Source organism: Rhinatrema bivittatum, chromosome 2 (genome assembly GCF_901001135.1).
Source record: "Rhinatrema bivittatum chromosome 2, aRhiBiv1.1, whole genome shotgun sequence".
Classification (NCBI taxonomy): Eukaryota; Metazoa; Chordata; class Amphibia; order Gymnophiona; family Rhinatrematidae; genus Rhinatrema; species Rhinatrema bivittatum.
In genome coordinates, this window is record NC_042616.1 from 7065101 (window position 1) to 7135878 (window position 70778).

At 46.4% G+C, this 70778-nt stretch overlaps 1 protein-coding gene across 3 annotated transcripts; it reads left to right on the forward strand.

Annotated features, from left to right (window-relative positions):
• Window positions 1–8191: 8191 nt before the first annotated feature.
• LOC115083464 (zinc finger protein 260-like) lies at window positions 8192–58637 on the forward strand. Of its 3 annotated transcripts, none has more exons than XM_029587310.1 (4): window positions 8192–8398; window positions 24566–25051; window positions 47698–47821; window positions 53079–58637. In XM_029587310.1, the coding sequence occupies exons 2-4, from the start codon at window positions 24644–24646 to the stop codon at window positions 54608–54610; spliced, it is 2064 nt and encodes a 687-aa protein (XP_029443170.1). In that variant the 5' UTR covers window positions 8192–8398; window positions 24566–24643; the 3' UTR covers window positions 54611–58637. The 3 variants fall into 3 exon arrangements, with proteins under 3 accessions (XP_029443170.1, XP_029443169.1, XP_029443171.1); XM_029587309.1 differs by having other exon boundaries at window positions 8192–8336; XM_029587311.1 differs by having other exon boundaries at window positions 8192–8336; window positions 53082–58637.
• The last annotated feature ends 12141 nt before the right edge of the window (window positions 58638–70778 follow it).

Sequence of the window (70778 nt, forward strand, 5' to 3'; positions counted from 1 at the left end):
TCCCTCTCTCCCCTGCAGCTCATACATACGCACATACTAGAGCAATTCCACCTCCCTCAGAAAACACCCTCTCCATCTCCCTCTCTCCCCTGCAGCTCATACATACGCACATACTAGAGCAATTCCACCTCCCCTCAGAAAACACCCTATCCCTCTCCCTCCCCATCTCCCTCTCTCCCCTGCAACTCATATATACGCACATACTAGAGCAACTCCACCTCCCCTCAGAAAACACCCTATCTCTCTCCCTCCCCATCTCCCTCTCTCCCCTGCAACTCATACATACGCACATACTAGAGAAACTCCACCTCCCCTCAGAAAACATCCTATCCCTCTCCCCCCCCCCCCCCCCCCCCCCCCCCCCCCCCCCAATTCTCTCTCCCCCCTGCACCTCATACATACGCCAGTGGCGTAGCCAGAATTGATTTTTTGGGTGGGCACAAGGTTAACATGGGTGGGCTGTAGGCATGCAGGTCTACTAGTTGTTTTTTTACTGATAAATAATGCCAAATTATGCAGCATAGCATTCACATCTACGCCTAAGTATGAGGTTTACTTAATGATACAAACATAATTCACGGTGATTTGTGGTACTTTAGCCTTCTTATTATTACGATTTTATACACGGCTCCTACCTGTCCATAAATTTTGAGAGAGCGGTTGTGTTGCTTATATTTAAATTGCTAACATCTCAAAATATAGATATATATTTTTACCTTTGTTGTCTGATCTTTGTATTTTTCTAATCAGTTGGTCCTGGTCTCTTTTTCCCATTTTTTCCCTTATAGCTCATTTCCTAATTCCTTTTCAGTGTCTTTCTTCTATTACTGTCTTCTTCCCTTCCACACACACACACACACACATACACGCTTTCTCTCACAGACTCCCTCTCACACACTCAAGCTGTCACTCTCATATGCTCTCCCCCCCCCCCCCCCCACAAGCTCACATTCAAGTTCTCACTTTCTCACCCCTCCCCAGGCTTATATTCTTATGCACACACAGACGCACATCCAGGCACCCATTCTCACCCACACACATAAACCCAGACTCCCATTCTCACCCACAAACCCATGCTCCCAGTCTCACCCACACATATTCAAGCTCCCATTCTCATCCATACATATACACATTGTATATAGGCCTTAAGCCTGAGCTGTGTATTTCCTGACTTTGCTGGCAACATATTTCACAACCATGTGCTTTGGCAAGCTCAGTACCGGAAGAAGCCAACACCCCAGAGACGATACCTGATTGGACTATAAAGTAACGTTCATAATTGGATATTAGAAGAAGATAATACACCCAGGATGCGCATCAATGTATTTCTATTGGACAATGCAAAAAGTTTAAAAACTCCAGCCCGAGGGCTCTGCGCTTTGAGAAGCAAGCTGAATGCCAATTGCCACTGACCTGCATCTCCAGAGAAACAACAACTTCCTCTTTTTCCTTGTTCCTCTTAACTGTATTGTCTTTGTATTGCTATCAATAAATTTGCCTTTTAGATCATAAAGCTGTCTGAAGGTGCTTTCCGAATACCCGCCAAAAACAACATTTAAGGTACTATTCTCACCCACACATACACACATTCAAGCACCCATTCTTATCCACATATTCAAGCTTCCATTCTCACCCACCCACACAAACCCAGGCTCTCATTCTCACCCATATATACACACATTCAAGCTCCCATTCTCACCCACCCACAAACCCAGGCTCCCTTTCTCAACACACATACACACATTCGAGCTCCCATTCACCCACATATTCAAGCTTCCATTCTCACCCACATACACACCCAGGCTCCAGTTTTCACCCACACACACTCCCATTCTCATCCACACATACACATTCAAGCACGTGCACAGCTTCCGCTTTCTCCCCCAGAGCAGGAAGATCAGCTGCCTCTCCTGCTGCCACCGGCCTCCTGCTATCTTCGGGCGTCGGGCCATACTGCCCGCCGAACATCCTGTCGGGGGGGGGGGGGGGGGGAGCGGAAGCGCAGCGCACAACGTCCGCTTCCTCCCTCCCCCCCCCCCAAGCAGGAAGTTCGGCGGGCAGTACGGCCCGACGCCCGAAGATAGCAGGAGGCCGGTGGCAGCAGGAGAGGCAGCTGATCTTCCTGCTTTGGGGGAGAAAGCGGAAGCTGTGGGCGGCGCTTCCGCTCCCCCAAACAGGAAGTTCGGCGGGCCGTTTGGTCCGAAGATAGCAGGAGAACGGGTGGCAGCAGGAGAGGCAGCTGATCTTCCTGCATTGGGGGGAGGAAGCGGAAGCTGCGCTTCCGCTCCCCCCTGAACAGGAAGACCGGTTGGCCATACGGCCGCAGCAGCGCTTCCCCACGTGTGCCGTGATGGCGCGCAAGGCGTGGGTTCTCTTGTTCGCTGTCGCGGGGATGGGATCCCGCGACAGCCTTGCAGTTCCGGTGCCAGTTGGGTGGGCCTGGGTCTAAGTTGGGTGGGCACCTGCCCACCCAGGCCCACCCGTGGCTACGCCACTGACATACGCACATACTAGAGCAATTCCTCCCCCCCTCAGAAAACACCCTCTCCCTCCCCATCTCCCCTCAGAAAACACCCTATCCCTCTCCCTCCCCATCTCCCTCTCTCCCCTGCAACTCATACATACGCACATACTAGAGCAATTCCACCTCCCCTCAGAAAACACCCTATCCCTCTCCCTCTCCATCTCCCTCTTTCCCCTGCAACTCACACATACGCACATACTAGAGCAATTCCTCCCCCCCTCAGAAAACACCCTCTCCCTCCCCATCTCCCCTCAGAAAACACCCTATCCCTCTCCCTCCCCATCTCCCTCTCTCCCCTGCAACTCATACATACGCACATACTAGAGCAATTCCACCCCCCCTCAGAAAACACCCTCTCCCTCCCCATCTCCCCTCAGAAAACACCCTATCCCTCTCCCTCCCCATCTCCCTCTCTCCCCTGCAACTCATACATACGCACATACTAGAGCAATTCCACCCCCCCTCAGAAAACACCCTCTCCCCCCCATCTCCCCTCAGAAAACACCCTATCCCTCTCCCTCCCCATCTCCCTCTCTCCCCTGCAACTCATACATACGCACATACTAGAGCAATTCCACCCCCCCTCAGAAAACACCCTCTCCCTCCCCATCTCCCCTCAGAAAACACCCTATCCCTCTCCCTCCCCATCTCCCTCTCTCCCCTGCAACTCATACATACGCACATACTAGAGAAATTCCACCTCCCCTCAGAAAACACCCTATCCCTCTCCCTCCCCATCTCCCTCTCTCCCCTGCAACTCACACGTACGCACATACTAGAGCAATTCCACCTCCCCTCAGAAAACACCCTCGCCCTCTCCATCTCCCTCTTTCCCCTGCAACTCATAGATACGCACATACTAGAGCAATTCCACCTCCCCTCAGAAAACACCCTCTCCCTCCCCATCTCCCTCTCTCCCCTGCAACTCATACATACGCACATACTAGAGCAATTCCACCTCCCCTCAGAAAACACCCTATCCCTCTCCCTCCCCATCTCCCTCTCTCCCCTGCACCTCATACATACGCACATACTAGAGCAATTCCACCTCCCCTCAGAAAATACCCTATCCCTCTCCCTCCCCATCTCCCTCTCTCCCCTGCAGCTCATAGATACGCACATACTAGAGCAATTCTACCTCCCCTCAGATAACACCCTCTCCCTCCCCACTCCCTCTCTCCCTGCAACTCATACATACGCACATACTAGAGCAATTCCACCTCCCCTCAGAAAACACCCTATCCCTCTCCCTCCCCATCTCCCTCTCTCCCCTGCAACTCATACATACACACATACTAGAGCAATTCCACCTCCCTCAGAAAACACCCTCTCCCTCTCCCTCCCCATCTCCCTCTCTCCCTGCAACTCATAGAAATGCACATACTAGAGCAATTCCACCTCCCCTCAGAAAACACCCTATCCCTCTCCCTCCCCATCTCCCTCTCTCCCCTGCAACTCATACATACGCATCTACTAGAGCAATTCCACCTCCCCTCAGAAAACACCCTCTCCCTCTCCCTCCCCATCTCCCTCTCTCCCCTGCAGCTCATAGATACGCACATACTAGAGCAATTCCACCTCCCTCAGAAAACACCCTCTCCCTCCCCCTCCCCATCTCCCTCTCTCCCCTGCAGCTCATACATACACAAATACTAGAGCAATTCCACCTCCCCTCAGAAAACACATATCCCTCCCCTCCCCATCTCCCTCTCTCCCCTGCAGCTCATACATACACACATACTAGAGCAATTCCACCTCCCCTCAGAAAACACCCTATCCCTCCCCCTCCCCATCTCCCTCTCTCCCCTGCACCTCATACATACACACATACTAGAGCAATTCCACCTCCCCTCAGAAAACACCCTATCCCTCCCCATCTCCCTCTCTCCCCTGCAACTCATACATACGCACATACTAGAGCAATTCCACCTCCCTCAGAAAACACCCTATCCCTCCCCCTCCCCATCTCCCTCTCTCCCCTGCACCTCATACATACACACATACTAGAGCAATTCCACCTCCCTCAGAAAACACCCTCTCCCTCCCCCTCCCCATCTCCCTCTCTCCCCTGCAGCTCATAGATACGCACATACTAGAGCAATTCTACCTTCCCTCAGAAAACACCCTATCCCTCCCCCTCCCCATCTCTCCCCTGCAGCTCATACATACACACATACTAGAGCAATTCCACCTCCCCTCAGAAAACACCCTATCCCTCCCCCTCCCCATCTCCCTCTCTCCCCCTGCACCTCATACATACACACATACTAGAGCAATTCCACCTCCCTCAGAAAACACCCTCTCCCTCCCCCTCCCCATCTCCCTCTCTCCCCTGCAGCTCATAGATACGCACATACTAGAGCAATTCTACCTTCCCTCAGAAAACACCCTATCGCTCTCCCTCCCCATCTCCCTCTCTCCCCTGCAGCTCATACATACGCACATACTAGAGCAATTCCACCTCCCCTCAGAAAACACCCTATCCCTCTCCCTCCCCATCTCCCTCTCTCCCCTGCAGCTCATACATATGCACATACTACAGCAATTCCACCTCCCCTCAGAAAACACCCTATCCCTCTCCCTCCCCATCTCCCCTCAGAAAACACCCTATCCCTCTCCCTCCCCATCTCCCCTCAGAAAACACCCTATCCCTCTCCCTCTCTCCCCTGCAGCTCATACATATGCACATACTACAGCAGTTCCACCTCCCCTCAGAAAACACCCTCTCCCTCCCCATCTCCCTCTCTCCCCTGCAACTCATACATACGCACATACTAGAGCAATTCCACCTCCCCTCAGAAAACACCCTATCCCTCTCCCTCCCCATCTCCCTCTCTCCCCTGCAGCTCATACATATGCACATACTACAGCAATTCCACCTCCCCTCAGAAAACACCCTATCCCTCTCCCTCCCCATCTCACCTCAGAAAACACCCTATCCCTCTCCCTCCCCCCTCAGAAAACACCCTCTCCCTCTCCCCTCAGAACACCCTATCCCTCTCCCTCCCCATCTCCCCTCAGAAAACACCCTCTCCCTCCCCATCTCCCCTCAGAAAACAACCTATCCCTCTCCCTCCCCATCTCCCCTCAGAAAACACCCTCTCCCTCCCCATCTCCCCTCAGAAAATACCCTATCCCTCTCCCTCCCCATCTCCCTCTCTCCCCTGCACCTCATACATACGCACATACTAGAGCAATTCCACCTCCCCTCAGAAAACACCCTATCCCTCTCCCTCCCCATCTCCCCTCAGAAAACACCCTATCCCTCTCCCTCCCCATCTCCCCTCAGAAAACACCCTATCCCTCTCCCTCTCTCCCCTGCAGCTCATACATATGCACATACTACAGCAGTTCCACCTCCCCTCAGAAAACACCCTCTCCCTCCCCATCTCCCTCTCTCCCCTGCAACTCATACATACGCACATACTAGAGCAATTCCACCTCCCCTCAGAAAACACCCTATCCCTCTCCCTCCCCATCTCACTCTCTCCCCTGCAGCTCATACATATGCACATACTACAGCAATTCCACCTCCCCTCAGAAAACACCCTATCCCTCTCCCTCCCCATCTCACCTCAGAAAACACCCTATCCCTCCCCCCTCAGAAAACACCCTCTCCCTCTCCCCTCAGAAAACACCCTCTCCCTCTCCCCTCAGAACACCCTATCCCTCTCCCTCCCCATCTCCCCTCAGAAAACACCCTCTCCCTCCCCATCTCCCCTCAGAAAACAACCTATCCCTCTCCCTCCCCATCTCCCCTCAGAAAACACCCTCTCCCTCCCCATCTCCCCTCAGAAAATACCCTATCCCTCTCCCTCCCCATCTCCCTCTCTCCCCTGCAGCTCATACATATGCACATACTACAGCAATTCCACCTCCCCTCAGAAAACACCCTATCCCTCTCCCTCCCCATCTCCCCTCAGAAAACACCCTATCCCCTCTCCCCTGCATCCGTTCCTATGCTCTGAAACTCCCAACCCCCCGCCCCTCTTTATCCTTGCGACCGTGCCAGCCGCCTGCTCCTATCATGTGCTGCGCTGTCTGGGGAGGGGCGGTGCACACGAAGGCTCCACCCTTTCCCCGCCTTAGCCGGCGCTGCTCAGGACTCGCAGGCTCCCACGCCTCCCCCACCCCTGCTCCTCTTTACTTCCTTTCTCCGCCCGCCCTTTGAAACCGGGGGGGGGGGGGGAGGATCAAAGCTCGCCTTGTCAATCATGCACTGGCAGCAGCTCTCTAATTGGTTGGGTAGGCGGGGCCATGGACCCAGTGGACCACCCCCCCCCCCCTTTCCGATCCTCCATGCCCTATAGGCTGTGAGCCGGAGCACGTGCAGAAGCCTTTGACGTTGCCTTCCCGTGGTCCCGCCAGCCAATTGGTGCAGCAGCAGCCACCGCCAAAAGGAAACTGTAATCTGATTGGTCCCTGCCTGCTCGGTCCTCCTAGCAGCTGCACCAATGGGCTGTCGGGAGGGAGCCGGGCCACCGTTTCCTAAGGCGGCTGCTGCGCGCCTGCCTGGAGGGGACTTCGCGTTATAAATGTGCGCGTTTACCTGAGGGAGGAGAGAGCCCCCGCACCCCCTGACTGAACCCTGCGGATTTCAGTCTTAATTATTCGGTGCTAATTGAAGTATATCAGTGATGTTTTTATAATTACTGGATATTCCATTAGTCAGCTGCGTTGAAGAATTAATTTTATTTATTAATGTGGTCTTGCTCTATCAATATTTTATATTTCTTGATTTATGTAAATTTATGGAAATGAAGGCAGGGGCACACACTCTGCCCCCAGTTCTGGACTGTGGAAAGAGACCGAGCGGAGGGAGTGGGACCCCCTTATGCTTACTTGGAAAGATTATGCCCCCCCACCCCCTCAGTACTGCACACATTGGGCAGCTTGGGCTATTGCTTTTCGGGCTCTGCAGGTAAAAACATTTGGGCGGGTGAGTTTTGTTTGGGGCTGGGTGGCTGGCACCTTTTATTTTTTTTTGTAGTAGGCTGTCCTGCCAGCAGTCGCACAGTGATGACTCATGGGCAGCTGCAGCCCCTGCCAGCAGTCGCAGGGTGATGACTCATGGGCAGCTGCAGCCCGTGCCAGCGGTCGCAGAATGATGACTCATAGGCAGCTGCAGCCCCTGCCAGCAGTCCCACAGTGATGACTCATGGGGAGCTGCAGCACCCGCCTGCAGTCGCAGAGTGATGACTCATGGGCAGCTGCAGCCCGTGCCAGCAGTTGCAGAATGATGACTTATGGGCAGCTGCAGCCCCTGCCAGCAGTCCCACAGTGATGACTCATGGGGAGCTGCAGCACCCGCCAGCAGTCGAACAGTGATGACGCATGGGCAGCTGCAGCCCCCGCCAGCAGTCGCACAGTGATGACTCATGGGCAGCTGCAGCCCCCCCCCGCCAGCAGTCTCAGAGTGATGACTCATGGGTAGCTGCAGCCCCCCCCCCCCGCCAGCAGTCGCAGAGTGATGACTCATGGGTAGCTGCAGCCCCCCGCCAGCAGTCGCAGAGTGATGACTCATGGGTAGCTGCAGCCCCCGCCAGCAGTCGCAGAGTGATGACTCAAGGGCAGCTGCAGCCCCCGCCAGCAGTCGCACAGTGATGACTCATCAGAGGCAGCAGCCAATTAGAGGCGGCAGGAGCTCAGATCGGTAGAAAGGGGGGCGGTGTGGGCGACCTGAAGAAGGCGGAAGGGGAAGACGCGCGAGGTCAGGCAGAGGGACCGCTCTCCTCTCCCGCCCCCTCACCTCCTCCTGACCCTGCACTTTCCTTTTCTTAATTGAGGTTGCGATAAAGCTCGGCCCCGGAGGGTAAGCGCTCTCTCTTTCCGGCGCCCCTGTGACGTTTTCTAGCACAAGCAGCAGCAGCGAGGGTGAGGAGCTCTGCACAGGGAGGAGAGAGTGGGGGAGAGGGAGTCAGGGCTTTGAATCGGAATCGCTGCAGCCTGTTTGCTTCCAAGTCATCCATCTTTATGAGCTTCTCTGATTTGCTGCTTTTCCTTTCCCATAAGTTTGGCTTTTAATACATTGAGGATTAAAATGTTAGGATTTGGGGGGTCAAATCTTTGCAAGGAAAATCCCCCACGAGGCCTGGTGGCTTGAGTGGGAGCGTCATCCCGGGCAAGGGAGTAGAGTGGGGTTTAGTCCATGAGAGTCTCAGCTCAAAGCTCACAGTTTTACTTGCAAACAAACACCTGAGACTTTTCCTTTGTGCTCTCTGTGAGCTGTAATTGTACTTTACAGTTATTATTTTGTCATTTCTATTACTCTTTTCCATTTGATATTCCTTATTGGGTGAGGGTCTCTCTCAGAAACCTGAGCCCTGTCCTTTGTGCTCTCTGTGAGCTGTAATTGTACTTTACAGTTATTATTTTGTCATTTCTATTCCTCTTTTCCATTTGATATTCCTTATTGGGTGAGGGTCTCTCTCTCTCTCTGAAACCTGAGCCCTGTCCTTTGTGCTCTCTGTGAGCTGTAATTGTACTTTACAGTTATTATTTTGTCATTTCTATTCCTCTTTTCCATTTGATATTCCTTATTGGGTGAGGGTCTCTCTCTCTCTCTGAAACCTGAGCCCTGTCCTTTGTGCTCTCTGGGAGCTGTAATTGTACTTTACAGTTATTATTTTATCATTTCTATTCCTCTTTTCCATTTGATATTCCTTATTGGGTGAGGGTCTCTCTCTCTCTCTCAGAAACCTGAGCCCTGTCCTTTGTGCTCTCTGTGAGCTGTAATTGTACTTTACAGTTATTATTTTGTCATTTCTATTACTCTTTTCCATTTGATATTCCTTATTGGGTGAGGGTCTCTCTCTCTCTCTCTGAAACCTGAGCCCTGTCCTTTGTGCTCTCTGGGAGCTGTAATTGTACTTTACAGTTATTATTTTATCATTTCTATTCCTCTTTTCCATTTGATATTCCTTATTGGGTGAGGGTCTCTCTCTCTCTCTCAGAAACCTGAGCCCTGTCCTTTGTGCTCTCTGTGAGCTGTAATTGTACTTTACAGTTATTATTTTGTCATTTCTATTACTCTTTTCCATTTGATATTCCTTATTGGGTGAGGGTCTCTCTCTCTCTCTCTCAGAAACCTGAGCCCTGTCCTTTGTGCTCTCTGTGAGCTGTAATTGTACTTTACAGTTATTATTTTGTCATTTCTATTACTCTTTTCCATTTGATATTCCTTATTGGGTGAGGGTCTCTCTCTCTCTCTCTGAAACCTGAGCCCTGTCCTTTGTGCTCTCTGGGAGCTGTAATTGTACTTTACAGTTATTATTTTATCATTTCTATTCCTCTTTTCCATTTGATATTCCTTATTGGGTGAGGGTCTCTCTCTCTCTCTCAGAAACCTGAGCCCTGTCCTTTGTGCTCTCTGTGAGCTGTAATTGTACTTTACAGTTATTATTTTGTCATTTCTATTACTCTTTTCCATTTGATATTCCTTATTGGGTGAGGGTCTCTCTCTCTCTCTCTCAGAAACCTGAGCCCTGTCCTTTGTGCTCTCTGTGAGCTGTAATTGTACTTTACAGTTATTATTTTGTCATTTCTATTCCTCTTTTCCATTTGATATTCCTTATTGGGTGAGGGTCTCTCTCTCTCTCTCAGAAACCTGAGCCCTGTCCTTTGTGCTCTCTGTGAGCTGTAATTGTACTTTACAGTTATTATTTTGTCATTTCTATTACTCTTTTCCATTTGATATTCCTTATTGGGTGAGGGTCTCTCTCTCTCTCTCAGAAACCTGAGCCCTGTCCTTTGTGCTCTCTGTGAGCTGTAATTGTACTTTACAGTTATTATTTTGTCATTTCTATTCCTCTTTTCCATTTGATATTCCTTATTGGGTGAGGGTCTCTCTCTCTCTCTCAGAAACCTGAGCCCTGTCCTTTGTGCTCTCTGTGAGCTGTAATTGTACTTTACAGTTATTATTTTGTCATTTCTATTACTCTTTTCCATTTGATATTCCTTATTGGGTGAGGGTCTCTCTCTCTCTCTCAGAAACCTGAGCCCTGTCCTTTGTGCTCTCTGGGAGCTGTAATTGTACTTTACAGTTATTATTTTGTCATTTCTATTCCTCTTTTCCATTTGATATTCCTTATTGGGTGAGGGTCTCTCTCTCTCTCTGAAACCTGAGCCCTGTCCTTTGTGCTCTCTGTGAGCTGTAATTGTACTTTACAGTTATTATTTTATCATTCTATTCCTCTTTTCCATTTGATATTCCTTATTGGGTGAGGGTCTCTCTCTCTCTCTCAGAAACCTGAGCCCTGTCCTTTGTGCTCTCTGTGAGCTGTAATTGTACTTTACAGTTATTATTTTGTCATTTCTATTCCTCTTTTCCATTTGATATTCCTTATTGGGTGAGGGTCTCTCTCTCTCTCTCTCAGAAACCTGAGCCCTGTCCTTTGTGCTCTCTGTGAGCTGTAATTGTACTTTACAGTTATTATTTTGTCATTTCTATTCCTCTTTTCCATTTGATATTCCTTATTGGGTGAGGGTCTCTCTCTCTCTCTCAGAAACCTGAGCCCTGTCCTTTGTGCTCTCTGTGAGCTGTAATTGTACTTTACAGTTATTATTTTGTCATTTCTATTCCTCTTTTCCATTTGATATTCCTTATTGGGTGAGGGTCTCTCTCTCTCTCTCAGAAACCTGAGCCCTGTCCTTTGTGCTCTCTGTGAGCTGTAATTGTACTTTACAGTTATTATTTTGTCATTTCTATTCCTCTTTTCCATTTGATATTCCTTATTGGGTGAGGGTCTCTCTCTCTCTCTCAGAAACCTGAGCCCTGTCCTTTGTGCTCTCTGTGAGCTGTAATTGTACTTTACAGTTATTATTTTGTCATTTCTATTACTCTTTTCCATTTGATATTCCTTATTGGGTGAGGGTCTCTCTCTCTCTCTCAGAAACCTGAGCCCTGTCCTTTGTGCTCTCTGTGAGCTGTAATTGTACTTTACAGTTATTATTTTGTCATTTCTATTCCTCTTTTCCATTTGATATTCCTTATTGGGTGAGGGTCTCTCTCTCTCTCTCAGAAACCTGAGCCCTCTCCTTTGTGCTCTCTGTGAGCTGTAATTGTACTTTACAGTTATTATTTTGTCATTTCTATTCCTCTTTTCCATTTGATATTCCTTATTGGGTGAGGGTCTCTCTCTCTCTCTCAGAAACCTGAGCCCTGTCCTTTGTGCTCTCTGTGAGCTGTAATTGTACTTTACAGTTATTATTTTGTCATTTCTATTACTCTTTTCCATTTGATATTCCTTATTGGGTGAGGGTCTCTCTCTCTCTCTCAGAAACCTGAGCCCTGTCCTTTGTGCTCTCTGTGAGCTGTAATTGTACTTTACAGTTATTATTTTGTCATTTCTATTCCTCTTTTCCATTTGATATTCCTTATTGGGTGAGGGTCTCTCTCTCTCTCTCAGAAACCTGAGCCCTGTCCTTTGTGCTCTCTGTGAGCTGTAATTGTACTTTACAGTTATTATTTTGTCATTTCTATTACTCTTTTCCATTTGATATTCCTTATTGGGTGAGGGTCTCTCTCTCTCTCTCAGAAACCTGAGCCCTGTCCTTTGTGCTCTCTGTGAGCTGTAATTGTACTTTACAGTTATTATTTTGTCATTTCTATTCCTCTTTTCCATTTGATATTCCTTATTGGGTGAGGGTCTCTCTCTCTCTCTCAGAAACCTGAGCCCTGTCCTTTGTGCTCTCTGTGAGCTGTAATTGTACTTTACAGTTATTATTTTGTCATTTCTATTACTCTTTTCCATTTGATATTCCTTATTGGGTGAGGGTCTCTCTCTCTCTCTCAGAAACCTGAGCCCTGTCCTTTGTGCTCTCTGTGAGCTGTAATTGTACTTTACAGTTATTATTTTGTCATTTCTATTACTCTTTTCCATTTGATATTCCTTATTGGGTGAGGGTCTCTCTCTCTCTCTGTCCCATGTGTGACTGAGGTGAGGGATTCAGCTCCTGTGTATCCTTTGTGTCAGGATCTGCAGCAGTTCAGCTTGTTCTGTTTTCCAATAGATTTTTTTATTTATTTAAAAACATTTCGGGGGGTGGGGGGGCACTCTTGAGCAGTGACCAAGATGGCTGCTTGATCGAGCTGCTCCTCTCTGTTTCTTCGCTCTGTCTTTTCTCACCCGCGTCCCTGAATTTATATACTAATCTGTGTCCGGATATGTCAGGGACTAAGTCCAGGAAGATCGAGGCTGCATTTGCAGTGGTGGCCGGCAATGAATGTTCTAAACAGGACCCCCCCTCCCCCCCCCCCCCAAACACCGAATAAATCTATGACAGCGAAAAACATAGCGGCGGCAGACTTAGTCCTTGCCAAGCTTCAGCAGCTGAAAGATATGCTGGAAAGCAATATGGAGTCTGTAGCTGAAATCCCTACAGATTTATCCACGATGACCCAACAGTTGGCTTCCTGTACAGCGTGATTAGAGGACTTTGAGTCCCAAACCGCATCTCCCCTACTGGCGACTTCTCCTCTCCTGCAACTTACCTTGAAGATGGAGCGCCTCCAGAGAGACCTTGAGGACCTAGCGAATTGCAATCGCAGGAACAACGTTAGAATCCTCAGCGTTCCCGAAGGCCTGGAAGGGACGGACATCAGGCGTTTCCTCTCAGCCATGGTCCCGGCTTGCCTGCAATTGCAGTTTGACCTACCTCTTGAAATAGACCGTGCGCACAGGATTCCAGCCCGGCCTCTTCCCAATTCCAGATATCCGAGGCCTATTGTCTTCAAACTGTTGCGTTATCCTCAGGTACTGGCCAAATCGCCCGTTATCTATCAAGAGCAGAATTTACTTTTTGTGCCTGATCTGGCGAAAAGAACAGTGGCCAAGTATAAAGCTTTTGGGGCGTTTTGTCTCCGCCTGCCGGCCTCAGGCGCTCGCCTCAGCCTCGGGTATCCTGCTCGAATGCGCGTGACATGCCATAACCAAACTAAAACCTTGAGGTGCCTGAAGATTTGAACGCTTTTCTTATATCTTTGGAGACGATGCAGGAGATGGGGACCTGATGTTTATCTTGGTGGCACTTCCTTGCCCTTATCTTGTTTGGCTGCGGCATTCCTTCTTGTGGGATCCTTAAGAAGTTTCTCCATTTAGCCCCCTCACTTTGTAATTTTTTGTCTTTGGGGGAAGTTCTGTTTCTCTGGGACGCAGAGTGTTTCATTTCTCATGTTCCCTTAAGTTTTTTGGTTTTTTTTTCCCCTTTCATCATGTGTTGCATGTCTTCTGGCACAGTTGGATCTTGTTAAGCTCCTGGTTCTTCTTAGAGGCTCATTTCATTTTTCTGCCAAAGTATTGGCTCTGGTTCTCTACCTTTGTCCTCATTGTACTATCTGTTGTTTTTGTCTTTTTACTGGGCTGCCTTTTTAGTTTTTTGGATGCTGACTCTTCCATTTTTCTGTTGTATTGAATGATTATTCCTGCCATGGCTTCTGCCTCTACTTTACAAGTGCATTCACTTAATGTTTATGGTCTTTCCCACCCCATCAAGCGTAAGAAAATTTTGTCTTATTTACATTCTCTTCATGCAGATGTGGCCAATGCTTCAGGAAACCCCTCTGCTTTCTGGAATCCCTTAAATTAAAACAGGCTTGGGTAGGGGCAGTTTTTTTTAGTCCCGCATAGCACAAGAAAAGGGGGGTTGCTATATTATTTCATAAGAAGCTGGATATTCAGGTCACCGAACAGGCTTCAGACCTTGAGGGTCACTGGGTTTCCATTACAGCCACTCTTGGTTCTGACAAATTGCTTTTTTTTTTCAATTTGTGCACCCCTAATGCTGATGAGCCCATTTTTTTTCATAATATTTTTTCTCATTTTGGGGGAGGAGTCTTCTCGTATTGTTGTCTGAGGTGATTTTAATCAACCCCTTGATTCCATCTTGGATAAGCAATCCTCCTCCAAGATCTTCTACAGTAAGATCCATAAGGCGCTTCATAGTCTCATGGATACTAATGATTTGGCTGATCCATGGCGCCTCTTGCACCCTATGGCCAAAGAATTCACATTTTCTTTCTCCTCCTCACTCTACATATTTCTGAATTGATTACTTTTTTATTTTGAGCTCCTTGATTCCTGTTGTACATTTTGCTGTTATTTACCCTTATATTGGTGTCCAACCACGCTGCTTTTTCCATCACCTTAACCCTGTCTTCTCCCTCAATCGAAGATCGCCTATGGCAGTTTAATCCCACTCTTTTGGAAGACGATGCCTTCCTGAAGTTTCTTCAGGGGAAAATTATCGATTACTTTAAGCATAATGATACTCCTGATGTCGCCTCTCTGATTATTTGGGCAGGTTTTAAGGCTACTATTCATGGGGAGATTATTAGTTACAGTGTTACCCTTAAAAAAGCTCAAAGAGCCAAGATTTCTGACTTGCACGACACAGTGGCTCAATTGGAAAGGGACCATATATCTCATCCTTCTACTACTCTTCTTCAATTAGAGAAAGCATGTTACGACGATAACAAACTTCTCAGTTTACATGCTGGGAAGTCCCTTTTCTGTCAGAAAGCCCAATATTATGCTGAGAATAATAAATGGGGTCATTTATTGGCTAATTATTTGAAAAAGAAATGAGAAAAGAGGAGAATTCATGCAATTTGGTCCCAAAATATTGATATGCTATTGTCTGACACTGATATACTACAATCTTTTTGTGATATTTATGCTTATTTATATGTCTGAATCCACCCCCACTGTATCTGCCATTAATGCCTTTTTTCCAGTTATCTTTCCCTACTCTCACATTGAACAGAGAGCTGGTTTGGATCGACCCATCACCGCAGCTGACATAGAACCATAGAAATGACAGCAGAAGAAGACCAAACGGTCCATCCAGTCTGCCCAGCAAGCTCTCTCACTTATTTTTTCATACTTATCTGTTACTCTTGGCCCTTATAAGTAACGTTTTGGTTCTATTTCCCTTCCACCCCCGCCATCGATGTAGCTAGTAGTGCTGGTGCTGCATCTAAGTGAAGTATCTAGCTAATTGGTTTGAGGTAGTAACCGCCGTAATAAGCAAGCTACTCCCACGCTTGTTTACCCAGCCGGTGCAATTCAGTCCTTGTTGGTTGTTTGAATATAAATCCTCTTTTCTTCATTCCCCTATCATTGAAGCAGTGAGCTGTGCTGGATATGTATTCTAAGTGAAGTATCAGACTTATTTGGTTTGGGGTAGTAACCGCTGTATCAAGCAAGCTATTCCCCTGCTTTTTTGTGGATGCAAATCCTTTTTTCCACATTTCCTCTTGCTGTTGAAGCATAGAGCAGTGTTGGAGTTGCGTTAACCGTGTGTATATTCATTGAATAAGGACATTAACCGTGTGTATGTTTATTGAATAAGGATATTAATCTCCAGGTAGTAGCCGTCGTTCCCGCAAGCCACCCCCATACCTCTTCTCTTCATTCACATCCTCTAAACTTTATGGATCCACAGTATTTATCCCACGCCCCTTTGAAATCCTTCACAGTTTTGGTCTTCACCACTTCCTCCGGAAGGGTGTTCAGGCATCCACCACCCTCTTCATGAAGAAATACTTCCTGACATTGCTTCTGAGTCTTCCGCCCAGAAGTTTTAAATCGTGACCCCTGGTTCTGCTGATTTTTTTTGCAACGGAAAAGATTTGTCGTTGTCTTTGGATCATTAAAACCTTTCAAGTATCTGAAAGTCTGTATCATATCAACCCTGCTCCTCCTTTCCTCCCTTCCCCCCCCCCCCCCCCCCCCCCCCATCGAATACAGTTCATTCGGATTTCCACACCTCATAATCATGACTCTGCACTTCCTGGCATTGAATCTCAGCTGCCATATCTTCGACCACTCTTCCAGCTTCCTTAAATCCCGTCTCATTCTCCCCACTCCTTCCACCATGTCCACTCTGTTGCACATCTTAGTGTCACCTGCAAAAAGACAAACCTTACCTTCTATCTCATCCACAATGTCGCTCACAAAGAAATTGAACAGGGCCGGTCCCAACACCGATCCTTGCGACACTCCTTTAAACACCACTCTCTCTTCAGAGTAAGTTCCATTTACCATCACACATTATCTGTTGTCCGCCAACCAGTTTGCAATCCAGGCCACCACCTCTGAACTCACTCCTAAGCTTCTCATTTTATTCACCAGTCCCTTGTGCGAAACCATATCAAAAGCTTTGCTGAAGTCAAAGTAGATGACATCGAGCGCTCTTCCTCGATCCAATTCCTTGGTTACCCAGTCAAAAAAAGTCAATCAGATTTGTCTGACAGGATCTTACCTTGGTGAATCCATGCTGCCTCTGGTCCAGCAATTCTTCGACTGTAGATAGTTCACTATTCTTTCTTTCAAAAGTGACTCCATTACTTTTCCCACCACCGAGGTGAGGCTAACCGGTCTGTAGTTACTAGCCTCTTCTCTGTTTCCACTCTGGTGATGCAGGATCACCACCGGTCTTCTCCAATCACTGGGCACCACTCCTGTTTCTAGGGATCTATTGAACAGGTCACGCAGCAGACCCGCCAGCACATCTCTGAGCTCCCTCAGTATCCTGGGATGAACCTCATCAGGCCCCATGGCTTTGTCTACTTTCAGTTTCCTCAGCTCTTCCCAATCATTCTCCTCTGTAAATGGAGTTACATCTACTCTGTTGCCCTCCAGTTTCTTGTTAACTAGCGACGGTCCTTCTCCAGGGTCTTCTTTAGTGAACACAGAGCTGAAGTATTCGTTTAATATTTCTGCCATTTCTTCACTTTTGTCCGCACGTTGATCCTTTTCACCTTTCAATTTCACTATACCACTTTGAACTTTTCTCCTTTCACTGATGTATCTGAAAATTGTTTTGTCACCTCTCTTTACCTCTTTGGCAATCCTTTCTTCCGCTTGACTTTTTGCCATCTTGATTACTTTTTGTCTCCCTCAGTTCTACTAGATATTCTTCTTTGTGCTCCTCCCTTTGGGATCCTTTATATTTCTTGAATGCTGTTCTTTTAGCCTTTGTTTTGTTAGCCACCTCCTTTGAGAACCAGATAGGTTTCATTTTTCTTTTGCTTTTCTTAACTTTTCTAACATATAGATTAATTGCCTTGGTAATTGCTCCTTTTAGATTCGTCCACTGTTGATCCACATCTCTCGTTCTCCCAGCTTGTCTGCTGTCCAAGGAGGGAAGACTCCTGGTCCTGATGGATATACGGTGGACTTTTACCTGGCCTTTCAGAACTTACTTGTTTCTCATCTTAAATCTTTCTTTACTGCTCTGTCTTCCCATCCTGCTTCCAATTCCTTTTCTCAGAAGCCTGTATCGTGATGCTTCCCAAGCCAGGGAGAGACCCACAAGTCATGTCAAATTATTGCCCCGTCTCCCTTCTCAATACTGATTACAAGGTGTTTGCCAAAATTCTGGCCACCAGGTTGAAAGCAGTTAAGGAGGGTGGGGGAGGAGGGTGGGGGGGGGGGGGGGGGGGGCTCATCCATCCTGACCCGGTTTTATTAAAAATCGACTCATTTCCAGTAATGCCCGGATGTTTTTCTATGTCCAGTAGTTGGCTAAATCACTCTCTATTCCAGTTATAGCCCTCTCCTTGGATGCTGAGAAAGCGTTTGACAGAGTTGAATGGCTCTACCTCCAAGAGGCGATGCAGCGATTTGGTTTTGGGCCCTCTTTTATAGCTTGGGTTCAGTTGCTTTACCATCGTCCTTCTGCCTTTTTATATCTCAATCGCATTTCCCCTCATTTTTCTCTGTACAGGGGCTCTAGACAAGGCTTCCTTTGTCTCCCTTCCTTTTTAATTTGGCTCTGGAACCTTTGCTTATGGCTATCTATAACAATTCAGCTGTTGATGTTACTTTTGGTTCTGCAACTTATAAGCTTTCTGCCTATGCTGATGATGTTCTCTTGTTTCTTGCTAACCCTGTTGCCTCCCTTCCCCATCTCTTTCCTCTTATTGCTGATTACTCCTCTATTTCTGGTTATCATGTGAATTGGCATAAAACTGAGTTACTCGCTCTAAACGCTCCTCGGGCTTTTGTGGATCTTTTGGCTTATCCGTTTCACAAGACTGATAAGGGCCTTAAATATTTGGGTATTCATTTTTTCCAGAGTTGACTACTACTCTTTCATACTGTGAGACGTCACTTTTGACCATGTAACATGAATCTGTTTTATATTGATATCCCCTTCACTTAATGTGGTGGGGTTGTTTAGATTCTGTCAAGATGGCGTTAGCCCCGCGGTTAAATTTTGTTTTGTCTGTGGTCCCTATTTTTTTTCTCTCGTGACTTTTATAAGCATGTCGATCATTTGCTTCCTTGGTTCTTGTGGTGTCAAAAGGCCCCTCGTATTGCTCTCTCCAAACTGAAGGCCGATAAGTGTTGTGTTGAGGGGGTTTAACTTTCCTGCCTTTTATAGTTATTATCAGGCATTTATTCTGCAACAGGGGCATCACTGGCTCTCTGAGCTGTTATCTTTACCTGATTCCCCTAGGTGGGTGCAGTTAGAATGGGACTTGCTCTTTCCTTTTCCCTTGGAGGTGGTCGTCGGGATGTCCTCCTCCTCACTCCCTTAAGGCTCACCCTCTCCTTCATTCCACTCCTAGGGCTTTCATGGAATATAATTGGATCGTGCCCTCATCTCTCCCGGCGTGGGGTTTCCCAAAGCTAGCACCGTTATGGCTTCACCCACACATTTTGGTTGGGGGGATGCCTCTCGATTGGAAACTGTGGCTGGTATCTTACCCAACTTTTGTGGGATCACTCCCTCTTTTCCTTCTCGGATGTCTCATTCCCTCCCTCAGTCTCAGTTTTATGCCTGGTTACAACTTCGTGATTGTTTAATCCCTGCTTTACTTTCACAATTCCACCTCACTGATTTTCCCTCCTTATTGGGCAAATTTTAAATCGCCCATGTGCATAAAATATGGGGGGGGGGGGTTATGCACGTAGCTGGGCCTTGCGCACGCCACGCGCATTTTAGAAGGCCCGGCCGCACGCGTAATCCCTGTTACGTGCTCAAGAGACGGGCCTCGCAAAAGGGGCGGGGAGGGGCATCCAGGGGGTGGGGCTGGAGGCGGCTGGTACAGCGGCTGTTTGCTGCTGTGCCAGAGGATCGCGCGTCGGCAGGCTCCCGGCGCGGGCAACTTATGCCAGCTCAGGAGCTGGTGTAAGTTCGTAATGAAAGAAAACAAACATAGGTAGGAGCTTTTAAGGGGTCGGGGAGGACAAGGGAAGAGGGAAGGAGAATGGGCAGGGGGTAGGGAACTGGGGAAGGCCATGATGTGTCGCCGTGCGAAAATTGCATTCCCTGCACATACCTGGATCAGTCCAGACAGTGGGTTGATCCTCCTGTCCAGCAGATGGAGACAGAAAAACTGAAAGGTATCCTATATCAGGACAGAGCCCACCCTGTGTCCCCCAGTATTTCTCTGTCTCCAGCAGATCCTGCAGTTCCCTTTCTTTCTCAATTTGTCTCTCCCTGTGAGGTCTTTTTTCTTCTTATCTTTGCAGGATCAAGCAAGTATTACCTCTATAATTCTATAAATAAAAAAAAAAAAAATACACAAAGATTTTTCTTTGCCGGAATTCAAAACGTGTGCTTTAAGGGAGACAGCTCTGTCCCCTTGCTCTTGTAGGGTCCTAGGGGGGCTTGCCCCTTGACTATTCAGCCTAGGATTCCCTTCCCGGTGACCTGCTTGTCTGGTTGGGGCGATACTGGTGGTCCAGTCACTCCCCCTCTTTGGCTGCCCTGACCCTGGAGATGTACAATACCTCGGGTCCTAATGAGGGAGGCTTTAAGTTCTCAGCAATTGTTTAAAAAAAAAAAAAAAAAAGGAACGTAAGGCAAACATCAAGCATATTTTCTTCCTGCTCTGAGGATGGGGAAGCAGCGTAGCAGGGTTCACTCGCCTCCTCCCGCTCACTTTTGCAGCCCAGCTCAGCTGATTCCTTTCTCCGCAGCGCCTCCTTTTGATCATGCCGCGTTCTACTTGCTGCCTAGCCTGCGGGGAGCCCGCTTCGCGGCTCTCCCGCAACGGGCTGTACTCCGATTGTCTGCCCGGCAGAGAGGGTACCTCCGGCGGCGAGGTCAGCGGTCCGTGGTCAGGTGTCCAAGCGCATGTCCAGGCCGATTCACTCAAGAAAAACTGCGAGAACGATGGCTATTTTGGGGGCAGGTTTAACAACAGATTCTGGGCGGGAGGATGGAGGTGAGCCTGATTTTGTTAATTCACCGCCAGATTTAAGCCCTTTTCACTCCCTTGAGGGGGTTCCTGACCCTCCTTCCTTAATCCCCTCCCCTATTACCCGGGAAATCAGGCCTAGTTTTTCCACTGAATTTGTGCTTTTAATGCACACATCCTATCTGGCCAGCCTGCAGGAAGAGGATGATCCTTCTCCGGGCCCCCCTCCAGCAAAACTCCCCCGGGTGTCCTCTACGCAACCTCCCACTGCTCTGGATTTGCAAGGCTCTGTCAGGGTCAGAACCGAACCGGGTGTTCCGCCTCCCCTGGACCCCCCCCCCCCCCCCCCCCCCCCGCCGTCCTCTGTCCCTGATCCTGACACTGATTTGTTGCTCCCAAGTCCACCACTCAAGGGTGACAATCCGCGGGTTTTCCATTTGTTCCAAAGGGAAGAACTGGATCCGCTCATTCCCTTTATATTGGATGAGCTGGGAATTGAAGTTCCAGCTGAGGATTCCACCAGTGCCTCTATTCCAGCCAACGTGGACCTGGTCCTGGCAGGGCTTAGGGCTCCTCCACGTACGTTCCCATTCCATCCCATGCTTATGTAACTCTTCCGGGAATGGGAGTCTCCCGAAGTGGGTCTCTGAGTGGGTAGAGCGATGGACAAGCTCTTTCCCCTGCCTGACCAATGTCTAGAGATGCTTAAAGTTCCCAAGGTGGATGCTTCCGTCTCCACAGTCACCAAACACACCACCATCCCGGTGGTGGGGGCCACGGCGTTGAAAGATATTTAGAACTGCAAACTGGAACTGCATCTCAAGCGCCTCTTTGAAGTCTTGGCTTTAGGAGTCCGGGCGACAGTCTGCAGCAGTCTCATGCAGCGGGCAAGTTGCAGGTGGGTTCAACAATTGCTCAGCACCCAGGACCTTCTGTCTGCAGTGGCGGAAACGGCTGTGGCGTATGGGGCTGATGCCCTCTACGATTTTGCTCCAGGTGCAGACAGGGCTATGGTTTCAGCAGTGTCGGCCAGACATCTCTGGTTGCAAAATTGGTCGGCAGATCCCTCCTCCAAGTTGCAGTTGGGCATACTTCCCTTCAAGGGTAAGTTTGCTTTTTGGTGAGGACCTTAAACAGCTTATTAAATCATTGGGAGAGAACAAGATTCATAAGCTGCCGGAGGACCGCCCGAAGCAGTCTTAAGTCCTTTTTTCCGTCACATTCTCGTTTCAGAGGTCAGCGCCGGTATAACAGAACGCGGGGATCCTTCCAAAGAGGGACCTCCACCAGATCCCAGTCCTGGTCTCATTTCTTTCGTGGCCGACTTCCCTTCCGGGATGGTAACCAGCAAAACTCTGCCGCAAAGTCCTCTTCTCAATGAAAAGCAGCCGGCCCATTCCTCCTTTCCCAACTTAGGTGGACGACTATCCCTGTTTCTTGAGGAATGGGTCAAAATTACGTCAGAAAGAGATCTAGGTGTCATAGTGGATAACACATTGAAATCGTCGGCTCAGTGTGCTGTGGCAGTCAAAAAAGCAAACGGAATGTTGGGAATTATTAGGAAGGGAATGGTGAATAAACAGAAAATGTCAGGGGCATTTGTATCGTGCACTCTAATGATTTTGGACGATTTTAAAATTATCTGACGATAATTTTAATCGTTCAAAAACGATTTACATCCCTAGCCTTCAACGAGAAGGTCTTATCGCTGTAAATGGACGAAGTTTACAGTCTGGTGCACTTCCATGTCCATAGACCCCTTCACTTGTTCCACGGTGAGGTTCCTGGACTATCTTTGGCACCTGCCTTAAAACTGCGCCCTCCTGCCCCTGCTTGGGACCTTACTGTGGTTTTGGGATGGCTCATGAAACCTCCGTTTGAGCCTCTCCACTCTTGTGATCTTCATTATCTCACCTGGAAGGTAGTTTTTCTTCTTGCGATCACGTCCGCTCGCAGAGTTAGTGAGTTGCAGGCGTTGGTTACCTACCCGCCTTACACTAAAATTCTGCATGACAGGGTGGTGCTCCGCACCCATCCTAACGTTTTACTGAAGGTAGTCTCAGAATTTCTTATTAACCAATCTTATTATCCTGCCTATCTTTTTTTTTTTCCCAGGCCCCATATAAACTCAGGAGAACAGGCTCTGCATTCTTTGGACTGCAAACGTGCTCTAGCTTTCTATCTAGAGTGCACGTCAGCCCACAGGAAATCCACTCAATTGTTTGTCTCTTTCGATACCATCAAATTGGGAAATCCTGTGGGAAAGCAGACCCCTCTCCTCCTGGTTAGCGGACTTCGTTTCCTTTTGCTACCAGCAAGCGGGCATTCCGCTACAAGACCGCGTGAAAGCGCACTCTATCAGGGCCACGGCGACCTCATTAGCGCACCTCCGTTCGGTGCCGCTTGCTGACATTTTTAAGGCTGCGACCTGGAGCTCTCTCCACACCTTCGCAGCCCATTATTGCTTCGATAAGGCTGGCAGACAGGATTCCATCTTTGGCCAGTCTGTTCTCCGCAACTTGTTTTCAGTTTAGTTACCCAACAGCTTTCCACCGACCCGTTCAGGTTGCCACCCCAGTTCTTGTGCCTGTTGCACGTCTTTGGGTGCATTTGGTGCTTTGCTCGGGCATCCTCAGCTCCGTACTCGCCCATCTGTGAGGACTACCATCCTGCTTGTCCTGTGAGGAAAGCAGAGTTGCTTACCTGTGACAGGTGTTCTCACAGGACAGCAGGATGTTAGTCCTCACAAAACCCACCCGCCACCCCGCAGTGTTGGGTTCGTTTTACGCTTTCTTATTTTATTTTTCGCATATACTTTTACTATAAGACGAGACTGAAGGGGGACCCCTGCTGGCTGCAGGCTTAGTGCCGTGCTGGGCATGCCCAGTAGGTGCCAGTCAAAGTTCCTGAAACTTTGACAGAAAGGTTTTCCGTGATTGGGCTCCATCCTGTGATGTCACCCATATGTGAGGACTAACATCCTGCTGTCCTGGGAGAACACCTGTTACAGGTAAGCAACTCTGCTTTCCTCTATGTGATTTTTTTTTTTGCCCTTTCGTATTTTCCTTCTGGCAGAAGATATGGGAGATAATCTCCCGTATTTTACACCTCGACTCCCCGCTTACTTACAGAATTATTGTCGTTAGGGGGGGCAGCCGTACCTTTTCCCCTTTCTTCCCACTGTAAATTTCTAGCTTTTTTTTTTTTTTTTTTAGTAACCACAGTTCATTTACTTATGTCCTTCTGGAAACACAGTGACTTAGTCAATGAGCTTTTCTGGTGGAACTCTATTTGCTTGTATTGTAAATATGAGAAGGCTGTCGCTATTGAATTCCTCTGCCTCGCATCCTGGGAAGCAGCTAGATGATTATCTTGATTCTGTGAGTGAATCAAGCGCTAGCACATCTATCCGCAATCTGTAATGTGTTCCTTTTTGGCTGAAATTATGTATTTTTTTTCATGCGGCCTTTTTCTGTTTTGTTTTGTTTTTGTTGTTGCTGGTTTTTGTTCTCCTGTCTCTATTTGAATGTTGCTTTTTTGTGTTCTGTTTTTCAATTTTTTGTCAGTAAAATGATTTGAACACACACAAAAAAACATTTCTAAATCACCTATGACAGAAAGCTCATTGTGCAGCTGCTCTAGGGCCTGTTGCCTTATTTCCAGTGTCACGTTTCATACGTTAGATTGTTGCTGGGTGAGGTTTGGGTGTGATTGATTTATTTGGTTTATTTATTTGATTTATATTCTGCTTTTTAGTGCTGTTTAGCTGTGATGGGCTTGATACAAAGGTGCTGAGTGTGTTTTCTGCAGGGTTTTGTGTTACTTCCCAAAGTGCCTGGTACAGGAGGGAGTTAACTCTCCACATTCTCTTTTTCTCTCCTCCTCAGCCCTCCCTGTCTCTGCTGATTATATGGAATAGAAAGGAAACATCTCACCTGTCTCTTACGGAGGTTCCTGTCGGACCCATGGATGGTTTTGTTGCTCCTGGGACTTCATTGCTGGGGTCCAGACCTGCCGGGGTACAGCGGTCACAGTCTGTAGCTCAGACACCTCACCTGCAGCAGTACAGGAATGTTATGAAGACAGCACTGGGAGTTTTCCCTTCACCAGAGCCCGATCCTTCCCTGGTGAAGGCTGTGGCTGATCCCCCAAGATCAGAAAATGTTTCAGGAGTGGCTGTGTCCCTTTTCCACGATCCACTGCAGCCCAGAACTTTGCACGCTTTGTGGATGGTTGTGGTGCGTCTGGAAGCGACACTTAGCAGCAAGTTGGAAAGGATTCAAGGGGAAATCTCCTCGCTGCAGCTGCGCTCAGTGACCCAGGAGAAGAAAATCTCTGCTCATGCTAAACGGCTGCAGGCGCTGGAGAACAAGGTAGCACATTTATTCCCAAATTCTTCTGCCTCCCTTCAAGATCGTGTTTCACTCAGAAGGAAAACTTAGAAGTTAGAAAATGTTTGCAAAAGAAAAAATATTTTAGAATTATCAACTTTCCCAAGGGATAATATTTCACCAGGGGAGATGATTAATAATTATTTAGGGGAGGCTCTGCAAATATCTAAGGAATGTCTTCCTCCAGTTAACCAAATTTCTTTTCTAATGAAAATTAAATTGATAAAGATCTTCTGTCTTTGGTTGCCGATGCACAAATCTCAAGGAAGAAGAAGTTGAAACCAAAAACCAATTTTCTAAACCTCAGTCATTTTCAGCCTTTTCTCAGCCAGGTCACCTCTACACCCCCTACCCCCTCTGTTCCTTTACTGAAATCCCAGTGGTGGAAACAGTAATAGTGGAAAGTGATAGACTGAGGATGTGACAGATGTATCTCAGGAGCTGGGTGGCAATAGGGTTAGAGATCAAGTAGTGTAGGGGTGGCTGACTCTGCTCCTCAAGACCCACAGACAGGCCAGGTTTTCAGGATATACACAATGAATATGCATGAGATAAATCTTCATTAAATGGATGCAGTGCCTACAAATCTATCACATGCATATTCATTGTGGAGATCCTGAAAACCAGGCCTGTCTGTGGCTCTGGAGGACTGGGATAGGCCACCCCTGAAGTAGTGAGTTTGGAGGAGGAGAGAAGATGGGCAGTTCCTGCTGCTTTGAAACATGCTGTGATCGCTCCACTTTTCATAAATCCCTCACTGGTCCTTACCTGTCCTGCCAAATATCCTCCCATCTTCCTCCTCCCTTTCACGTCAGACTACTTGACCTTCCTGTTCACTGCCTCTACCTTGACTCTTTCATCTCAAGCCACTCTCAGTCCACGTCAGTCTGGTTTATGTCCTTTACTTTCCACAGAAACAGCTCCTGCCAAAGTCTCCAATAACCTGTTCATGGCCGAAACCAAAGGCCTTCACTCTGTGCTTATCATCCTTGATCCGTCTCCTGCTTTGACACTGTCGATAGCCATCAACGCCTTCATACTCTGACCTCATTTGGTTCTCTTCTTACTCTCTCACTGCACTTTTAATGTGCCTTCTGCTGGATCCATCTTTTCTGCCATCCCACCATCACTTGCTGCGCCTCAGGGCTCTGTGCTAGGCCCGCTTCTCTTCTCTCCCTATACTAATTCCCTTGGTGCTCTGATCTCATAGAAATATGATGTCATAAAAGGAATGAGAGGCCTATCTAGTCTGCCCATCCACCCAAATAAGTGAGTTTTGCAGTTCCCATCCCTCTCTGAGACCCCCAGTGCTTATTCCAGGCTTTCCTGAATTCACGTAATATGTTTTTCTTCACCACCTCCACTGGAAGGCTGTTCCTTGCATCTACCACCAGACGCAGGAGTAATCCTAAGATTACTCCTGAGTCTGCCCCCTTTCACCCTCATCTCATGACCATTGAAAGAGACTCACCTCCTGTGTCTGGAAACCTTTCAGTTATTTGAATGTCTCTCTTTCATATCTCCCCTATCTTGCCTTTTTTTTTTTTCCCTGGGGTATCCATGTTTAGATCTTTAAGTCGCTCAACATGAGCTTTAGAATGAAGGCCACTGACCATTTTAGCAGCCTCCCTCTGGAGCGACTCCATCCTGTTTCTATCCTTTTGAAGATGCGGTCTCCAGAATTGTTCACAGTTTTGCAAGTGAGGTCTCACCAGGGACCTATAGAGGGGCAATATCACCTCCCTTTTTCTGCTGACCCTTCCTCTCCTTGTGCAGCCAGGCATCTTTCTGGCTTTTACCGTCACCTTAACCACCTGTTTGGCCACCTAAATTTATCAACCTTGCAGTGATTGAGAATATCGTACACCTTAGACTCTAGGCCTTGTAACTTATCTGCTTGCTTGCAATAATTTTCAAACAGGGCTTTACCCTGTCTTCTGAGCAGAGTTTTCTGCTGCGCAAGTAGGAAATGTCTGACTTGCCATATTCCAAAAGATGTAAGGTTGTCATATGATATCGGGTGACAATATCACTTATTGTCATAACCTCACCACGCTCCCCCAGTAAGTGGCCAATCCTTGTTACCCCTTGTGACTTCCAGTCCACAAATGAATTAAAAGGCTTACAGATGGGAAAAGCCATATTGTGGAAAAGGTGTGAGAGAGAAAAATAAGAAGCATTAGCCTCGACTTTATATCTCCACAGTGACCAGACCCGTAATGTAGTTACCAGAGACACAGGCAAGCTATTCAGAGGGTGCCAAGTAGAACTAGGTTGCCACAAGAGAGCCGACTTCAGACAATAGAATTACTTTGAGTAATATATGGCTTGAGTCAGTCATGTTGGTTACACTGTCATGTCTGTCTGTGGCCATCAAATGGTGACCGGAACAGTGGAAGGTGCAATGTGCGAAGAGTGTGTTCTGTCTGCAAAGTCCTCTTGCAAAAATGCACAGGCACCCAGGTGGTGACACACTCAAAGGCTCCTCCAAACCACACACAGGTGCGTACACCCACAGGCATGCCCCCACATAAACTGTTATCGACCAGCTAACCTGAGATAAGGTAATGTTCACTTAGAGAATAGCCACTGCCATTAGCAGTGGTTACATGGAATAGACTTAGTGTTTGGGTACTTGCCAGGTTCTTATGGCCTGGATTGGCCACTGTTGGAAATGGGATGCTGGGCTTGATGGACCCTTGGTCTGACCCAGTATGGCATTTTCTTATGTTCTTATAGACCCCACCATACTCTGCTCCAATAAAATTCATTGTTTATCCTCCACAAACCAGTGGAAATCAATAAGGGCCCGGAATTGTGCTGCTGCAAAGTACCATAGAAGACTTGGTGTGCCCAGACCACCTCTCTTCTTGGGTTGAAATATTTACCCAAGCTACCCGAGGTGGGCGCCTTCACCAAATAAAATCCAAACTTTTCTTTTGCCACAAACGCAAAAGGGCTGCAGACAAGAAGATGGGGGAGAGTGATAAATAAAGAAATCTGGGTAAAATATTCATTTTGATAATGGCTATCTGACCTAGCCAGGAAAAGCATTCTCTGTTCCACTGGTCCAGATCCCTGCCCACCACCCGCAATAGTGGATTATAATTCAGAGCAAGTAAATCATCTACACTGGGGCTGATATGGATGCCTAAATACTTCAGGGAGGAGTTTTGACTGAGATTAGACAGCGTAGGTGCATCCAAATTAATATTGAAGAATTCAGATTTTTCTAGATTGACTTTAAACCCCGAAACCTTGCTAAAATATTGTAATTCTGTTGTAACCCCAGATAGTGAAAAAGATGGCTCGGATATGGTGGAAAGTATGTCATCAGCAAACAATGAGATTTTATACTGTTGACTTCCAACCTCAACCCCCCTGATCCGATCGGAAAGCCCAATTCAGGTGGAAAAGGGTCCCAAACAAAGGGCAAATAAAGGTGATAATAGGCAACCTTATCTGGTTCTACGGCCTATTGCAAAACAGTCTCCATATCTGCCATTCACTTTCACCTGTGCTTCTGGGGAGTCGTATAACTTTTCATCCCAATGAAGGAAGAAAGAACCAAACTGCCTTTTCCGTCGAGTTTTAAATAAAAAGGATCAATGCACCATGTCAGATGCCTTTTTGGTGTCAATAGACAGTAACACTGTCGCTTTCTCCTGATGAACCGCCCATAGCAGATCAACAATCTTTCATACGTTATCTGCTGCCGAGCGGTGTGGGATAAAACCCCCTTGATCATAGGGCACTAGTTGGGGTAAGATCCTGTTTAAGCGCTTCGCCAGAACTTTGGCTTAGATTTTAAGATCCAGGTTGGTTAGAGAAATCGGTCGGTACGAGCCACAAAGGGTACCGGGTTTCGCAAGAACAGAGATCCCCCATCCCTCAGGGAATTGAACATATCATCATCGTAGCAGGAACTTCCCATTGGAATAAAATGCCCCCCTCACCTACGCCAGGAGCCATGCCATAAAAAATTCAAACAGAATCTTAAAACCTGGCTCTTCAAACTAGCATACCCTGAATGACTGACGGCATCCAATAGTATATTCCCGAACCTATAATCCCTTACTGACTGACTCTCCTTAATACATCTACCTCAGCTACCCACCTGTCTCGTCCCTACTTCCCTGTTCCCCTCATCCCACCCCTTCACACCTCCTCCCTCCCTGATATCCTTCTCCCAAGCCTTTACCGCCTATAGTCCTTTTGCTCTTGTATATAGTGATTACTTAGACCCTGTATATAATTATTACTTAGACCTCTTTAATTTTTGCTTTGTATAAAATATACGAATTTCTCCCATATATACTCTGCTTACCCTGCCCTTTTAGATCAGTCTCTGTTAGTCATTAAAATATTGTAAAGCTTGTTGCTATGTTATGTTACACTGTAAACCGAGGTGATGTTGCTAACGTGCCCCGGTAAATAAAAATCCTTTAAATAATAAATAATAATAATTATCAGTCAAAGGGACAACTAACACCTGTGAGAGCCAAGGTTCCTCACTTTCCTCCACCCTCTTCAATATATACCTCCTTTCCTCTCTGCCATTTCCTATCAGGGCACGGTCTCCCGCACTTCATATATGCGGACGACTTTCAGGTCCTCATACCCATTACAGATACCCTGCCTATTGCCATGAAGACCTGGGAATCTGCCCTTGTAGCCATCAGCTCCCTGCTCTCTGACAACTACCTTGCTCTCAATACCTCCAAAACGGAGCTCCTATACATCTCACCCCACTCTAACAACCCAAACCCTCCCATACCGAACACACCTCCCTCCGCCCCCACCCACCACTCCTTCTCCCAACATGCTCGCAGTCTTGGCTTCACCCTGTACAATCACTACAACCTAAAAAAATTCATCACTTCTACCCTAAAAGACGGCTTCTTCAAGCTTCACATGCTAAAAAAACTTAAACCTCTGCTTCATCTTAATGACTTTCACACAATCCTCCAAGCCACCATTTTATCCAAACTTGATTATTGCATTGCCATCCTCCTAGGCCTCCCCAGAAATGCGCTCCAGCCCCTCCAGATGCTCCAGAACTCTGCTGCACGGATCCTCACCAACACCCACCGATATGACCACATCACCCCTGTCCTCAAACACCTCCATTGGTTGCCAATTACCTCATGGATTATGTACAAATCCCTCACCATCATTCATAAATCTATTTAAAACCATGACATGCCCTGGTTCAAAGAGCACCTCCGATTTTGTACCCATGACAGACCTACCCAAACACATTACTGTGCGACGCTGCATACACCCTCGCCTAAACTGACAAAACTAAAGTCTACTAGAGAATGTGCCCTCTCCATCGCTGGGCCTGCCCTTTGGAACAAGATGCCCCCTAGTCTCCGCCAGGAACTGTGCCCAAAAAAATTCAAACAGAACCTCAAGACCTGGCTCTTTAAACAGGCCTACACCTGAACACCTTCTCTCCGCCTCTCTTTAAATACCTCCCAGTACCTCTACCTCGAATACCCTTAATGTCTCCCCCCCAGGTCACTGTGAATTCCCTGAGCACGTTTCCTTCTGTACATATCCCCTCTCAGGCCATTGCCACTCGCTCATGTATGTAGAGTGCATTTTTAATTTTTCGGCCATCCCCCCCCCCCATGCCTGTAATATATGCCCCCCTCTACATAGTTAATTTTCCCCAGTTTTTACATGATTTTTATCCTGTTGCCTCATTTTGTTACTTGTTTATTGTAAAGCCTCTTGCTGTCTTAATTTACCTGTAAACCGAGGTGATGTTCCCAATGTAACTCGGTATATAAAAATGCTTAAATAAATAAATAGTAGCCACTAGCTAGCCCATCCGTTCCTGGTGATTTACCAGCTCCGTGACAACTACTTTGCTCTCAATACCTCCAAAATGGAGCTCCTATACATCTCACCCCACTCTAACAACCCCAACTCTTCCATACCAAACACACCTTCCCCACCCCCCCACCACCTCCTACCGAATAAACAAAGGGGAAAGCCGACAGTCGCTCAGCAGCGCATGGTTCGGAGAGAGGTATCTTCAAAGGATACTAATGATGCATTAGAATTAGGGCATCCCGACAGTGAGGTTCCAATAATAAGAAAACTAGTCCAAGTGCCTGTAACTAAAAACTCTCCTGAGCTAAAAAATTCTAACTTATCCCTATCAATTAAAAAGCAGAATAAAAACACAAACAAAAAACAAACTTTGAAATGTTTGTATGCTAATGCCAGAAGTCTAAGAAGTAAGATGGGAGAATTAGAATGCATAGCAGTGAATGATGACATAGACTTAATTGGCATCTCAAAGACATGGTGGAAGGAGATAGAGCAGCTTTTAAACTAGAACAAGGGGGAAAGCCGACAGTCACGCAGCAGTGCATGGTTCGGAGAAATGTATCCTTGAAGGATACTAATGAAACAGCAGACTTAGGGCATCCCAATAGAGAGGTTCCATTAAATGCAAACATAGTTCATGTGCCTATATGTAAAAAATCACCAAAGCTAATGAGTTCCGAATTATCCCAAACAACTGAAAAGCACGTTGTTAAAACAAGCAAAAACCACACTTTGAAATGTCTGTATGCCAATGCTAGAAGTCTAAGAAGTAAGATGGGAGAGTTAGTGTTTAGCAGCAAATGATGAGATTGACCTAATTGGCATTACAGAGACTTGGTGGAAGGAGGATAACCAATGGGACAGTGCTATATCAGGGTACAAATTATATTGCAATGATAGGGAGGATCAACTTGGTGGGGGTGTGGCACTTTATGTCCGGGAGGGTATAGAGTCCAACAGGATAAAGATCATACAAGATACTAAATGCTCAGTAGAATCTATATGGGTAGAAATCCCATGTGTTTTGGGTAAGAGTATAGTGATAGGAGTATACTACCGTCCACCTAGACAAAATGGTCAGACAGATGATGAAATGCTAAGAGAAATCAGGGAAGCAAACCAATTTGGCAGTGCAATAATAATGGGAGATTTCAATTACCCTAATATTGACTGGGTAAATGTAACATCAGGACTTGCTAGAGACATAAAGTTCCTGGATGTAATAAATGATTGCTTCATGGAGCAATTGGTTCAGGAACCAACAAGAGAGGGAGCTATTTTAGATTTAATTCTTAGTGGAACGCAAGATTTGGTGAGAGAAGTAACGGTGGTGGGGCCACTTGGCAACAGTGATCATAACATGATCAAATTTAAGCTAATAACTGGAAGGGGGACAATAAGTAAATCTGCAGCTCTAACACTAAATTTTAAAAAGGGAAACTTTGATAAAATGAGGAAAATAGTTAGGAAAAAAACTGAAAGGTGCAGCTGCAAAGGTTAAAAGTGTTCAACAGGCATGGACATTGTTTAAAAATACAATCCTAGAGGCGCAGTCCATATATATTCCACACATTAAGAAAGGTGGAAGGAAGGCAAAACTATTACCGTCATGGTTAAAAGGTGAGGTGAAAGAGGCTATTTTAGTCAAAAAAAAATCCTTCAAAAATTGGAAGAAGGATCCATCTGAAGAAAATAGGATAAAACATAAGCGTTGTCAAGCTAAGTGTAAAACATTGATAAGACAGGCAAAGAGAGAATTTGAAATGAAGTTGGCCATAGAGGCAAAAACTCATAATAAAAACTTTTTTAAATATATCCAAAGCAAGAAACCTGTGAGGGAGTCGGTTGGACCATTAGATGACAGAGGGGTTAAAGGGGCTCTTAGGGAAGATAAGGCCATTGCAGAAAGACTAAATGAATTCTTTGCCTCCGTGTTTACTAATGAGGATGTTGGGGAGATACCAATTCCGGAGATGGTTTTCAGGGGTGATGAGTCAGACGAACTGAACGAAATCACTGTGAACCTGGAAGATGTAGTAGGGCAGATTGACAAACTAAAGAGTAGCAAATCACCTGGACCGGATGATATGCATCCTAGGGTTCTGAAGTAACTCAAAAATGAAATTTCTGATCTATTAGTTAAAATTTGTAACCTATCATTAAAATCATCCATTGTACCTGAAGACTGGAGGGTGGCCAATGTAACCCCAATATTTAACAAAGGCTCCAGGGGCGATGCGGGTAACAATAGACCAGTGAGCCTGACGTCAGTGCCCGGAAAAATAGTGGAAACTATTCTCAAGATCAAAATCGTAGAGCATATAGAAAGACATGATTTAATGGAACATAGTCAACATGGATTTACCCAAGGGAAGTCTTGCCTAACAAATCTGCTTCATTTTTTTTGAAGGGGTTAATAAACATGTGGATAAAGGTGAACCGGTAGATGTAGTGTATTTGGATTTTCAGAAGGCTTTTGACAAAGTTCCTCATGAGAGGCTTGTAAGAAAACTAAAAAGTCATGGGATAGGAGTAGATGCCGTAGTCTGCGCGGTCGCTAAGCGCACTACCATCCCAGTGGAGGGAGGCGCGGCGCTCAAGGATGCACATGACCGGCGCCTGGAAGCCATCCTAAAGCAGTCATTTGAAGTTGCAGCCATGTCCCTGCAGATTGCGGCCTGTTGCACCGTGGTGACACGTACCTGCTTATCACAAGCCAGGAACAACACCCCGGGAGAAGACATGGAACCAGCAGAATCATTCCTCACTGACGCAGCTTCCGATCTAGTGCGCACAGTGGCGGCCAGGAGACAACTCTGGCTTTGAAGTTGGTCGGCTGACACCTCTTCCAAGACCCGCCTCACGAGGATGCCCTTCAAAGGATCCCTCCTGTTCGGCAGCGAACTAGAGAAACCGGCCAACAAATGGGGTGACTCCCCTTTACCGCACCTGCCGAAAGACAAGACGAAGAGAAACCAGCGTCCCTTCCGCCAGGGGCAGAAGCTCACAGCGCTTCAACCCTTACAAGAGCAACTATCAAGCGCCCCGCCCTACGGGCAGGAACCAGTCCTTTCGGAACAAGCACAACAAGAGGGGAACCAGGTCAGGGACAGGCCCCAGCCGCACCCCACAATGAGAATCAGCCGACCCATCCAAGGGAAGAAGCCATAGAGGGCAGACTAGCCCTATTCTACCGGAGATGGGTCGAGAACTTCGGACAAGTGGGTCCTAGCCATCATCCGGGAGGGGTACTACCTGGATTTCTTTCGAACTCCTCCGGACAGGTTTGTGGAGTCTCCCTGCCACGATCCCCTCAAGAGGGCGGCAGTGGAAGCTACACTGTCCAGACTTCTGGCCCTCGAGGCCATAACCCCGGTACCTACACAGGAAATGAATGCTGGATATTACTCCATCTATTTTATCGTACCCAAGAAAGAGGGTACATTCAGGCCCATCCTGGACCTCAAGTCGGTCAACCGCCACCTAAGGATCCCCCGCTTCCGCATGGAAACCCTACGATCCGTCATACATGCAATACAACCAGGAGAGTTCCTCACATCCCTGGATCTGTCGGAGGCCTACTTACACATCCCAATTCATCAGGAACACCAGCACTACCTACGCTTCAAGGTCCTGAATCGTCACTATCAGTTCTGGGCACTACCCTTCGTGCTAGCCACTGCACCCGGGACATTCACCAAGGTAATAGTAGTGGTGGCGGCAACACTCAGGAAGGAAGGAATCCTCGTTCATCCCTACCTGGACGATTGGCTGATCAGGGCAAAGTCACCGGAGGAAAGACACCAAGCAACCAGCAGAGTCATAACACTACTGGAAAGCCTAGGATGGATGGTCAACACAAACAAAAGCTCCCTACAGCCCTCACAGTCGCTGGAATACCTAGGAGTCCAATTCGACACCAAGGAAGACAAGGTCAGCCTGACCCCCACGAGGAGATCAAAGCTGTGGAACCGGCTTCAGACCTTGCTGAGCGTTCCTTGTCCCACAGCATGGGATTACCTGCAAGTCCTCGGGCTGATGGCGTCCACACTGGAAGTGGTGCCATGGGTGCGAGCCTACATGAGGCCCCTACAACGCTCACGTCTATCATGGTGGAGTCCACGGTACCAGAACTACACCGTACGTCTACCACTCCCCGGGCAGAGTCCAGACCCAGCTATGGTGGTGGCTGCAGAACAGCCACATGAGCAGGGGATCAAGACTATCCTCCCCAACCTGGACCCTGCTCACCACAGATGCCAGCCTACACGGGTGGGGAGCACACTACGAAGAGTTAACTGCCCAAGGGCAGTGGAACGCAGAAGAAGCAGGATGGAACATCAACCACCTAGAAACGCGGGCAGTCAGATTAGCCTGCTTGTGGTTCGCCCACAGACTTCGAGACAAAGTGGTCAGAGTGATGTCGGAGAACGCCATGACGGTGGCCTACATCAACCGGCAGGGCGGAACCAGAAGCCAACAGGTGTCCCTAGAAATAGACCTCCTGATGGCGTGGGCGGAAGCAAATCTCCAGGAGATCTCCGCCGTCCACATTGCCGAGAAAGGCAACATCACGGCAGACTTCCTTAGCAGGGAAAGTCTAAACCCAGGAGAATGGAAGCTGTCGTCCACAGCCTTCAAGATGATAGTGAATCGGTGGAGGACTCCAGACATGGACCTTCTAGCAAGCAGATCCAACGCTCAAGTATCCAGATACTTCAGCCGCTGGCGGGATCTGCAGTCCCAGGGGATCGATGCCCTGGTACAGACCTGGCCACCGGGGACCCTGCTATATGCCTTCCCGCCGTGGCTCTTGCTGGGCGCAGTCATTCACAAGATACAGCGACACAGGGGACTAGTTCTTCTGGTGGCCCCGGATTGGCCAAGAAGACCCTGGTACGCAGACATGAGAAGACTACTGGCAGGGAATCTATTACCCCTGCCTCCACACAGAGACCTGCTCCAACAAGGCCCGATCCTTCACGAGGACCCAGCTCAATTCTCTCTTACGGTCTGGCCATTGAGAGGGCCCGACTGAGAGAGCGGATACTCAGGGGCAGTAATAGATACTCTCCTTCGAGCACGCAAGTTCTCCACATCTCTAACGTACATAAGGATCTGGAGAGTTTTTGAGGCCTGGTGCGAAGACCACAACGTCAAGCCACACTCCTCTAAAGTTCCTGTGATCCTGGAATTCTTACAGAATGGACTACAGAAGGGTCTGTCCCTCAACTCCATCAAGGTACAAGTGGCAGCATTGTCATTCTACGGCTCCAGGAGCGAGGGCGACAGCATAGCCTCGCACCCAGATGTATCACGCTTCCTGAAAGGAGTCAAACACATTCGCCCACCACTAAAGTGGCCAGTACCTCTGTGGAACCTCAACCTCGTCTTGGAGTTCCTAGTGGGGTCCGCTTTCAGACCCCTCAGAGGCCTGTCCCGCCGTCTGTTAACCTTAAAGATGGTGTTCTTGCTGGCCGTGTGTTCGGCCCGCCGCATCTCGGAACTACAAGCACTGTCCTGCCGTGAGCCATTCTTCAGACTCACCCCGGGGTCCATCCAACTACGCATGTTGCCCTCCTTCCTCCCCAAAGTGGTCTCACACTTCCACCTTAACCAAACCATCTCACTACCAACGATGGATGGCTTGAAGAATTCGGAAGAAACCCATAGTCTATGCCACCTCAGCATCGGCATACTCCTATCCAGATACCTGGAAATGTCGGAACCAGTACGAAAGACCACCTTTTCGTCCTTCACAGCCGAAAGAGGCAAGGGGAAGCGGCCTCGCGGGCAACCATTGCCCGCTGGATCAAGGAAGTCATCAAGGCAGCCTACGTAGAGGCTGGAAAACCACCACCTCTACAGGTCAAGGCCCATTCTACCAGAGCCCAGGCGGTGTCCTGGGCAGAAACTAGAATGCTGTCACCTGTCGAGATCTGCAGGGCGGCAACGTGGTCCTCCATCCATACCTTCTCCAGATTCTACCATCTGGATGTGCAGGCTCAGGAGGACACGGCATTTGCAAGGGCAATTCTAAGTGGGCCACGGTCAGCCTCCCACCCATTGGTCCTGAGTCCATCTACTACACGCTAGGAAATGGAGAAATTACTTACCTGATAATTTCATTTTCCTTAGTGTAGACAGATGGACTCAGGATCCCACCCTTGGCTGCCGTTATGCATGGTTTTTCAATGAATCAAGGGTAAGCCATGTTTTCATTTACCTAGGGCATCCACCCTTCCGGGTGTCGACACTTTCCGGTTGAGTACACTGGCGGTCTCCAGCTATAGTCAATCAACCAGTTCAAGTTAATCAAGTTTTAAATGTTCTAACAAGTTATTTAAGTTAACCATATTATTAAGTTAATCAATCAGTCAGTCACACATATATCCACGATGCTTTTCGAGGAGAATACTGAAGAGCTGCACTTCCTGCAGGGGTATATGTACTAGGGGCTGACGTCAGATTGAAATCTGATCCGTCTCCAACTGCTAACAGGAGTACACTATACCCATTGGTCCTGAGTCCATCTGTCTACACTAAGGAAAACGAAATTATCAGGTAAGTAATTTCTCCATTGTAGCGGAGCTGTGCATGACGCAGCGCTTGAGTAATGTGCAGCTGATAGCTCTTCCAAAGAGCGGAGTGCGCTAAGTCTCGGAAAAGGAAGATAGGATGACCGTCCCATGACAAATCAGATTGCTTCCACGCCACATCAAAAAATAAGAGATGTTTGGGCAAAACTGTGCATGCACAGCACTATGTCCCTGGCCCGGTTGTCAGATCTGGAGCCTGAGCTCTGTGGGCCCTTTCAATCTTTACCTGGTTAAGATGGCTATCAGTAGACCCTGCTGTGTCAGTCTGTAATGAAAGTATGTAGGAGCATCTCTATAAGCATCAGATTCAGGGACTCCCCTAATCCTTAAATTGCAGCGCCTGGAGCAATTCTCAGTGTCCTCTAACATTTCTGCTAGCACTGCCACTTCAGTTAAGATAAGCTTCTGCTGTTCCGAGAGATTATTTAAGGTATCAGCATGGCCTTCAATGATGTGTCAATTTCATCCATGCAGTTACCCAGCACCATTAAATCCTCGCTTATTTCAGATATGGAGTCAAGCAGCTCTCTTTTGTGCTGCTTACGATCTGACCTGATCTCCAGGAAGCAGCCTCGCAATTCATCTCTAGTCGGGAGATCCGTGAGATCAGAGGCCGGTAAAATAGCTGACATCGCATCGTCCTTAACTGGGCCTTCGGGAGGGTCCGCAGTCACTGCGCATTCAGGCCCGGGGAGGTTGGCAGTTTGTCGGCTGAACGAAAACTGCTTTTGGTCGGCGGTTTTGCATTTGGACACCATTCAGGGAACATATCGGTAATATAACCACAGCAGTCTTAAATTATGCAGGCTTACAATGAGAAAATCAACATGTAGATATGATCGGGGTTGTGCAGCTCAGTGCCTAAACAGCCAATCCTGATTGATCGTTGAAGAGCGTCCCCATTCTGCATTTTTTATCATTCAATCTTAGCTGCCATTCTCCAGGCTTCACTAAATCCCTCCTCGTGCCTTCCGAGACTGCCTCTAGATCCAGGACTTTATCTCCCATACTGTGAGCATTACAGAGCTTGCCAGGATGTTGCTCTTTTTTTCCTGTTTTTATACAAGTATTTAATGTTTTACTTACCCTCAGGGTTTATTCACCCATCCCGACCATCCTCTCATTGTTTTCCATTTCATGTTTATGCTGATGACCCCAGATTTACCTCTCTACCCCAGGAATCGAGTCCCAAATCTCAGCTTCCTGTCTGACATTGCTGCCTGGATGTCCCTCACCACCTGAAACTCAACGTGGCCCAGACAGAGCTCCTTATCTTTCCCCCCAAACCCACGTCCCCTCTTCCTCCCTTCTCCTGAATTACTTTGGAGAACGCAGAAATCCTCCCAATCCCCTCAGCCCATGTTCATGGGGTCATCTTCCACTCCTCTCTGTCCTTCTCTACACACATCCAAAGCACTGTAAAATGAGCCATTTCTTTCTCTATAACATCACAAAATCTGCCCTTTCCTTATTGAACCAGTACCAGAACCCGTATCCTCTCTCTCATCTCCTCCTCCTTAGACCTCTGCAACCTGCCCCTCACAGGTCTCCCAGTGATCCGTCTCTCTCTCTCCTTCAATCCATCCAAAATTCAGCTGCGTGACTCCTCTCTCTCCACGGTCACTACACCCAGATAACCCCTCTTCTCAAGTCACTACATTGGCTTCCTATCCCTTCCCACTTACAGTTCAAGCTCCTCTTACTCACCTTACTCACCTCACTCTGCAGCTCCTTGTTACGATCCCTCCCAAGGTCAGAGCTGCGGGAGGTCCCTCTCCTCGCCTTTTTTGCTGTCTTCGCGGCCGGAGGCCGACACCGGGGACTTACCTGTGGCAGGAGCCGCTGACCGTCCCTCCTATGGCTAGGGGGCCGCCCCAGAGCTTCTCGTCATTGCCTGAAGGCCGTTGCTGATGTTTTGTTGCGGCTGGAGCTGCCTCAGCTCTCCCTTCACGGCAGGAAGCCGCTCCCACATCGAGGCCTGCTCCTGCGGCCTGCTCGGCATCGGTGTCTTCAGCGGTAGGGGCGCTACTCTCCAGGGTCCTGCCGTCCACCTCCTTAGGCGTGGGGCCGTGCCTCCTCTGCAATCTTAAAGGGCCAGGGTGGGAAACCCTGAGCCGGCCTCTCCAATGATGTCACCAAGGGCGGACTATTTAAATTCCTTCCTGTCTTTTACTCCTTGAGTTAGCAAGGAGTTCCTGTCTGCTGAATTCCACTCTTCTTTTGAATTTATTTATTTATTTATTTAAGGTTTTTATATACCGGCATTCATGATAAAATCACATCATGCTGGTTTACATTAAAACAGTGGTGCATAGAAAGAAAAAGCAAACTGGAACTGTAGTGTGGAAGAAAGCAGTTACAAAAAAACAGGGATGCTTAAACTGGGAGAGGAAGGAAAAAGAAAAGGTTAATAGCATTTTAAATATTTACAACGAACAGTTAAATGAGCTGGTTGTGTTATAGAACTTGAAGTTGAAGGACATTAGCTGGAGTCCTGGAAAGCTTGTTTGAAGAGCCAAGTCTTAAGTCTCTTCCTGAAGGTTGGGAGGCAGGGTTCCTGTCTTAGGTCTGGGGGGATGGAATTCCATAAAGGGGGACCGGCGGTAGAGAGGGCCCGATCTCTCAAGGTGATATGTCTAGTGGCTTTGGTTGGAGGAACCTGGAGTGAACCCCTATATACGTCTCTGGTAGGTCTTGAAGAATTGTGTAAGAGGAGAGGAATTTGCAGGTCGATAGAAGTATGTTGATGAATGATTTTGTAGATAATGGAGATGGATTTGTAGAGAATTCTGAAGTGCACTGGCAGCCAATGAAGGCTTTTTAGGATAGGGGAGATGTGATCTCTTCTTCTGGTGTTTGTTAATATTCGTGCTGCCGCATTTTGTACCATCTGAAGCGGTTTGGTATAGGAGGAAGGGAGACCTAGTAGGATAGAATTGCAATAGACTAACTTTGAGAAAACTAATGCCTGAAGGATTGTTCTAAAGTCCTGCAAGTGAAAGAGAGGTCTTATCCTTTTCAAGACTTGGAGTTTGTGAAAACAGTCTTTGGTAGTTTTGTTGATAGAAGCTTTCAAATTCATCCGATTGTCAATTAAAACTCCAAGGTGTCTCAGTTGCGTGGATTGTGGGATGCCAGGGTGAGTGGAAGTGATGTTACTGTTCTCGGGAGAGATGAGCAGGAGTTCGGTTTTGGAGGAATTTAATACTAAGTTTAGACTAGTGAGGAGGAGTTTGATTTGTTGGTGGCAGTTTTCCCAGTGATCTAGTGTTTTCAAGTATATGTCTTTAACAGGGATTATTATCTGAATATCGTCTGCATATAGAAAATGTTTTAGATTGAGGCTGGAGAGGAGCTGGCATAGCGGTAAGAGATAGATGTTAAAGAGCCTAGGGGACAGAGAGGAACCCTGTGGGACTCCTACGGTTGAATTGTAACGTGATGATTCTTTGTTTTGGATTTTAACCTTGTAGCCTCTGTTGAGAGAAGTTTTGAACCAATTAAGTGCGGCGCCAGTAATTCCTATTGCCGCCAACTGATTTATGAGGATGGAGTGATTGACAGTGTCAAACGCTGCCGAGAGGTCTAGTAGAATCAGTAGAAATGATTGTCCTTTGTCGAGGCCCATGATGAGGTAGTCTGTCAGGGAAATGAGTGATTCTGTGCTAAAGGCTTTGCGGAACCCATGTTGGGAGGGGAACAGGAGATTATCTTCTAAGTAGTCTGAAAGTTGAGTGTTCACTAATTTTTCCATGAGTTTTGCTAAGAAGGGCAGGTTGGCGATCGGGCGGAAGTTATTTGGGTCTTTAGGATCCAGATTTGGTTTTTTAGGAGTGGTTTGAGAGAAGCCAATTTAAGGTCCTCTGGGTAGAGTCCTTGCGAGAGAGAACAATTAATGATGTCCGCCAGAATTTTGGAAATGGAGTCTGGAATTGTCAAGAGGAGTTTCGTAGGAATGTGATCCGTAGGATAAGAGGAAGGTTTCATTCTCCTTAGTGCTACTTGTATCTCAGTGGAGGAGATGGGATCGAAAGCTTCAAGACGGGTGCTTTTGAAGTAGAGATTAAAAGAAGTCGAGTATGAGGTGGTATTGGAGGGCAGCTGTGTTAGAAGGCTGGCAATTTTGTTTTGGAAAAATAGAGCTAGTTCTTCCGCTTTAGCTTGTGCTAGGTTGCTAGGAACTTCCAGGGGGTTGATTTGGGTAAGGCTAGATACGTAGGCAAAGAGTGCTTTGGCATCGAAGACCAGGTTATGGATCTTGGAGGCATAAAAGTCCCTTTTTGATTTTAGAGAAGAGGACTTGTATTGGTGTAGTGTAGATTTGTAGGCGGAGAGTGTGCTGGCACATGGGGCTTTGCGCCATTTGCTCTCTTTCTGCCTTAAGCATTGTTTTAGCCTTCTAAGTTTATTGGTTATTTATTTATTTATTTTAAGTTTTTCTATACCGGCATTCACAATAGATATCGCATCATGTCTGTTTACAATTAACAAGTGGATAGGTAACAAAAAAGGTAAAAACTAATATTTATCTTAATAATAATAATAATAATCGTAGAAATAATAATAAAACATTAAACAAGAGAAGGCTAAGGTATGCAGTTACAATAAAACAAGGGAGTAATACAACTTGGAGCAAAGAAAAGAAGCAGGGGATTAAATCGAAAGAACGTAAATGCCAGTCAATGTGCTTAAGGCATTAGTGAATTGTCTTTATGAGGTAGGAATATTAATTATAAGGTAGGGATATTAGTTGCCGTGAATAAGGCAAAGTCTGAGTGCTTAGTTAATGATGGAATAGGTTCAGTTTAGTTCAGGAAAGGCTTTCATGAATAGCCACGTTTTGAGTCTTTTCCTGAATGTGGGCAGGCAGGGTTCCTGTCTCAAATCTGGTGGGATGGAGTTCCACAGTGTTGGTCCTGCAGTGGAGAAAGCCCTGTCTCTGGTGGTTATGTGCCGCATGGATTTGGAGTGTGGTACTTGTAATGGATTTGGATGTGTATCCACTCCAAATCCATTACACACTCCAAATCCGCACAAGTACACACACTCCAAATCCGCATGGATTTGGAGTGTGTACTTGTGGTGAACCAAGGTTGTCTTTTGGAAGCATTTGAGTGTGCCCTTTTTGTAGATAGTGGGCAGAGCTTGTTGGCTATATCTTCTGTAATTTTGTTCCAAGAGCAGAGAGCCGTGTTCAGGTCGGTGAGGTCTATAAGGGGAAGTTGAGCAGTCAGGAGGTTCTTAAGGTCTTCTGAGGAGCAAGATTTTCTGTAAAGAAATGTGGGTGAAGGAACGTGGGGGGTGCTGGATTCTTTCAGTGAGAATGAGTGTGAAATAAGAGTGTGGTCTGACCAAGGTACTTTCTTGCAATTGAGGAGCGATGCAGGATAGATGTCTTTGTTAACAAAGATAAGGTCCAGAGTGTGACCGGCTTTGTGTGTCGGTTTGTTCACTATCTGTTTGAATTCCATTGCTGAGAGGGCTGTGAGAGAGGCTTCACAGCTGGTAGTAAGAGTGGGATTGTCTACATGAAGGTTAAAATCACCTAGGATAATGGCTGGGGCGTCCAAGTTGAGGAGAGTTGAGACTATTTCCACCATAGGAGATGCATCTGTTTCCAGGAGGCCCGGGGGAGCGTAGACAAGTAGAATTTGAAGATGGTCTGAAGTGAAAAAGCCGATTTCTAGTTTGGAGTATGAGTTGACTGGGTGTTGAGAAAATCTTAAGTTTTTTTTTTAGTTGCTAAAAGAATTCCGCCTCCCCTTTTTTTCTGTCTGGGGAGTGAGAAGAGACCCATCTCCTGAGCATGGAAACCTTAGAGGTATTTAAATATCTGTATAATATCTCCTATATCCCACCTTTCTTTTAGGGTATACATGTTTAGATATTTAAGTTTGTCCCTATATGTTTTTGAACAAACACCATTGATCATTTTAGTAACTACCCTCTGTATTGATGCCAACCAGTTTATATCCTTTTGAAGATGTGGTCTCCAGAACTTAAAATCTTGTTCCAAGTTCCTTAATTCTGGGGCTCCTTAAAGACTTGGTTCTGAGTTCCTGAATTCCGGGGTTCCGTCCCTGGTTCAGAGTTCCTGAGTCTGAGTCCAAGTTCCTGAGTCCTGTCCCAGTCTTCGGAGTTCTTGTTTCAGCTTCTACCTTGTTCCTCAGTCCAGTGCCTACACTGCTATTATCATGGTTTGCGACTAGCCCACGGGTTGTGTAGGGAGCACAGCAGTGCATAGCGCTTCCAGAGTTATGTCTAGTTCCAAGTCTTCAGAACCTTCGTCTTGTTTCAAGTCTTCAGTGCTTTCATCTTGTCCAAGCCTTCGTCATGTCTTGAGCCCTCTGCCTCCGTCTGTCCCGACGCACAAGCTGTTCTCAAATGGCAAGTCCAAAAGGGCTTTCAAGTGGCCAGAGGGCTATCCCAGAGACCAACATTGTTTTGCTGGGTCTCCCTTCCTGAGCATGCAGGTTCAGCAAGGCCTTCAAGCCATGTTCCAAGTTCAAGCTTTGTTCCAAGACTATTCCCCACCAGTGGCATGGACCGTGGCCAGGCCCTAAATTGTGCAGGTCACGCTGCAGCACAGGGGCTCATGCTCTCAAGCATCTGTCTGCACTCGCAACACAAGTATTCCAAAAGAGGTTTCAACATGGACTTTTACAGGGACAATATCACCTCCTTTTTTCTGCTGACCATTTCTCTTCCTGTGTAGTCAAGCATATTTCTGACTTTAGCCATCACCTTATCCACCTGCTTTGCCACCTTAAGATTATCAGAATCAATCTCTCCCAGATCCCACTCTTCTTTCATAGTTAAAAGAATTTAATCCCCTATATTGTACCTCTCCCTTGGGTTTTTGTAACCTAAATGTATAACTGCATATTTTAGCATTTATTCTTAGCTGTCAGAACCTGGACCATTCCTCAAGCTTCACTAGATCCCTCCTTATGTTTTCCACACCTTCAAGACTGTCTACCCTGTTTAACAGTTTGGTATCATTGGCAAAAAGACAATAATCCAGGTAATACTTCTGCAATGTTGCTCCTGAAAATGTTGAAAAGAAGAAGGGAATGGTTAATAAAACGGAAATGTCATAATGCCTCTATATCGCTCCATGGTGAGACCGCACCTTGAATACTGTGTACAATTCTGGTCGCCGCATCTCAAAAAAGATATAGTGGCGATGGAGAAGGTACAGAGAAGGGCAACCAAAATGATAAAGGGAAAGGAACCGTTCCCCTATGAGGAAAGGCTGAAGAGGTTAGGCCTGTTCAGCTTGTAGAAGAGACGACTGAGAGGGGATATGATAGAGGTCTTGAACAAATAGATGTGAATCGGTTATTTACGCTTTCGAATAATATAAGGACTAGGGGGAATTCCAAGAAGTTAGCAAGTAGCACATTTAAGACTAATCGGAGAAAATTCTTTTTCACTCAATGCACAATAAAGCTCTGGAATTTGTTGCCAGAGGATGTGGTTAGTGCAGTTAGTGTAGCTGGGTTCAAAAAAGGTTTGGATAAGTTCTTTGAGGAGAAGTCCATTAATGGCTATTAATCAAGTTTACTTAGGGAATAGCCACTGCTATTAATTGCATAAGTAGCATGGGATCTTCTTAGTGTTTGGGTAATTGCCAGGTTCTTGTGGCCTGGTTTGGCCTCTGTTGGAAACAGGATGCTGGGCTTGATGGACCCTTGGTCTGACCTAGCATGGCAATTTCTTATGTTCTTATGTTATGTCATATGTCAGCGTCTGTAGTTGATTTATTATGGCTGTGTCTGAGTCTTTAAGCCATGTTTCAGTTATTGCGCATATATCTGGCTTAGCGTCGGAGAGATAGTCGGCGAGAATCTGTGATTTCTTGGTTAGAGATTGTGCGTTGAATAATGATAGCGAAAATAGGGTGAGGCCTAGAAGTTGGGTGATCGGTGTAATCAGCATTGGAGTGAAGGATTTTAGGTTGCGGTGTTGTGCTTGCCTGGTTGATTTTCCTATCAATGGTAGGCAGTGATGAAGAATCGGGATTGTAAAAACTGGATGCATTCTGGGAGGTCTGTTTGGCAAGAGTGGTAGACTGGAATGAGGGGGTAAAGAGGTGGCAGGCGGAGGATGTTAGAGAATTGGATAAGAATGGGAAGGGAGAAAGTCTTCCTGGGCTGCTGATGAAAGACCGTTAAACTGTTGTATTGTGTTAAAGGTGTTGCGTTGGCTGATTAGTTGGCGCCGTGTGGGTTTGGTAGAAGAGGGGTGAAACGCCGCCAAGGTTTGCTTGCAGGGGTACGTGGAGCTGAAGTGATGGTTTGTAGCTGTCTGAGGGCCCTGCAGTGACATAGGAGGAATGGGTTGAAGTGACTGTAAAGAGGAGTATAGTCTGCCCTTCGGGTCTGCACGAAGGGGCGCACTAAGGGGCCAGGCCCCTTAGGTCACGCTCCTTTGGGCACGCGACGCCCCGGGGAGTGTCTGTAATTTAATGGCCTGAAAACAGTGCTGGGCTAGACCGGCTGGGTTGGGGGTGGGAGCAGTATCACTCACCACGTGGTCCTGCAGCTTCTCTTTATTTTGCAGGTTTCTGAGCCCTCTTCTCCTTTTTTTTCTCTTAATTTCCTGGTTCACTGTTCACTGCTGGCTCACAGAAGGGAGGGGTGAGCGGGCTCTTGCCCCGACTGGACTGTGCCGACTGCACAAGCCCCTGCAGTGGAGGAGAGAGACTGCAGTCCTTCCTTCTTTTGGATTCTCTTCACTCCAATTTCCATTTCATCTCTGATCCAGCTCCTGACCTGACTTGAGAGCGCATTGGGTACCCGCTCCTCGGGGGCCCCTCCACGTTTCAGACTATCCGCTCCTCGGAGGGTCATCTTCTAGAACTTCCTTGGTGAGCATCTTCTCCGGACTTCCTTCCTGCAGAACTCAATCTCCTCAGTGACGCTACGTTCCTCGCTCTTCCGAGAGTTCCTGTAGGTACACCTTGGATACCCGCTTCTTAGGGGCCTTATTGCGTTCCAGCTATCCTCTCCTCGAGGATCTTCGTCATTGAGGTCTTTCCTCTTCAAACCTACCTGAGGAGGGAACCAACAGCGTGGTCCGCGACCAGCCCTGTCTGGCTGTGTAGGGCACGTAAAATGGCAGTACCGCCTCAGTCCTCTTTTCCACTTGAGTCCTCACTCTCTTCGTTCCGGCCTTAGTTGCCAAGCAAGAATCAACTCTCTGCCTTGTAGGTACACCTCCCTACTCCCATCATCCACACTACAGAGTGAGTACCAAGATTTACCCGGCTCTACTTGACTCCTACACCTTTCATCTACAGTGTGGATGCTTGGCGTACTCCACGCTGCTGGCCACTACCAAATCTACGCCACGAGGAGTATCAGCAAGAGCAGGCGTTTCCTTGGGTGTTTCCCGCTTTGTGGGTCCCTACCAGATACCTTCTCTGGGTATGACTCTATTGACTTTTTCCTACTGCCCGTTCCACAGGCCTACCTTCTCATAACTGTATAATAAAACATTGCGTTTCTCTGTGTCCTTCGCTGCTGAGGCTCTGCCTGTCATGGGGAGTCCCCACAGGGCTGCTCCCTGTGGGAGGACTCAGCTTTCATCACGACTCAAAGGTCCGCTATCCAGTTCTAACATAACACTCCTCATTGCCTCTCCTCTCTTATCTCTCCCTGTACCTCTCCCTGTGGATTGGCCACTGTTGGAATCAGGATGCTGGGCTTGATGGACCCTTGGTCTGATCGAGCATGGCAATTTCTTATGTTCTTATCTGCTCCAGATGCCACATACTTTAGGTTCGCCACTGGATGTTCAGAAGAAGGGAACGGCATCAAAGATGACCCAAGGTTAGGAGCTGAGCAGTCAGGAGGATGAGAGCACAGTGACTTCTCCTGATGTGACAGAATCAGATGTTCCTGAGGTTCTGGGTAATGCTCTGTCAGATCTTGAGTTTTATTATTCACTGATTTATCCAGGCAGAGGCCTTTGATATTCTGTGTCTCTGGGATCAGAGAATCTTTTCATAGTTGGACTTGCAAACCCCAAGGTCCAGAGAGGAATCTGACTCCAGGGGAACAGGTCTGGCAGTTTCTGGGGATGAGGGGTCTTGGTGTCCCCTCTTCCATGATAAAATAAGAGATTAAAGCCAGCTGAGCCCCTCCATGTGTCCCTGAGCATTTCTGGTTTGTGTTTCAGGTGCCGGTGATGTTTGAGGACCTCGCTGTCGCTTTCTCCCAGGAGGAAGGGGGGTGTTTAGATGAAGGACAGAAGGAGCTTTACAGGGATGTGAAGGAGAATTATGAGATCTTGAGCTCTGTGGGTAAGGATTGCATTATCTCTATTTTTAGTAAATACAGGGTAAGAGATGTGCAAGCAGGCCTGGATTTACCAAAGTGCACGAGGGCTTACCTCTGTTCTTCTCCTCACCCTTTTCCTGGCCCTCAGTCCCACTCCTCACCCTTTTCCTGTTCCTCTCTCCTTTCCCCATGCCTGGTCCGTCCTCTCCCCCCATCTCTGGTCTTCTCATCCTCTTTTTTTTTTTTTTTTTTTTTCATCCCTGAGTGCTCCTCTCTCTATTATTTGAGATCACTTTCCCTCAATAAAAAGATAAGTTTTCCTAGCATGTAGCAGATGGACTCAGGACCAATGGGTATAGTGTACTCCTGATAACAGTTGGAGATGGATCAGATTTCAATCTGACGTCAGCCTTAGTACATATACCCCTGGAGGAAGTGCAGCTCTTCAGTATTTTCCATCTCCATAGCAGTTAGGGACTCTATGCACGCTCGCTCAGCATTAGAGTAATTTCACCAAAGAAAACTAAAAGAATAAGAAGAAATCTTACCTCTACAGACGAGCCCCGCTCTCCTGCGGTGACTCCCATTGGGTCCCTCCCCCATTTGAGAATTCCGGAGGTGATTTCCGTGATCCCTCGGAGGTAAGCCTCGGTCCGGTGGCCTACCCTTGGCGGGGACCTAGCCCCCGACATCGGGTAAGGCTGAGAGGCAGCGGGTGCAACCTTGAGCGTGGCGGTATTTTCCCTCTCCCCCTGCAGCCGGAGACCACCCGGAACGAGACCAGGAAGCGCTGAGACAAGGTAAGGTAGAAATCTAATTAAAAGTCTCCGGTCCCCGAAGCTCGAGGAGTCGCACAGGTCACCAGCCGCAACCAGTGCCACCGGGTTGATTTGCCCTAGCAGGGCTAGACCCTGGTTAGATCCGAGGGTCCTTCCACGTGGAGACCCTCCGAAGTGGTCGCCATATTGTCCGTGTGGTTGCTGTCACCATTTTGATCTGTTCGCCGCCCTGTTCACCGCACCAATCCGTGCGCACAAAGGCGTGCCGTGTGCACAAATACCTTGCACACAGACGACGCGCGTAGCCACGTGCTTACTGGGCCGGGCACACAACAGCCCACACATCTCCCTGAGCGCGCAACAAACCTACGCGCAGAACTCAGACACACTGGAGCGCACAACTGTATTTTATGCACACAAGCCATGGCACCACCGGAAAAGAAACTCAAGACTAGGGCCTTTGCCCAGCATGACACATTAGAGCTGCACAGCATGAGGAGGCCACGGCCCTGTCTATACAGTGCGAAGAGGCCCTAGGGGATCCAACTCATGGCCCTCCCCAGCCGGTACTGGGTTCCCGCCTCTCGAACAGTATGCCGGACCTAGCATTGCACAGCGGGACCCCACCTCAAACGGGGCTCCCCAGGGACACGGTGCTCCTTAGTCTAGACCCAGCATCTATCATCGGGATGGAATTCTTCAAAGGTCTGCCTACCTTCGTCCACATGGAACTAGGGCCTCCTATAATACGGCCACAAGCTCCACCAGAGGACTGCAACGTACCGGGACCCTCTATGCCCAGGGAATGGCCCCACCTTTGGGGACACTGACAACTCGGATGAGGATTCCAAACCCCTGGAGGAAGGGGAACTCCCTCTGGCGACAGAGCCCCACCGAACCATGAGATGCTTCTTCACCAAGGACGAGCTTCCAGACCTGGTCACACACAGCTTAAAAGCTTAGGCACTTAGGTTCCCCTTAGGCACTTGTGCCTGGGATAGCAAGCTCTTAAGCTTGCTATCCCAGGCACAAGTGCCTAAGGGGAACCTAAGACGAACCCCCTACTAGAGGGACTCCGTCAGACCTCCCGTCATTTCCCACTATTACAAGCCGTCCAACAACTAATTGACCTGGAATGGGATGCCCCAGAAACTATGTTCAAAGATGGGCATGCTCTGGCAGCCATGTACCCTTTGGACTCAGCCGCCAAAGATCTCCTGGCATGTCCGAAAGTGGATATCATGGTCTGCGCAGTTTTGAAGCACACTACAATCCCGGTGGAGGGAGGAGCAGCACTCAAGGATGCTCAGGACAGACGGCTGGAATCTATCCTCAAACAGTCCTTTGACGTCTCCTCTGTCTTTACAGGTCGCGGCCTGCTGTGCCGTGGTGACATGCGCCTGCTTATCACAGACCAGGAACAACACTCCTGGGAGGCCCTGGAACCAGCAGTATCATTCCTCGCGGATGCTGCTTCTGATCTGGTGCGCACCGCAGCTAGAGGAGTGTCATCTGCCGTGGCAGCCAGAAGACAACTTTGGCTCCGAAACTGGTCGGCCGACGCATCCTCCAAAACGAGACTTACAAGGATGCCCTTCAAGGGAATCCTCCTGTTCGGAAGCGAACTAGAGAAACTAGCCAACAAATGGGGCGAGTCCCCACTGCTGCGGCTACCGGAGGACAGGAATAAGAGAAACCAGCAACCTTTCCCCCGAACTTCCAGGGGCAGAGGATCACAGCGCTTCAACCAATATAGAAGCACATATCAAGCGGCCCACCCCGCAGGCCAAAGCCAGTCCTTTCAGAACAAGCACAACAAAAGGGGAGCCAGCTTGGGCCCAGGCCCCAGCCGCACCCCACAATGAAAGTCAGCCGACCCGTCCAAAGGAAGAAGCCACAGGGGGCAGACTTGCCCTATTCTACCAAAGATGGGTCGAGAGAACTTCAGACAAGTGGGTCCTATCCATCATTCGAGAGGGATATTACCTGGATTTCCACCACCTGCCTCCAGTCAAGTTTGTGGAATCCCCCTGCCACGACCCTTCCAAGAGGATGGCAGTGGAAGCTACACTGACCAGATTGCTAGCCTTAGAGGCTATAACATCGGTGCCTCCACATCAAATAAATACTGGACATTATTCCATCTATTTTATTGTTCCCAAGAAAGAAGGAACATTCAGGTCCATCCTGGACCTCAAGGCGGTCAACCGTCACCTGAAGGTTCCTCACTTCCGCATGGAAACCCTATGCTCAGTAATAAGGGCAATACAACCGGGAGAGTTCCTTACATCCCTGGATCTGTCTGAAGCCTACCTACACATTCCAATCCATCAAGAGCATCAACGTTTTCTACGCGTCACGATCCTGGACCGTCACTACCCTGTTTCCCCGAAAATAAGACCTAGTAGAGGTTTTGCTGAATTGCTAAATATAAGACCTCCCCCGAAAGTAAGACCTAGCAAAGTTTTTATTTGGGAGCATGCCCGTCGCACAGAACACCAGAGCATGCAGCTGTGATTTTTTTACCCTGCAGGATTCACAGTTAGTTGTCATCACAAACCAGCATAACCAGACAACTATTCAGAATATAATAAATGTTCATTTTTTTGTTCAACAATATATGTGAATTCTTCTTCATGGAAAAATAAGACATCCCCTGAAAATAAGGCCTAGTGCATCTTTGGTAGCAAAAATTAATATAAAACACTGTCTTATTTTCGGGGAAACACGGTACCAGTTCCGGGCACTACCATTCGGGTTAGCCACTGCACCCCGGACATTCACCAATATCATAGTGGTGGTGGCAGCAACACTGAGGAAGGAAGGAATCCACGTACACTCTTATCTAGACGATTGGCTGTTCAGGGCGAAATCCCCAGAGGAAAGCCACCAGGCGACCAACAGAGTCAAAACTCTACTGGAGAGCCTCGGGTGGGTGGTTAGCACAAACAAGAGCTGTTTGCAGCCCTCCCAATCTCTAGAATACTTGGGAGTCCGGTTCGACATCAAACAAGAGAAGGTCATCCTGACACTGACAAAGAGATTAAAACTGATGACCCAGTTACGAACCCTGTTGAGCGAACTTTGCCCCACAGCATGGGATTACCTACACGTTCTCGGCCTCATGGCATCTACACTGGAAGTAGTGCCATGGGCAAGAGCTCACATGAGATCCCTACAGCGCTCACTACTATCATGATGGAATCCACTGTCCCAGAAGTGTACCGTACGTGTTCAGCTCCCGGACAGAGTTCGGACCCAACTACAATGGTGGCTACAAGAAGGCCTTCTGAGCCAGGGAACGAGACTATCCTCATCAATCTGGATCCTGCTTATCACGGATGCCAGCCTACGAGGATGGGGAGCTCACTGCCAGGAGCTAACTGCCCAAGGGCAATGGAACAAAGAAGAGTCGGGATGGAACATCAATCGCCTAGAAGCCCGGGCAGTCAGACTAGCTTGCCTACGGTTCGGTCACAGACTCCGAGACAAAGCGGTCAGAGTAATGTCTGACAACGCCACAACAGTGGCCTATATCAACCATCAGGGAGGAACCAGAAGCCCACAGGTATCTCTGGAAATAGACCCCCTAATGTCATGGGCGGAAGCGAATCTTCAAGAGATCTCGGCCGTCCACATCACGTGGAAAGACATCGCTGCGGATTACCTCAGCAGAGAAAGTCTAGACCCAGGAGAATGGAGGGTGTCGACCACAGTATTCCAATTGATAGTAAACCATTGGGGAACACCAACCATGGACCTCCTGGCAAACTGTTCCAACGCCCAAGTGCCCAGCTTCTTCAGCCGCAGGCGGGAACCCCAGTCCCAGGGAATCGATACCCAGGTACAGACTTGGTCACAGGAGATTCTGTTATACGCCTTCCCGCCCATGACCCCTATTGGGCGCAATCATCCACAAGATAGAACATCACAGGGGACCAGTACTTTTAGTGGCCCCGGACTGGCCAAGAAGACCGTGGTACGCAGACATGCGAAGACTGCTGACAGGAAGCCCCCTCCTGCTCCCTCCACACAGAGACCTGCTCCAACAGACATTGATCCTCCACGAGGATCCAGCTCGATTCTCTCTTATGGTCTGGCCATTGAGAGGACTCGCCTGAGGGTTTTTTAAGAGTGTCTGAAAACTTTATTGTGTAAAGATGTTTTTAATTTATTCATTTTATGTTATGTTATTTTATTTGTAATTGACTGTGCACGTATCTTTGTAATCCACCCTGAACAATTGCATTTGGAGGAGGTGGGGTATAAGTTTTATAAATATATGAAAAAAATAAAATAAATCACAGAAGTTCTATAAAGACATCACATGGGACTTTCCACAGGCATCTCCTGAAGCTTCTCCTATATCACAGATTTCTCTAATATCAGAGATCCCATGCAGTCATTGTGTGATTCTTCAAGAAGTCTGATCCCAGGTCATTCGATAGTTTTCTATTCCATTGTCCCTGATACATGATTAATTCCTTCTTTTTATATCCAGCAGACAATGAGGTCATACAGGAGGAGAAGAGGGAGGAGAATCGAGAAGAGCACCCTCTAGTACTGGCACTTACACCAAGACAATCAGGAAATGTCTGTAAAATTCTGTCCCAGAAGGCTGAGGGGGGAGATACTTGCCACAGTCAGCAGGACAACCTCGAGCACAAGAGACCCCTAAGACCAGAGAGACCCTTCCACAGTAATAACAGTGATCAAATGACTTCTGACCTTCACCAAATAGAGGAGAAAGGGAAGAAATCCTTTCACTATGACACCTGTGGGAAAACCTTTGATAGGAAATGTCATTTTGTATTGCACCAGAAAACCCACCCAGGAGCAAGACCTTTTCCATGCGCTCAATGTGGAAAATGTTTCAAGCAGAAGTTAACCCTGAAATTACACCAGATAATCCACACTCAAGGGAACACTTTCACTTGTATTGAATGTAAGAAAAAGTTTTCTAGGAGGGAATCCTTAGTAATACACCAAAGAACACACACAGGAAAGAGTCTCTTTCATTGTCCTCAAGATGGGGAATCTTACAGCTCTGAGTTCTCTTTATTAAATCACCAGAAAATAGAGACACAAGAGAGAACATTTTCATGTTCTGAAAGTGGAAAAAATATCATTCAAAAGCAAGAAATAATAATAAACCCACAACCACAGCCAGAAGAAAAATTATTCATGTGTACTGCTGGTGACAGAAATTTCAATCAGAAAGAAAACTTCACAGAACAACTAAAGTGCCAAGCAGGAACGAGAGCAATTTCAAGTAATGAATGCAATGAAAGCTTATGTGAGGGAAAAGTCTTTTCAGGAGTCCAAAAAAAACTTACTGGTGAGAGACCATTGCCTTGTATTCAGTCTGAAAAAAGCTTCAGTGGAAAGGCAGATGTTGCAAAAGAGAAGAAAATCCCCAAAGTAGAAAGTCAATTTATATGTACTGAGTGTGGTAAAAGCTTCAAAGGGAAGCCTGCCCTCATCATCCACCAGAGAATCCACGCAGGAGTCAAACCATATACATGTAGTGAGTGTGGTAAATGTTTCAGACAGAAACAACATCTCAAATCCCACCAGAGAGTCCACACTGGAGAGAAGCCATTTACATGTAGTGAGTGTGGTAAAAGCTTCAGAGAGAAGCGTGACCTTATCATCCACCAGAGAATCCACACTGGAGAGAATCCATTTACATGTAGTGAGTGTGGTAAAAGTTTCAGTCAGAAAAGAAGCTTAAAATCTCATCAGAGAATCCACACAGGAAAAAATGCATTTATATGTAGTGAATGTGGTAAATGTTTCAGACAGAAACAACATCTCAAATCCCACGAGAGAGTCCACACTGGAGAGAAGCCATTTACATGTAGTGAGTGTGGTAAAAGTTTCAGTCAGAAAGGAAGCTTAAAATCTCATCGGAGAACCCACACTGGAGAGCAGCCATTTACATGTAGTGAGTGTGGTAAAAGTTTCAGTCAGAAAGGAAGCTTAGAATGCCACCAGAGAATCCACACACAAGAAGCCATTTGCATGTTTTAGACACAAATAATATCTCAAATCCCACCAGAGAATCCACACAGGAGTAAATCCATTAACATGTAGTGAATGTGGAAAAAGTTTGTCAGAAAGGAAGCTTAAAATGTCATCAGAGAATTCATACTGGAGAGAAGCCATTTATGTGCAGTGAATGTGGTAAAAGCTTCAGTCATAAGGTAGACTTCAAATGCCACTATAGAAACCATTTATCTATGAGCCTGGTAAAAGTTTGTCAGAAAATATCTTTCATATGGCATCGGAGAATCTCCAGTGGAGTGAAACCAAGTCCTTGTACTTTGTATAGTAAAAGCTTCAGAACAAAGGAAGAACTTTCAAGCCACCAGAGAAGCCACACAGGAGTCACATGCAATTCATGCACTCTGCTATATTCTTTTGAATTGTAGAATGGCCTAATAAAGATATTAAAGAGTTGGATGCAAGAACAATACAATGTTACCCTATGCATCAAGTAATCTCTAAGAGTCAGTGTATGCTGAGATTGTACTTTCCAGCAACTGGAGGAGGTGCAGGCCTTACAGATGCAAATACTCAAACAGTGCTGTAGAATGAAAGTGAATGGCCAAAATTGGTCTTCATCCTTAAGCATGAACAATTGTTACAAGAGTTGAAGGAATAAGTGAGACTCTGCCAGTACATGAGGTGAAGAAACAATGGAATATGCAAAGCATAGAAAAATCATTGCAAAGAATCAGACCAGGAAACGAAGAAAATAAATTCCTAAAAAACTAATATAGAAGGAAATAATTTACTTCAGAAACCCAGCACTGCTCAAAACCTGACACGGGAAATGCTCTGCAAAGGTGAGTTTAAACATAGAGATGAGAGATTTATAGTTGTGCCACTGGACAGTGTATGGTTCACAGCCAGCAGAGGAAAAACCTGGTAGAACAGGCAAATGCAAGTTCTGTAAAACACAACTAGAAATGGTTACACAGCTTGATGCTAGAGATCAGGTGCTGATGTGAGAGAAACTGGATACAGAAAAACATAAAGGTGGCCTGGCTCATCCTCGCAAGTTGTGTAAACATTATAACATTGCTGTACCTAAGTCTCTTTTGCCCTGTCTTTTTTTTTTTTTTTGGAAACTATGTTTTATTGATTTTTCAGGACTCATTTGTCATAACATAAACATAAACAACAGTAGTAAATACGCAGATGACAAAAACAGGGTAAACAGAGTATGCACAGGAACAACTTGCAATACATCATGGATACTTTGGTAACTGCATCGTGTAACTTCAAGAAGAAACCACCACGAGAAGTCCATATTGGTCATCTGGTAGCCAAACATGTCCTGTCTTTAAATCATTGAGTCCTTTTATCCCCACCTCCCCTCCCTCCCCCCCCCCCCTGCTCCAACCAAACTCTTAGGTACACTAGGCTATCAACCATAAAGAAACTAAGCAATGTAACTACCATGTGTTCCGTCAATCACCACGTTATATAGACATACAAAATAAAGGGTCCTACAGGTATTAGCCACATCAAATGAAGGAGTTCCTTCTTACATCACATCAGTTTATATCACTTCAGAGCAGGTTACAATACCTAGCAGAAGCAAAAGAGGAGCAAAAAATGATAAAAAAGAAAATAGCACGGAAAGCAATACAAAACGATAATGTCTCAGGGCCTTACAGTGTGCTAGGGTATGAGAAAGCAGATGGTGAAAGGTAGTCCGTTAGAGGTGACCAGATAGAGGATACTAACGTCGAGGCTTTAACAGACAACGTCTGAGCCACCGCAAGTTCCATTATGCATAGTCGTATCAATTGTTTAAACCATTGTTCGTGGTTGGGTGGAATGTCGACTGTCCATTGTTGTAGTATAGCTTTTTTTCCCAAGAGGCCTGCCTTGGTAAGGAATAACCGTTCAGCATCGCTTGAGGGTTGAAGCATATGCGGTAATATTCCAAAAAGCCATAAAGTGGGAAGAAGAGGTAGGTTTTTATGTAGCAATTGAGAGCAGGTCTTGCAAAGTTGTTCCCAGAAATACAGAATATCTTTGCAGTCCCAAAAACAATGATAGTAGTCTCCTCCTGTGTCTTTGCACTTGGGGCATGCATTGGTGGGGACAATACGCATATGGAATGCTCGGGTGGGTGGAATAAACATTTGCCACAAGAATTTGTAGTGGGTTTCCCGGAGCAGGATGTTATCCGAAATTTCATATGTAGCCGTAACACTTTGTTTGAATTCCTCCAAAGTAATGGTGCAGAGCGCCCAACGTTTCCACTTGTGATATAACACCTCGAGGAAGGTCGACTGTAAATTGGCTGAAAGAGACTTGATCAACCTTGAGATGGAGGATTTTTTTGTTAGGCCTGGGTGTATTATGTCCTGGATCTTTTGAGAAGTCTGAAGCGTTTGTGCAGTAAATCTAAGACTTCGGATATAATGACTTATCTGTTGGTAAGCAAAGTGATCGGAGTTGGTAAGGTTGTATGCCATTTGTAGCTCCGGGAAAGTGAGGATGCGACCAGTAGACATCTCAAAGAGTTGATAGAGATAAGTAAGCCCGGCCGCTTTCCATTTGTGAAACGGGCCCTTGCAATATCCGGGTTGGAAAAGTGGATTCTCCGTTATTTGCAATAAGGGACTTAAGCGTGTGTGTTGTTGGAACTTAGTGCAGACAATGATCCAGGCTTTCCGGCAGGTACGTAGAAGGACAGAATTTTTAAGATGCCTTGGGATCTTTGTAAAAGGCAGATGCACTAACGGGTTTAAAGACGACACGCCGTACCATTCCAACAGATGTGCAAGAGGAACATATTTTGACGTTGAGAATAGCCAGTCATTTACGTATCGAAGTGTGCAGGCTAAGTTGTAGGCAAGCAGGTCCGGGCAGCCCATTCCCCCAACATCTTTGGATGCTGTTAGCACTGCCAGAGGTAAGCGGGCTCTTTTTCCACGCCATAGGAAAATCCGTAAATCGCTTGTTGAGCCATATGGGTGTCATTTGCAGAATGTAAAGCCATTTTGGCAGAAGGATCATTTTGACCAGCTGTATCCGTCCCGTGAGCGAGAGGGGCAAAGACGTCCATTGGCGTAACCTAGCCGTTGTCTGTTCTAGTAAAGGTTGAATATTGGCCGTGTAAAGGTGATGGATGTTGAGGGGAATCCGTATGCCCAAATATTTGAGGTCCGTTGTCACCCACCGTAGTGGGAATTCTCCTGCCCACGTATTTCGAACCGTACCCATGACATCTATCACCTCGGATTTATCTAGGTTGATTTTTAAACCGGCGAACTGTCCAAACTGATGTTGCAAGTGTAGTACTTCAGGTAGCGAGGTTGTCGGTTGGGTAATGAAGATTAGGACATCATCAGCGAAAGCTGCTATCTTGAAAATTTGCTGTGGGCCTCCAAAACCTTTAATAGAGGTACTCTGGTCTAACTTCCTCAATAGGGGGTCAATAGCTAGTATATAGAGCAGAGGAGATAAGGGACACCCTTGTCGTACTCCCCACGCCAGCGGGACTGCACTGGAAAGGTATCCGTTGGCCAATATATAAGATACGGGCGACCGATATAGGAGCTGGATGTAGTGCAAAAATTCCCCTCGGATTCCATAACGTTGAAGTGTAGAAAATAGGTAAGGCCAGGCCACTCGGTCAAACGCCTTTTCAGAGTCGAATCCGATGGCTAATGCAGGAATGTGTTGGGACTGACAACTTTCCATAGCAGATACCAGCTTTAGGATATTAGCATGTGGGGATCTACCCTTTACGAATCCCACCTGGTGTGACGATATCAAGAAGGGTAGGAGGATGTTCAGCCTCTCAGCCAGTGCCTTCGCTAGTATCTTCAAATCGCAGTTTAACAACGATATCAGGCGGTAAGACGAAGGTTGTAGGGGGTCTTTACCGGGTTTTGGTAGGACCGTAATGTGGGCTGTATTAAATGATGAAGGAAATTCCCCCTTAGTAAGGCCTGCCGAATAAAAGTTGGTCAGAGGAACTGCCACGTGCGATTGCAATATTTTGTAGAAATCATAGGGCAAGCCATCAGGTCCTGGGATTTCCGCGCTTGGGTAGCGGCTATTGCTTGTAATATTTCATAGGATTGTAGTGGTCTATTTAGAAATTCTTGTTGTGGGGCATTGAGCCTTGGGAGAGGTAGATCTTGAAAGAAATGGATTTCCTCCGCTTCCCCTCTGCTATGGTCTGGAGTTGAGAGCTGTTCGTAAAACTTCCGTAGTGCCTCACAGATGCCTCGCGGCTCTGTGGTGATGGTCCCGTTATGACATTTCATACTGTTTATAAAGGTCTTCTTTCTAGACGTCCGGACTAGATTTGCTAACAGTTTGCCGGATTTATTTCCGAACCGAAATAGGTTTTGCTCACCCTTCTGGAGATATGCTTGGGCTCTCATGTGTAAAAGCGCATTGAGGGTCCCAAGAAGACTATAATATGCTTTCCTGTGTTCAGAAGATGGTGTGTTGATCAAGTCGCGTTTACATTGTGCTAGCTGGGTTTCATACTGTAGTATGTGTTGATTTAGTTTTTTGTTGCGGGAGTGAGCATAAGCGATGATCTCGCCTCGTAAGACCGCCTTCCCGGCCTCCCAAAAAAGTTGTGGGTCAGACACATGGGTTCTGTTGTGTTCGGCATACTCCATCCATTTGGATTTCAGGTAGTCTTTAAATCGATTATCATCCGTAAGGTAGCTGGGAAACCTCCATATCCGGTCACCCGTGGCAGTTTGGAGTGGAGTTAGTGAAATTGTTATTGGAGCATGGTCTGAAATCACCTGCGAATCTATAGTTGCTTTCTGGATCCGGCAGAATAGGGATTTCGATACAAGGATATAGTCAATACGGGATAATGAAAGATGTGAGCGAGACACATGGGTATAATCTTTTTCTCCTGGGTGCAGAACACGCCATATATCCAATAATTGTAGTTGGTGGCAGAGGAAAGCTATACCTTTCTTAGATTTTGTAGAGATCCTCTGTTGCGGCGGATTTTTGTCAATGGTTCCATCATGCACACAGTTAAAATCCCCCATAAGGATCAGTTGGCCCTGTAAGTGTGTGTGAAGCAGATTACTGAGGGATTCCATAAAAGTGTGCGAATACTCATTGGGGGCATATACGTTACAAATTGTGACCAGGACAGCATTCCAGTGACCTATAAGCAAAATAAAACGCCCATTTGGGTCTGCGATGCTTTTAATAGTTTGAAAATTCGCTGTTTTGTTAATGAGAATAGCTACTCCTGCTTTCCGATGAACTGCTGCTGCAAAGACACATGAGCCGACCCAGTCTCTTTGGAGCTTTTGACTTTCTGTATCGGTGAGGTGAGTCTCTTGAATTCCCGCTATGTCTACATGTAAACGTTTGATGTGGTCTAAAACCTTTCTTCTTTTGATGGGTGAACCCAATCCATTGACGTTCTAGGATGTTAAGTTATGCATATGGTGACCGGAACCATCGGTGAGTCAGTTGTGAGAGTATCCTGTTCAACATGGAGATAAGGGCTCCCAGCCTAACCCTCTTCTCCTGGTCTCGAGAGCGTGGTAGCATTTCGCCTGAACATGGTGTTATTTGTTTCTCGTAGACTAGTGGAGCAGTCATTAGCGTATGGTAAAATGGTTGATGAGTAATACATATTGGTAGTGCATAGTTGGAGCTGTTTTTGGTTAGCGTACCCCTCCCCACTCCCCCCTGTAATTTCCCTCCCCTTTTAGTCCAAGTAATACATGGCCTCACTCTTAGAGGCATAAAGGTCATTTGATTAGTGTGCAAGTGCCAGAGCTCCAAATCTCGCACAAAGGCCTTAGGAGGATAGTAGCTGGTAAATTCTGAGTTAGGTTGGATCCTAAGAAAAGCTGTCGTGCCTTCTATGGTCTGGGAAATATTATTACACTTTTTTTTTTTTTTTTTTTTTGTCTTTTTGGTGTGTTCGGTAACAGTACAGCTAAACTGTAATGGTAAGCCCAGCTGTAAGCAGAAAATTACTGTTCCCTGCGATCTTGGCGATATAATGTCAGGGCTTTGTAGAGTGACCTCTACTCCGAGCAGTATAATATGTGCAGGGAAATGTACTCTATATCCGTACCGTCAGCGCCTTGCTGCAGATAGTCTAAGCATTAGAGGTAGACTGTAAAAATTCAGCAGCTGCCGCCGGAGATTGAAAGACATGTTGTTGTTCATTATGCCAAACCCTGAGTTTTGCCGGATATTGAAGAGCAAATTTAAGTTTCTGTTGGTAGAGTTGAGAGCAGATTTGTGCGAACCCCCTGTGCTGCTCTGAGACCCTGGCTGAATAGTCCTGGAAAATCCGAATAGTATGTTCCCTATATGATATGTGTTTGCGTCTATAAGCCCTCCAAACTTCATTTTTATGGGTAAAGCTGAGAAACCTGGCTATAACCAATCGGGGGCGAGCGTTACCTGCTTTTTTTGCACCTAGCCTGTGTGCTCGCTCTATTTTTAGGGAGCCTTTGAATTGTTGGAGATCTAAGGCATCCGGTAGCCATTGCTCCAATATTTCCCCCAGATTATTTTCTTCCAGGTCTTCGGGGAAGCCTAAGAAGCGCAAATTAACTCTACGCTCCCTATTTTCTAGGTCATCTACCTTGTCGAGTAGCTGGGTTAATAACTTCCCTTGCGTGGCAGCCTTAGCTTCAGCTCTCGTGGCGTCATCTTCTAATACAGAGATTCTGCCTTCTGCATGGTCTAGCCGGGGGGTAAATTCAGCAATCGCAGTTTGCACCTCTCCCAGTTGTGTTTTTAGCCCTTCAAGCTTTTCATCCAGGGCTGCTTTTATTACCTGCTCAATTGCCGGCAACGTGAGCCCTGCTGGCTGAGTTTCCGCAGCGGTTTCACTCGCGGCGGCTATTTTGGCTTCGGCACTTTGCGTTTTTTCTTTCTCTTTTTTAGATGTTTTTGAGGCCATCGAAGGAGATGCCCGGTTCATATATCGGGCGATGGACATAAGAACTCACAGTTTGTTGGGTTTTTGTGCAGTTGGAGTCCAATATAACGATGCAAAAAACGCGCTGGAGGAGCTGTGCACTCAGAGCTCAGGAGACTCCGTCCGCCCCGGCTCACCACATCACGTGACCTCCCTTTTGCCCTGTCTTTTAATTTTAATTAGATTATAAGCTCTACTAAGAAGGGACTTTCTTTTCTCTGTTTTTATACAGCACTGCATATGTTGAGTGCTACAAGTGATTAGTAATAGTAGTGATACTGTCATAATCCTTGTGTACCCCTGATATGTCATGGACAACAGAGAAAACAATTAGGGGATAGCACAACTTAAACTTGTACTTTTTAGGATCTGATCTCAAGAAGAATTTCTTTGCATAAAACTCAGCATTGTCCCTGTAAATGGGCTTTTAAACTTTGCTCTTGGGTTGTGTATGTAACAGTAAGAGATGTTGTGGGGATCCTATATACAAGCAGTTGTTAATGCATCTGCAGTGCTGTTTTTCATGTGCACTGGCTATTCAAAGCAGCCTTGTGCATAATTTGTAGATGAAAACTTCATCTCCAAACGGGCCACTAAGACTCACCTACTTCAAGATTTAAAGTGATTGGGGTAAAAGTTAAGAACATAAGAAATTGCCATGCTGGGTCAGACCAAGGGTCCATCAAGCAAGCATCATGTTTCCAACAGAGGCCAAACCAGGCCACAAGAACCTGGCAATTACCCAAACACTAAGAAGATCCCATGCTACTGATGCAATTAAGAGCAGTGGCTATTCCTTAAGTAAGAACATTGAAAATACCACCGGAGAATCCATACTGGAGAGAAGCTATTTATATGTAGTAAGTGTGGTAAAAAATCACCTAGATAGAAACCTTGAACTGCCAACAGAGAATCCATACAGGAGAATAACCATTTACATGTACTGAATGTGCTAAACGATTCAGTCAGAAGGCATCTCTCATTGCATTAGAAAATACACATTGGATAGAAATCATTTACATGTAGTGAATGTGGAAAAAAGTTTGTTTGAAGGATAGCCTCAAATACCATTAGAATATCCATACAGGATTAAAACAATTTCTGTGTTCTGAGTGTGAGAAAAGCTTTAGGATAAAGGGAGATCTGTCTTCACCAGATAATCCATAGAGGAGAAAAAACATTTACATATAGTGAATGTAATAAAAATTTTCAGTCTGCAAGAAAACTTCAAACAACACTAGTGAAGCCACAAAGGAGAGAAACAATTTACATGTGGTGAATGTGGTAAAAGTTTCAGTCTGAAACAACATCTAAAATCCTACCAGAGAATACAAACTGGTAAGAAGACAATTACATGTAGTGAGTGGTAAACATTTTAGGTAGAAAGGAAACTTCAAACACCTCCATATAAACCCCCAGGAGACAAAACATTTACACATAGTGTAGCAAAAGTTTCATTCTTAAAGGAAACATCAAAAGCCACCAGAGAATCCACACAGCAGAGAAACCATTTACATGTAATGGGTGTAGTAAAAATTTCATTCTGAACAAAAACTTCACACTCCATCAGAGAATCTACATAGGAGAGAAACCATTTACATGTAATGAGTGTAGTAAAAATTTCATTCTGAACGAAAACTTCACACTCCATCAGAGAATCCACACAGGAGAGAAACCTTGTACATGTAGTGAGAGTGGTATAAGTTTCAGCCTAAAAGGAAACTTCAATCACCACCAGAGAAAAAAGTAAAAATGGTAGAACTGACAATTGGGACAACTATTGCCCAATATTCAAATTGCCTATTCTAGCAAATTTGCAAGCTGAGAAAGCAGTGTTATCTCAGATTGCAAATCACCTGCAAGATTAAAATATTCTATCCAGAAATCAATTTGGATTTGGGATACATTACTCAACTGAGACATTACTCCTTTCATTAATGGACTTCAGCTTTATGAGCTTTTGATACAGATGAATCTTACTGTCTTGTGCTAATTGACTTAATGGCTGCCTTCGACACTGTGGACCATAACCTGTTATGTCATCAGATGAAAAACATTGGGATTGACAGCAGGGTTCTCAGATAGTTCTCCTCATTTCTAGCTAACACAACATTTCAAGTCAAATTGGGCAACTTTGTATCTGATATTTTGCTGTGTGATATGGTGTCTCTCACGGCTCAGCTCTCTCAGCAACAAAATTTCAATATTTACATGCTCCCACTGTAAATTACTGATGAACCTAGGAATACCTTTCTTCTTGTATGCTGATGACATACAGTTTTACATCACACTCTCCAGATGATTTTGAAATACAGCTTTGATACTCTCTACCTTTATGAAAGCAATACAACAAGGACTTTCACAACTAAAATTAACAATAAACCCAAAAAAGACTGAAATCATTTGGCTGAGTAGAAATTCATTGATAGTTAAAACACCTGTCCTAAATCAGGTACTTTATAAATTAACCCCTCTGATCAAGTACAGGAATTAGAAATACAGCTAGATGAGAATCTTACAATGAAAATGCCCATCAGTAAATTAATCAAGACAGGTTACGCCAAGTTCCATATACTTCATTAGTTGAAACCATTACTAACTTTTGTGGACTTCCGTACTGTACTGCAAACTTTAAACTTCTCAAATCTAGACTACTGTAACTCCTTACTACTGGGTCTTCCAGCAAGTCACTTAAAATCACTACAACTATTACAGTATTCTGCAGCAAGACTCCTCATCCTAATCACTTCCACCTTAGAAGATACATTGTCGACAGCAGCCACACACCTTGATACAATTCGAAATATGCTAAACCACCTAAAACTATGCCTAAACATGAACAAAACCGAATGCATGCTAATCAGAAGAAAAATCTCAGGATCATTAACCACACCACCCTTCCAAATTGACAACCTCAGCATATGACTCAAAGATAACGTAAAAGACCTGGGCATTTGGATTGACAGCGAACTAAACTATAAAAAACACATTGCAACAAAAACAAAAGAAGGCTTCCGTAAACTCCAAATACTCAAACACCTAAAACCATTGCTTCACCACCATGAATTCAGAACCACCTTACAAGCCCTCATCTTCAACAGCCTAGACTACTGCAACTCACTCTTAATAGGTCTAGCTAAAACAGCCTTAAAACCGCTTCAATTACTACAGAATGCCGCAGCCAGAGTCCTAACTGGGAAAAAGAGATCCGACCACATCACCCCTGTACTCAACAATCTACACTGGCTTCCGGTAGACAAAAGAATAGAATTCAAAGTTCTAACAATTCTACACAATGCAATTCATAAGGCTGACAACACAGCTCTGGACAATGTCATACATGTACACAGGTCACTACGCACGACCAGGTCAACAAGTCACCTACATCTAGAAGTGCCACCACTACCGCTAGCCAAACTGTCCTCCACATGAAACCGAGCCATTTCCATTGCTGGCCCGAATCTATGGAACTCCTTACCACAACACCTGAGCTCACAAGAAAACCTTAAAGCTTTTAAAAAAGAACTCAAAACATGGCTTTTCAACCAAACACTCAAGGACAGCATAGGATAGCACAACAGACCACACCTACTACATCTCATCTCTGAGTTTGCAATATCATTCCATTGACTTTCTCTCTGGCTATATGCCTCGTTATATGATTTATATCGTTTGTTTGGTTTTCTATTTATTGCACTAAGTTATTGTTCACTACCAGTTCATGTTACTGTTTAAATGCGTTAGATGTAACAGGTTGTTATAAATGTAAACTGGAGTGAAGGCATTTTTTTTGCTATACCTCAGTATATAAAAAACTCCTAAATAAATAAATAAATAATTAGGATCTAGGAAATATGATCACATTATACCCTTGCATTGGTTACCAGTACAATCCAGAATCTACCTTATAAATGGGCTCTGACCGACGGCCCGCAAATGCGCAGTAGAGAGCAGCTCTACCGCACATGCGCGGGCGAGCATGTCGGTCAGAGCCGAACATGCCCAAAAAAAAAAAGGCGCAGGAGCGGTGGCAAGGAGTGGCGGCGGCGGCGAGAAGCAGGAGTGGGAGGAGCAGTAGCAGCGCCGCGCGGGAGGGACCCCCCCCCCCCCGGGAGATCTGCCGGTTGTGGATGATCTGAAAGGGGAGGGGATTGAGAGAGGGGGAGTGACTGAGGAGAGGGAGGGGGGGGAGGAGAGAGGGAGGAGGGGGAAGGAGGGGGGAGGGGAGGGGAAGGGAGTGGGTGGAGGGAGAATAGAGGGGAGGGGGGTTGAGGGGGGAGGACGAGGGAAGGGGGAGGAGGGAGTGAGGGAGACTAGAGGGGGGGAGGGAGTGGGAAGGAAATGGACAGAAAACATTTTTTTAAATGTAGCCAGCTTGTTACGGGCTTAACTGCTAGTCTACTATAAAATATTAATGATAATTTTCAACATTATTCTATCCAATGAGATCGGCCCTGTTAGATGGACACTACAACCATACAATCTACAATGAACCCTAAGCTCTGAAAATAAAGGACTACTGACTATTCCCAAAATACAGAGCACACATTGATGCAAATAAGAGATCCTGTGTTTTCCATAGAGACCCCCACACTATTTTGGTCACTCTTCTCTGAACTGCCTCCTTCCTATCTTTATCCCTCTTCAGATATGGACTCCAGAACTGAACACAGTACTCCAAATGAGGCCTCACCAAGGACCGGTACAAGGGCATTATCACCTACTTTCCTTACTGGTTATTCCGCTTTCTATGCAGCCCAGCATTCTTCTGGCTTTGGCTATTGCCTTGTCACATTGCTTCGCCATCTTCACATCTCCAGACACTATCATCCCAAGATCCCTCTCCTGGTCCATGCACATCAGTCATGCATCCCCATCACATACAGCTCTTTTGGATTACTGCAACCCAGATGCATGACTCTACTTCTTGGCATTGAATCCCAGCCGGCAAATTTTCGACCACTCTTCAAGCTTTCTTAAATCACTTTTCATTCTGTCTACTCCTTCAGGCATGTCCACTCTGTTGTAGATCTTAGTATCATCCACAAATAGACAAGCTTTACCTTCTATGCCTTCTGCAATTTTGGTCACAAAGATATTGAACAGAACTGGTCCCAACATCGATCCCTGTGGCACTCTACTTAACATAGTTCCTTCTTCAGAGTCTGTTCCATTTACTACTACACGCTGTCTCCTGTCAGTCAACCAGTTTGTAATCCACCACTTTGACACTCACTCCCAAGCTTCTCATTTTATTCACCAGCCTCCAATTCTCTAACTCAACCAATCAAAAAAATCAATCCGATTTGTCTGACAGGACCTTCCCCTGGTGAATCCATGCTGTCTTGGGTCCATCAACCCACCCAGTTGTAGGTAGTTCATTAATCTTTCCTTCAGCAGAGTCTCCATTAATTTTCTACCACTGAGGTGAGGCTAATTGGCCAGTAGTTTCCAGCCTCCTCTCTGCTCCCACTCTTGTGAAGCGGGACCAGCATCACTCTTCTCCAATCTCATGGCACCACTCCCGTTTCCAGGGATCTATTGAACAGGTCACGCAGCAGACCCGCCAGCTCCCTCAGTATCTTGGGATGGCCTTCTCCACTTTCAGTTTGCCTAGCTCTTCCCATACTTTCTCTACTCTATCCCCATCTAGTTCTTGTTAATCAGGTCTTCTCCAAGGACTTTAGTGAATACTGAACTGAAGTATTTGTTTAATATTTTGACCATTTCTTCATCACTCTCCACACATTGCTCCTTGTCCCCTTTCAATTTCACTATATCACTTCTGACCTTTCTCCTTTCTCTGATGTATCTGAAAAATGTTTTGTCACCTCTCTCTATCTCTTTGGCCATCCTTTCTTCCGCCTGACTTTTCCTTTCTTTATTTTTTTCTTTCACCAGATATTCTTCCCTGTGTTCCTCTTTTTGGGATCCTTTATACTTTTTGGGATACTTTATACTTTTTGCCTTTATTTTTTCATCCACCTCCTTTGAGAACCAGATCAGTTTCTTTTTCCTCTCACTCTTCTTTATTTTCCTAACATACATAAGAATTACCATACTGGGTGAGGCTGAGGGTCCATCAACCCCAGCATCCTGTTTTCAACCGAGGCCAATCCAAGTCATGAGTACCTGGCAAGTACCCAGACATTAGATCAGTGGTTCCCAACCCTGTCCTAGGGACCCCCTAGCCAGTCAGGTTCTCAGGATATCCACAATGAATATGTATGAGAGAAAATTTGCATGTTATGGAGGCAGTGCATGCAGGACAGGGTTGGGAATCACTGCATTCGATAGATCCCAAGCTACTATTGATGATTAATTATCGTAATAGCTTAACCTCTAGGAACTTATTCAAACCTTTTTTAAACCCAGTAAGACTAACTGCTGAAACCACATCCCCTGACAATGAATTCCAGAGCTTAACTATGCGCTGAGTGAAAAAGAATTTTCATCGATTTGTTTTAAATGAGTTACTTTCCGTTGCTTTTGTTCCATGTAAACCGAGGTGATGTTTCGACTAACATCGGTATAGAAGACTCTTTAAATAAATAAATAAATAAATAAATACTTGCTAACTTCATGGAGTGCCCCCTGATGCTTCTATTATCTGAAAGAGTAAATACAGATTTGTTGCCTTTGTAATTGCTCCTTTTAATTTGGCCCACTGTTGTTCCATCTCGCCTTCTCCCAGTCTTCCAGTTCTTCCTCCAGGTATGTCCCCTTTTGATAAAGTCCATAATTGTGAAATTCACAACTCAGGTCTTTGTGTGACTTCTGCATATCCTATTTGCAATATCGAACTATACCGTCTGATGATCACTGGTGCTCAGGTGAGCCCCTACTGAACATTAGAGACGCTAAATCGAGTATAGCTCCCTCCCTCGTGAGTTCCATTACCATTTGTTTGAGCAGAGCCCCTTGCACAACATCCACTATCTCCCTACTTTTCATAGATTCTGCAGAAGAGATGCTCCAATCCACATCTAGCAGATTAAAATCTCCTCTCTCCATGCCTGGTCCTCTTTCTCCTTTCCCCATGCCTAGTCCACCATCTCCTCTCCACAGGCCTGGTCCTTTCTCCCTCTCTTTCCATGCCTGGTCCTCTCATCTCCTTTCTTCAGGCCTGGTCCTCACTACCTCTCCTCTCCCCATGCCTGGTCCTTGCTCCCTCTCCTTTCCCCATGCCTGGTCCTCTCTACCTCTCCTCTCACCTTTCTCAATGCCTGGTGCTCTCTCTTTCTCCTCTCCCCATGCATGGTCCTCATTCCCTCTCCTCTCCCCATGCCTCATTCTCTCTCCCTCTACTTTCCCCTGCTTGGTCCTCTCTTTCTCTCCTCTCCTCATGCATGGTCCTCTCTGCTTCTATCCCCATGCCTGTTCCTCTCTCCTTCTCCTCTCCCCATGCCTGTCCTCGCTCACTCTCCTTTCTCCTTGTCTGGTCCTCACTCTCTCTCCTCCCTATGCCTGTTTTTCTCTCCTCCTCCTCTCCCCTCCTCATGCCTGTCTTCATTCTCCTCACTCCAGGTCTGGTCCTCGCTCCCTCTCCTCTCCCCATGCATAGTCTTTTCTCCTTAAGAACATAAGAAATTGCCATGCTAGGTCAGGCCAAGGGTCCATCAAGCCCAGCAATCTGTTTCCAACAGAGGCCAAAACCAGGCCACAAGAACCTGGCAATTACCCAAACACAAAGAAGATCCCATGCTACTGATGCAATTAATAGCAGTGGCTATTCCCTAAGTAAAATTGATTAATAGCCATTAATGGACTTCTCCAAGAACTTATCCAAACCTTTTTTGAACCCAGCTACACTAACTGCACTAACCACATCCTCTGGCAACAAATTCCAGAGCTTTATTGTGCGTTGAGTGAAAAAGAATTGCTTTTTTGACTGCTGCAGCAGACTGAGCCGACGATTTTAAAGTCTTATGCACTATGATGCCTATCCTCTCCCCATGCCTGATCCTCTCTCCTTCTCCTCTCCCCATACCTGGTCCTCGCTCCCTCTCCTCTCCCCATGCATAGTCTTCTCTCCTTCTCCTCTTCCCATGCCTGATCCTCTCTCCTTCTCCTCTCCCCATGCTTGTCTTCACTCACTCTCCTTTCTCCATGTCTGGTCATTGCTTCCTCTCCTCTCCCTATACCTGGTCCTAAATCCCTCTCCTTTCCCCATGCTTGGTCTTCTCATCCTCTTTTTTTTTCCCATTGCTGATATCTCCTCTCTCTGCTGATACTTGAGATGACTTTTTCTCAATAAAAAGAAAATAACTTTCTGCAGACACGCATTATTTATATAATGTAATAGAGAAGATGGAAATGTTATGGATGTGATAAATTGTTAAGTAATTTGTGCTTTAGAAATAGGTATGCTATTGTATTTATATTAAATGTGGTCTGACCCAGTATGGCATATTCTTATGTTCTTATTTGAATTTATTGTAATCTGCTTAGTATGCAAGGCCACTATAAGTCTTCAGAGGGATCACCATGTTAGTCTGGTGCAACAAAAATGACGAGTGTGGTGGCACCTTCTAGACGAACCGTAATTCATACATCTGATGAAATGAACTCTGTCCTCGAAAGCTCATGCTTCAATAAATTGGTTAGTCTAGAAGGTGCCACTCAACTCCTGTCATTTAATACCACTATAAGGGGATAATGTTTTAAAATAAATAATAAATAAGCCCAGAGGAATCATATCCCCAGGAATCCTAAAGGAGGGACCTGTGTGATCTCCAGCGTTCCTGCATTACAGCAGGTTTATTGCTGCTCAGATAAAAATGTCACGTCATTAGTGGCAGGGGAAGGTATGATCACAACTCCTGTAGTAAAAGATCTTCACTGGCTCCCTGTGCAGAGTCGTTCTTAGTTGAAACTGATGGTGATATTCAGAAATAAAGGGTTTGATGTCTTCTAAGTTAGGACATTATGAGCCACTGATATCATTGAGGGCTGGAGGGACAGGGATGCTTCTGTTCCCTCTGTTCCTGAGTACTGATTGCCACTAACACATACGAGAGCCTTTACTTTCTCCCGCTCTTCCAGCTGAGTTCAGGATGGAGGGTGATTTATGAGTGTTTGAAAACTTTATTGTGTAAAGATGTTTTTAATTTATCCATTTTATGTTATGTTGTTTTATTTGTGATTAAATGTGCATGTGTCTTTGTAATCCAGCCTGAACAATTGCATTGGAGGAAGCGGGATATGAGTTTTATTAATATCTAAATAAATAAA

Excerpts from the sequence above, each read along its gene's own strand:
- LOC115083464 (XM_029587310.1), top strand. The coding sequence starts at position 24,644 with ATGGATGGTTTTGTTGCTCCTGGGACTTCATTGCTGGGGTCCAGACCT. Across the intron at positions 25,052-47,697 it reads TGCAGGCGCTGGAGAACAAG|GTGCCGGTGATGTTTGAGGA; the intron begins GTAGCACATTTA and ends TTTGTGTTTCAG. Across the intron at positions 47,822-53,078 it reads TGAGATCTTGAGCTCTGTGG|CAGACAATGAGGTCATACAG; the intron begins GTAAGGATTGCA and ends TTTTATATCCAG.